Below are 60953 nucleotides of genomic sequence, written 5' to 3' on the forward strand. Positions count from 1 at the left end.
AATCTCCTGGGTTAACTATCATTTGCCCTTCTTCATTTGCTGGACCTCCAGGTAGTTGTGCAAAATGGCCTGTTAGCTCAGATGGTTAGAGTGTGGTGCTAATAACGCCAAGGTCACAGGTTCGCTCCCTGTACAGGCCAAGTTTAATTGTTTGAACAAAGATGAATTTTTCTTGGGTCTCATTTTGGACTGTTTATCTCCTTGAATCACACGCTGCTTGAAGGATTGGATGGAATCAGTAGCATTTCATCATCTGCTAATTCTTCAAAAGTATTCTATATATTTAGTGAGCCTATTAGTTTAGTCTGTTAGAGCATGAAGTTAAAAACGCAAAGGACATAATTTCAATCAGTCTCCAAGCCAATACTTGAAGCTCCTTTAATGTTGAAAATAGATGTATTTTCTTCTGTATCATGTTTACCTCCATATTTCCTTTGCGCAGAAGCTGATAGAATGATTAGATGAATCAATTGAATATAGGTGATGAATATTTATTTATTGCTAAACCACGTGGAAAAAACGTTACTGGTTCAAAATTCTAACACTAAGTATGGAAATCTCTTTTGTATTGCAATTTTTTTGAAGTCATATTAGTTTCTTCATGTTGATAATATGAAAGTTAATTCATATTAAACAGCTGAAATTAAGCTTTCCAAATCTCCCGGTTGAACTATCATTAGCACTGCTTCCTGTGCTGGTCCTCCAGAAGATGTGCAAATTGGCCTGTTAGCTCAGTTAGTTAGAGCATGATGCTAATAACACCAAGGTCACAGGTTCGATCCCTGTACAGGCCAAGTTTAATTCTTTGAAAAAAGATGAATTTTTCTTGTGTCTCATTTTGGACTGTTTATCTCCTTGGATCAAACGCTGCTTGAAGGATTGGATGAATACATTTGATATAATTATAGAATTAATTACTATTCTTAAAGCGCCTGGAATATCTATTAATGGTTCTAAGTTCTAACGCCAAGTAACTAAATCTCTTATTTATTGCAATTTATTGAGATCATTTTTGTTTAGTCTTGTTGATAATATATAAAGATACTATGAATGTAAACAGCTGAATATAAGCTTTCCAACTATCCCGGATTAACAATCAGTAGGACTTCATCATCTGCTTCATCTTCAGTAGTATGCTATATATTTAGTGACTCTATTAGTTTAGTCTGTTAGAGCATGAAGTTAAAAACGCCAAGGACATACTTTCAATCAGTCTCCAAGCCAATACTTGATGCTCCTTTAATGTTGAAAATAGATGTATTTTCTACTGTATCATGTTTATTTCTTTATTTCCTTTGAGGAGAAGCTGATAAAATGATTAGATGAATCATTTCAATATAGGTGATGAATATTTATTTATTGCTTAACCACATGGAAAAAACGTTAATGGTTCTAAGTTCTAACACTAAGTATGAAAATCTCTTTTGTATTGTAATTTTTTTTAAGTCATATTAGTTTCTTCATGTTGATAAGATATAACAATAACTTCATGGTAAACTGCTGAAATTAAGCTTTCCAAATCTCCTGGGTTAACTATCATTTGCCCTTCTTCATTTGCTGGACCTCCAGGTAGTTGTGCAAAATGGCCTGTTAGCTCAGATGGTTAGAGTGTGGTGCTAATAACGCCAAGGTCACAGGTTCGCTCCCTGTACAGGCCAAGTTTAATTGTTTGAACAAAGATGAATTTTTCTTGGGTCTCATTTTGGACTGTTTATCTCCTTGAATCACACGCTGCTTGAAGGATTGGATGGAATCAGTAGCATTTCATCATCTGCTAATTCTTCAAAAGTATTCTATATATTTAGTGAGCCTATTAGTTTAGTCTGTTAGAGCATGAAGTTAAAAACGCAAAGGACATAATTTCAATCAGTCTCCAAGCCAATACTTGAAGCTCCTTTAATGTTGAAAATAGATGTATTTTCTTCTGTATCATGTTTACCTCCATATTTCCTTTGCGCAGAAGCTGATAGAATGATTAGATGAATCAATTGAATATAGGTGATGAATATTTATTTATTGCTAAACCACGTGGAAAAAACGTTACTGGTTCAAAATTCTAACACTAAGTATGGAAATCTCTTTTGTATTGCAATTTTTTTGAAGTCATATTAGTTTCTTCATGTTGATAATATGAAAGTTAATTCATATTAAACAGCTGAAATTAAGCTTTCCAAATCTCCTGGTTGAACTATCATTAGCACTGCTTCCTGTGCTGGTCCTGCAGAAGATGTGCAAATTGGCCTGTTAGCTCAGTTGGTTAGAGCGTGGTGCTAATAACGCCAAGGTCACAGGTTTGATCCCTGTACAGGCCAAGTTTAATTCTTTCAAAAAAGATGAATTTTTCTTGTGTCTCATTTTGGACTGTTTATCTCCTTGGATCAAATGCTGCTTGAAGGAGTGGATGAATACATTTGATATAATTATAGAATTAATTACTATTCTTAAAGCGCCTGGAATATCTATTAATGGTTCTAAGTTCTAACGCCAAGTAACTAAATCTCTTATTTATTGCAATTGATTGAGATCATTTTTGTTTAGTTTTGTTGATAATATATAAAGATACTATGAATGTAAACAGCTGAATATAAGCTTTCCAACTATCCCGGATTAACAATCAGTAGGACTTCATCATCTGCTTCATCTTCAGTAGTATGCTATATATTTAGTGACTCTATTAGTTTAGTCTGTTAGAGCATGAAGTTAAAAACGCCAAGGACATACTTTCAATCAGTCTCCAAGCCAATACTTGATGCTCCTTTAATGTTGAAAATAGATGTATTTTCTACTGTATCATGTTTATCTCTATATTTTCTTTGAGGAGAAGCTGATAAAATGATTAGATGAATCAATTCAATATAGGTGATGAATATTTATTTATTGCTTAACCACATGGAAAAAACGTTAATGGTTCTAAGTTCTAACACTAAGTATGAAAATCTCTTTTGTATTGTAATTGTTTTTAAGTCATATTAGTTTCTTCACGTTGATAATATATAACAGTCAATAACTTCATGGTAAACTGCTGAAATTAAGCTTTCCAAATCTCCTGGGTTAACTATTATTTGCCCTTCTTCATTTGCTGGACCTCCTGGTAGTTGTGCAAAATGGCCTGTTAGCTCAGATGGTTTGAGCGAGGTGCTAATAACGCCAAGGTCACATGTTCGATCCCTGTACAGGCCAAGTTTAATTGTTTGAAAAAAGATGAATTTTTCTAGTGTCTCATTTTGGACTGTTTATCTCCTTGAATCACACGCTGCTTGAAGGATTGGATGGAATCAGTAGCATTTCATCATCTGCTAATTCTTCAAAAGTATTCTATATATTTAGTGAGCCTATTAGTTTAGTCTGTTAGAGCATGAAGTTAAAAACGCAAAGGACATTATTTCAATCAGTTTCCAAGCCAATACTTGATGCTCCTTTAATGTTGAAAATAGATGTATTTTCTTCTGTATCATGTTTACCTCTATATTTCCTTTGCGCAGAAGCTGATAGAATGATTAGATGAATCAATTGAATATAGGTGATGAATATTTATTTATTGCTAAACTGCGTGGAAAAAACGTTACTGGTTCAAAATTCTAACACTAAGTATGGAAATCTCTTTTGTATTGCAATTTTTTTGAAGTCATATTAGTTTCTTCATGTTGATAACATGAAAGTTAATTCATATTAAACAGCTGAAATTAAGCTGTCCAAATCTCCCGGTTGAACTATCATTAGCACTGCTTCCTGTGCTGGTCGTCCAGAAGATATGCAAATTGGCCTGTTAGGTCAGTTGGTTAGAGCGTGATGCTAATAACGCCAAGGTCACAGGTTCGATCCCTGTACAGGCCAAGTTTAATTCTTTGAAAAACAGATGAATTTTTCTTGTGTCTCATTTTGGACTGTTTATCTCCTTGGATCAAACGCTGCTTGAAGGATTGGATGAATACATTTGATATAATTATAGAATTAATTACTATTCTTAAAGCGCCTGGAATATCTATTAATGGTTCTAAGTTCTAACGCCAAGTAACTAAATCTCTTATTTATTGCAATTTATTGAGATCATTTTTGTTTAGTCTTGTTGATAATATATAAAGATACTATGAATGTAAACAGCTGAATATAAGCTTTCCAACTATCCCGGATTAACAATCAGTAGGACTTCATCATCTGCTTCATCTTCAGTAGTATGCTATATATTTAGTGACTCTATTAGTTTAGTCTGTTAGAGCATGAAGTTAAAAACGCCAAGGACATACTTTCAATCAGTCTCCAAGCCAATACTTGATGCTCCTTTAATGTTGAAAATAGATGTATTTTCTACTGTATCATGTTTATCTCTTTATTTCCTTTGAGGAGAAGCTGATAAAATGATTAGATGAATCATTTCAATATAGGTGATGAATATTTATTTATTGCTTAACCACATGGAAAAAACGTTAATGGTTCTAAGTTCTAACACTAAGTATGAAAATCTCTTTTGTATTGTAATTTTTTTTAAGTCATATTAGTTTCTTCATGTTGATAAGATATAACAATAACTTCATGGTAAACTGCTGAAATGAAGCTTTCCAAATCTCCTGGGTTAACTATCATTTGCCCTTCTTCATTTGCTGGACCTCCAGGTAGTTGTGCAAAATGGCCTGTTAGCTCAGATGGTTAGAGTGTGGTGCTAATAACGCCAAGGTCACAGGTTCGCTCCCTGTACAGGCCAAGTTTAATTGTTTGAACAAAGATGAATTTTTCTTGGGTCTCATTTTGGACTGTTTATCTCCTTGAATCACACGCTGCTTGAAGGATTGGATGGAATCAGCAGCATTTCATCATCTGCTAATTCTTCAAAAGTATTCTATATATTTAGTGAGCCTATTAGTTTAGTCTGTTAGAGCATGAAGTTAAAAACGCCAAGGACATACTTTCAATCAGTCTCCAAGCCAATACTTGATGCTCCTTTAATGTTGAAAATAGATGTATTTTCTACTGTATCATGTGTATCTCTATATTTTCTTTGAGGAGAAGCTGATAAAATGATTAGATGAATCAATTCAATATAGGTGATGAATATTTATTTATTGCTTAACCACATGGAAAAAACGTTAATGGTTCTAAGTTCTAACACTAAGTATGAAAATCTCTTTTGTATTGTAATTGTTTTTAAGTCATATTAGTTTCTTCACGTTGATAATATATAACAGTCAATAACTTCATGGTAAACTGCTGAAATTAAGCTTTCCAAATCTCCTGGGTTAACTATTATTTGCCCTTCTTCATTTGCTGGACCTCCTGGTAGTTGTGCAAAATGGCCTGTTAGCTCAGATGGTTTGAGCGAGGTGCTAATAACGCCAAGGTCACATGTTCGATCCCTGTACAGGCCAAGTTTAATTGTTTGAAAAAAGATGAATTTTTCTAGTGTCTCATTTTGGACTGTTTATCTCCTTGAATCACACGCTGCTTGAAGGATTGGATGGAATCAGTAGCATTTCATCATCTGCTAATTCTTCAAAAGTATTCTATATATTTAGTGAGCCTATTAGTTTAGTCTGTTAGAGCATGAAGTTAAAAACGCAAAGGACATTATTTCAATCAGTCTCCAAGCCAATACTTGATGCTCCTTTAATGTTGAAAATAGATGTATTTTCTTCTGTATCATGTTTACCTCTATATTTCCTTTGCGCAGAAGCTGATAGAATGATTAGATGAATCAATTGAATATAGGTGATGAATATTTATTTATTGCTAAACTGCGTGGAAAAAACGTTACTGGTTCAAAATTCTAACACTAAGTATGGAAATCTCTTTTGTATTGCAATTTTTTTGAAGTCATATTAGTTTCTTCATGTTGATAACATGAAAGTTAATTCATATTAAACAGCTGAAATTAAGCTGTCCAAATCTCCCGGTTGAACTATCATTAGCACTGCTTCCTGTGCTGGTCGTCCAGAAGATATGCAAATTGGCCTGTTAGATCAGTTGGTTAGAGCGTGATGCTAATAACGCCAAGGTCACAGGTTCGATCCCTGTACAGGCCAAGTTTAATTCTTTGAAAAAAGATGAATTTTTCTTGTGTCTCATTTTGTACTGTTTATCTCATTGGATCAAACGCTGCTTGAAGGATTGGATGAATACATTTGATATAATTATGGAATTAATTACTATTCTTAAAGCGCCTGGAATATCTATTAATGGTTCTAAGTTCTAACGCCAAGTAACTAAATCTCTTATTTATTGCAATTTATTTAGATAATTTTTGTTTAGTCTTGTTGATAATATATAAAGATACTATGAATGTAAACAGCTGAATATAAGCTTTCCAACTATCCCGGATTAACAATCAGTAGGACTTCATCATCAGCTTCATCTTCGATAGTATACTATATATTTAGTGAGACTATTAGTTTAGTCTGTTAGAGCATGAAGTTAAAAACGCCAAGGACATACTTTCAATCAGTCTCCAAGCCAATACTTGATGCACCTTTAATGTTGAAAATAGATGTATTTTCTACTGTATCATGTTTATCTCTATATTTCCTTTGAGGAGAAGCTGATAAAATGATTAGATGAATCAATTCAATATAGGTGATGAATATTTATTTATTGCTTAACCACATGGAAAAAACGTTAATGGTTCTAAGTTCTAACACTAAGTATGAAAATCTCTTTTGTATTGTAATTTTTTTAAGTCATATTAGTTTCTTCATGTTGATAATATATAACAATACCTTCATGGTAAACTGCTGAAATTAAGCTTTCCAAATCTCCTGGGTTAACTATCATTTGCCCTTCTTCATATGCTGGACCTCCAGGTAGTTGTGCAAAATGGCCTGTTAGCTCAGATGGTTAGAGCGTGGTGCTAATAATGCCAAGGTCACAGGTTCGATCCCTGTACAGGCCAAGTTTAATTGTTTGAACAAAGATTAATTTTTCTTGTGTCTCATTTTGGACTGTTTATCTCCTTGAATCACACGCTGCTTGAAGGATTGGATGGAATCAGTAGCATTTCATCATCTGCTAATTCTTCAAAAGTATTCTATATATTTAGTGAGCCTATTAGTTTAGTCTGTTAGAGCATGAAGTTAAAAACGCAAAGGACATACTTTCAATCAGTCTCCAAGCCAATACTTGATGCTCCTTTAATGTTGAAAATAGATGTATTTTCTTCTGTATCATGTTTACCTCTATATTTCCTTTGTGCAGAAGCTGATAGAATGATTAGATGAATCAATTGAATATAGGTGATGAATATTTATTTATTGCTAAACCACGTGGAAAAAACGTTACTGGTTCAAAATTCTAACACTAAGTATGGAAATCTCTTTTTTATTGCAATTTTTTTGAAGTCTTATTAGTTTCTTCATGTTGATAATATGAAAGTTAATTCATATTAAACAGCTGAAATTAAGCTTTCCAAATCTCCCAGTTGAACTATCATTAGCACTGCTTCCTGTGCTGGTCCTCCAGAAGATGTGAAATTTGGCCTGTTAGCTCAGTTGGTTAGAGCGTGGTGTTAACAACGCCAAGGTCACAGGTTCGATCCCTGTACAGGCCAAGTTTAATTCTTTGAAAAAAGATGAATTTTTCTTGTGTCTCATTTTGGACTGTTTATCTCCTTGGATCAAACGCTGCTTGATGGATTGGATGAATACATTTGATATAATTATAGAATTAATTACTATTCTAAAAGCGCCTGGAATATCTATTAATGGTTCTAAGTTCTAACGCCAAGTAACTAAATCTCTTATTTATTGCAATTTATTGAGATCATTTTTGTTTAGTCTTGTTGATAATATATAAAGATACTATGAATGTAAACAGCTGAATATAAGCTTTCCAACTATCCCGGATTAACAATCAGTAGGACGTCATCATCTGCTTCATCTTCAATAGTATGCTATATATTTAGTGAGACTATTAGTTTAGTCTGTTAGAGCATGAAGTTAAAAATGCCAAGGACATACTTTCAATCAGTCTCCAAGCCAATACTTGATGCACCTTTAATGTTGAAAATAGATGTATTTTCTACTGTATCATGTTTATCTCTATATTTCCTTTGAGGAGAAGCTGATAAAATGATTAGATGAATCAATTCAATATAGGTGATGAATATTTATTTATTGCTTAACCACATGGAAAAAACGTTAATGGTTCTAAGTTCTAACACTAAGTATGAAAATCTCTTTTGTATTGTAATTTTTTTTAAGTCATATTAGTTTCTTCATGTTGATAATATATAACAATAACTTCATGGTAAACTGCTGAAATTAAGCTTTCCAAATCTCCTGGGTTAACTATCATTTGCCCTTCTTCATATGCTGGACCTCCAGGTAGCTGTGCAAAATGGCCTGTTAGCTCAGATAGTTAGAGCGTGGTGCTAATAACGCCAAGGTCACAGGTTCGATCCCTGTACAGGCCAAGTTTACTTGTTTGAACAAAGATGAATTTTTCTTGTGTCTCATTTTGGACTGTTTATCTCCTTGAATCACACGCTGCTTGAAGGATTGGATGGATCCAGTAGCATTTCATCATCTGCTAATTCTTCAAAAGTATTCTATATATTTAGTGAGCCTATTAGTTTAGTCTGTTAGAGCATGAAGTTAAAAACGCCAAGGACATACTTTCAATCAGTCTCCAAGCCAATACTTGATGCTCCTTTAATGTTGAAAATAGATGTATTTTCTTCTGTATCATGTTTACCTCTATATTTCCTTTGCGCAGAAGCTGATAGAATGATTAGATGAATCAATTGAATATAGGTGATGAATATTTATTTATTGCTAAACCACGTGGAAAAAACGTTACTGGTTCAAAATTCTAACACTAAGTATGGAAATCTCTTTTGTATTGCAATTCTTTTGAAGTCATATTAGTTTCTTCATGTTGATAATATGAAAGTTAATTCATATTAAACAGCTGAAATTAAGCTTTCCAAATCTCCCGGTTGAACTATCATTAGCACTGCTTCCTGTGCTGGTCCTCCAAAAGATGTGCAAATTGGCCTGTTAGCTCAGTTGGTTAGAGCGTGGTGCTAATAACGCCAAGGTCACAGGTTCGATCCCTGTACAGGCCAAGTTTAATTCTTTGAAAAAAGATGAATTTTTCTTGGGTCTGATTTTGGACTGTTTATCTCCTTGGATCAAACGCTGCTTGAAGGATTGGATGAATACATTTGATATAATTATAGAATTAATTACTATTCTTAAAGCGCCTGGAATATCTATTAATGGTTCTAAGTTCTAACGCCAAGTAACTAAATCTCTTATTTATTGCAATTTATTGAGATCATTTTTGTTTAGTCTTGTTGATAATATATAAAGATACTATGAATGTAAACAGCTGAATATAAGCTTTCCAACTATCCCGGATTAACAATCAGTAGGACTTCATCATCTGCTTCATCTTCAATAGTATACTATATATTTGGTGAGACTATTAGTTTAGTCTGTTAGAGCATGAAGTTAAAAACGCCAAGGACATACTTTCAATCAGTCTCCAAGCCAATACTTGATGCTCCTTTAATGTTGAAAATAGATGTATTTTCTTCTGTATCATGTTTACCTCTATATTTCCTTTGAGCAGAAGCTGATAGAATGATTAGATGAATCAATTGAATATAGGTGATGAATATTTATTTATTGCTAAACCACGTGGAAAAAACGTTACTGGTTCAAAATTCTAACACTAAGTATGGAAATCTCTTTTTTATTGCAATTTTTTTGAAGTCATATTAGTTTCTTCATGTTGATAATATGAAAGTTAATTCATATTAAACAGCTGAAATTAAGCTTTCCAAATCTCCCAGTTGAACTATCATTAGCACTGCTTCTTGTGCTGGTCCTCCAGAAGATGTGAAATTTGGCCTGTTAGCTCAGTTGGTTAGAGCGTGGTGCTAATAACGCCAAGGTCACAGGTTCGATCCCTGTACAGGCCAAGTTTAATTCTTTGAAAAAAGATGAATTTTTCTTGTGTCTCATTTTGGACTGTTTATCACCTTGGATCAAACGCTGCTTGATGGAATGGATGAATACATTTGATATAATTATAGAATTAATTACTATTCTAAAAGCGCCTGGAATATCTATTAATGGTTCTAAGTTCTAACGCCAAGTAACTAAATCTCTTATTTATTGCAATTTATTGAGATCATTTTTGTTTAGTCTTGTTGATAATATATAAAGATACTATGAATGTAAACAGCTGAATATAAGCTTTCCAACTATCCCGGATTAACAATCAGTAGGACGTCATCATCTGCTTCATCTTCAATAGTACGCTATATATTTAGTGAGACTATTAGTTTAGTCTGTTAGAGCATGAAGTTAAAAACGCCAAGGACATACTTTCAATCAGTCTCCAAGCCAATACTTGATGCACCGTTAATGTTGAAAATAGATGTATTTTCTAAAGTATCATGTTTATCTCTATATTTCCTTTGAGGAGAAGCTGATAAAATGATTAGATGAATCAATTCAATATAGGAGATGAATATTTATTTATTGCTTAACCACATGGAAAAAACGTTAATGGTTCTAAGTTCTAACACTAAGTATGAAAATCTCTTTTGTATTGTAATTTTTTTTAAGTCATATTAGTTTCTTCATGTTGAGAATATATAACAATAACTTCATGGTAAACTGCTGAAATTAAGCTTTCCAAATCTCCTGGGTTAACTATCATTTGCCCTTCTTCATATGCTGGACCTCCAGGTAGTTGTGCAAAATGGCATGTTAGCTCAGATGGTTAGAGCGTGGTGCTAATAACGCCAAGGTCACAGGTTTGATCCCTGTACAGGCCAAGTTTAAATGTCTGAACAAAGATGAATTTTTCTTGTGTCTCATTTTGGACTGTTTATCTCCTTGAATCACACGCTGCTTGAAGGATTGGATGGATCCAGTAGCATTTCATCATCTGCTAATTCTTCAAAAGTATTCTATATATTTAGTGAGCCTATTAGTTTAGTCTGTTAGAGCATGAAGTTAAAAACGCAAAGGACATAATTTCAATCAGTCTCCAAGCCAATACTTGATGCTCCTTTAATGTTGAAAATAGATGTATTTTCTTCTGTATCATGTTTACCTCTATATTTCCTTTGCGCAGAAGCTGATAGAATGATTAGATGAATCAATTGAATATAGGTGATGAATATTTATTTATTGCTAAACCACGTGGAAAAAACGTTACTGGTTCAAAATTCTAACACTAAGTATGGAAATCTCTTTTGTATTGCAATTTTTTTGAAGTCATATTAGTTTCTTCATGTTGATAATATGAAAGTTAATTCATATTAAACAGCTGAAATTAAGCTTTCCAAATCTCCCGGTTGAACTATCATTAGCACTGCTTCCTGTGCTGGTCCTCCAAAAGATGTGCAAATTGGCCTGTTAGCTCAGTTGGTTAGAGCGTGGTGCTAATAACGCCAAGGTCACAGGTTCGATCCCTGTACAGGCCAAGTTTATTTCTTTGAAAAAAGATGAATTTTTCTTGTGTCTGATTTTGGACTGTTTATCTCCTTGGATCAAACGCTGCTTGAAGGATTGGATGAATACATTTGATATAATTATAGAATTAATTACTATTCTTAAAGCGCCTGGAATATCTATTAATGGTTCTAAGTTCTAACGCCAAGTAACTAAATCTCTTATTTATTGCAATTTATTGAGATCATTTTTGTTTAGTCTTGTTGATAATATATAAAGATACTATGAATGTAAACAGCTGAATATAAGCTTTCCAACTATCCCAGATTAACAATCAGTAGGACTTCATCATCTGCTTCATCTTCAATAGTATACTATATATTTAGTGAGGCTATTAGTTTAGTCTGTTAGAGCATGAAGTTAAAAACGCCAAGGACATACTTTCAATCAGTCTCCAAGCCAATACTTGATGCTCCTTTAATGTTGAAAATAGATGTATTTTCTTCTGTATCATGTTTACCTCTATATTTCCTTTGCGCAGAAGCTGATAGAATGATTAGATGAATCAATTGAATATAGGTGATGAATATTTATTTATTGCTAAACCACGTGGAAAAAACGTTACTGGTTCAAAATTCTAACACTAAGTATGGAAATCTCTTTTTTATTGCAATTTTTTTGAAGTCATATTAGTTTCTTCATGTTGATAATATGAAAGTTAATTCATATTAAACAGCTGAAATTAAGCTTTCCAAATCTCCCAGTTGAACTATCATTAGCACTGCTTCCTGTGCTGGTCCTCCAGAAGATGTGAAATTTGCCCTGTTAGCTCAGTTGGTTAGAGCGTGGTGCTAATAACGCCAAGGTCACAGGTTCGATCCCTGTACAGGCCAAGTTTAATTCTTTGAAAAAAGATGAATTTTTCTTATGTCTCATTTTGGACTGTTTATCTCCTTGGATCAAACGCTGCTTGATGGATTGGATGAATACATTTGATATAAATATAGAGTTAATTACTATTCTAAAAGCGCCTGGAATATCTATTAATGGTTCTAAGTTCTAACGCCAAGTAACTAAATCTCTTATTTATTGCAATTTATTGAGATCATTTTTGTTTAGTCTTGTTGATAATATATAAAGATACTATGAATGTAAACAGCTGAATATAAGCTTTCCAACTATCCCGGATTAACAATCAGTAGGACGTCATCATCTGCTTCATCTTCAATAGTATGCTATATATTTAGTGAGACTATTAGTTTAGTCTGTTAGAGCATGAAGTTAAAAACGCCAAGGACATACTTTCAATCAGTCTCCAAGCCAATACTTGATGCACCTTTAATGTTGAAAATAGATGTATTTTCTAAAGTATCATGTTTATCTCTATATTTCCTTTGAGGAGAAGCTGATAAAATGATTAGATGAATCAATTCAATATAGGTGATGAATATTTATTTATTGCTTAACCACTTGGAAAAAACGTTAATGGTTCTAAGTTCTAACACTAAGTATGAAAATCTCTTTTGTATTGTAATTTTTTTTAAGTCATATTAGTTTCTTCATGTTGATAATATATAACAATAACTTCATGGTAAACTGCTGAAATTAAGCTTTCCAAATCTCCTGGGTTAACTATCATTTGCCCTTCTTCATATGCTGGACCTCCAGGTAGTTGTGCAAAATGGCCTGTTAGCTCAGATGGTTAGATCGTGGTGCTAATAACGCCAAGGTCACAGGTTCGATCCCTGTACAGGCCAAGTTTAATTGTTTGAACAAAGATGAATTTTTCTTGTGTCTCATTTTGGACTGTTTATCTCCTTGAATCACACGCTTCTTGAAGGATTGGATGGATCCAGTAGCATTTCATCATCTGCTAATTCTTCAAAAGTATTCTATATATTTAGTGAGCTTATTAGTTTAGTCTGTTAGAGCATGAAGTTAAAAACGCAAAGGACATAATTTCAATCAGTCTCCAAGCCAATACTTGATGCTCCTTTAATGTTGAAAATAAATGTATTTTCTTCTGTATCATGTTTACCTCTATATTTCCTTTGCGCAGAAGCTGATAGAATGATTAGATGAATCAATTGAATATAGGTGATGAATATTTATTTATTGCTAAACCACGTGGAAAAAACGTTACTGGTTCCAAATTCTAACACTAAGTATGGAAATCTCTTTTGTATTGCAATTTTTTTGAAGTCATATTAGTTTCTTCATGTTGATAATATGAAAGTTAATTCATATTAAACAGCTGAAATTAAGCTTTCCAAATCTCCCGGTTGAACTATCATTAGCACTGCTTCCTGTGCTGGTCCTCCAAAAGATGTGCAAATTGGCCTGTTAGCTCAGTTGGTAAGAGCATGGTGCTAATATCGCCAAGGTCACAGGTTCGATGCCTGTACAGGCCAAGTTTAATTCTTTGAAAAAAGATTCATTTTTCTTGTGTCTCATTTTGGACTGTTTATCTCCTTGGATCAAACGCTGCTCGAAGGACTCGATGAATACATTTTGTAAGAAATGGGGTTACCCAAATCTCAAAGGGGGGGTAGCACGGACCAAGCGGGCAGGCCAAACTTCGAGGACATGTGAAGCACTCACGCAGTACCCACAGACGACACACCAGGCACATCACAAAAGAGGCAGGACACCAGTTTGAGTTGGAAAAAGATAAGTAGTTTAGTAGTGTTTCCAACCTGCAAGGCAAAATAAAATGCAAAACAGTAGTGTCACAACAGGGCGCCAATTGGCGCCAGAGCCAAGTGTATAAAGGGGGGATTATTTACATGGGAAGTAAGGGCTGAGTCTCTAAGTCCATGCTGAAAGGAAAAAGGATAGGATCAAAATAACATTAGATCTGGGGCCAATCTGGTGGGGCCAACTCAGACTCTCATCCTTAGGGGAGGGCTGTAGTCGCAAAATACCACATTAGCATAGATATACATCATGCACAATAACGCCAACCCAACCCCTGTAAGGAAAAAACATCAGGGCTTCACAGTACATCATAAATAGGAGCACCTGTAATAAATCAGCACAGCTGGCCCATTAACCTGGGACATAACCAAGGGCCTGGAATAACACGTCAGGCCAACCTATTGACCAACATTAGGCAGAACATACCTCATCCAGCAGTAATATCAGGTAGGGACCCTCCTCATAGACCAGGAACACCTGTAGGGAAACAGCTAGGCTCCCTCTACCATCAAACTAGGGGTATCAAACATCAGGGTGTACACAGCAGCCAACCCTCTTTACTTCTAGGCTCCCTTGGACATTTCCTTCCTCAGGTTTCCTTAATAACTGGGGACCTCAGGCCAAAGGCAAGCCCGTCTGCGCCCGTCCGCGGCCGGCCGGGGCCAGGGGCCATGCTTTATGCCCATTTTATTTCCTATTCCGCTGCCCAACTCTGCTCCTTTCAGGCTTCTTGGCCTCTTAACCCAGCTGCCATTTCACGGGTTATAGAACTCGGTCTGGCTCGGAAAATTACGCCATGCTCTCTTCCTGTCACCCTCCATCCCCCTGCTCCTTCTTTATTTGCCCCTCCTACACATGCTTGTTTAACTAATCCTACTCCTGCTACCTTAGCATACCTCTTGAATACTAGGTCAGCTGTCAAGCATCAGCTTGAACTATTCAGCTTTTTGGAGTCACACAATCCCCATCTCTTGTTTTTAACAGAAACATGGCTCCGTACTGATTCACTCCCTAGCATCTTGGCAGCGCTCCCCCCCTCCTACTTCATTATCCGAGCTGATCGACCTGAGGGGAAGTTAGGGGGTGGAGTTGCCCTGATAGCTCGTAACAACCTTCACTTTCAGGTACTCCCTTCTCCCCTCATACCGGCAGTGGATCATTTAGTGGTACGCACCACTTCCTTTCAGACCCCGATCACGTGTGTTCTTTTCTACCGCCCACCACAACCTTGCCCTCATTTTATCCCTGCTATCCAAGACTTACTTGCTACTTTAGTGGTTAATAATGCCTCTGTATTCGTTTTAGGGGATTTTAACTTTTGGCCCAACGACCCAACGGAAGACGCTATGTCCAGAGACTTTACCCAGCTCCTGCTTAGTTTTAATTTTGTTTCTCAGGTCCATATTCCTACTCATTCTCGAGGTCATACTTTAGACCAAATTTGGACTCTCAATGTCCCAGTCACTATTCCCATAGTGGCGCCATGTGCGTGGTCCGACCATTCTATGATCTCCTTCTCCTTGGACCTTAGCTCCGTTAAAAATACTTTTGACCCTCTAGATATTCGGGCTAGGTACTGGAATGGCGCAGATGTCCCTTCCCTGTGCGCCTCCCTGCTAGCCACCTGTCCCGACTTGGAAGGTTCCACTCTACCTTCCCAAACTACCATCATAAACGGCTGGCTTTCAAAGGCTAGTGATCAGGTGGCTCCTATGAAGTGTGTTATCATTAGAAGGGCCCACCTGGCCAACAAATGGTTCACTCCGGAACTTAAAAGGAAAAAACTTGAAGCACGTCGAGCAGAACGTGCTTGGAGGTCGGCCTACTGTCCTACCCTCAAAATCCACTACACGTCTATCCTTAACGAGTACAAAAGAGCCATTCTTACCGCCAAGACCGAGTATTTCTCGGGTAGTATCCTTGCTGCTGAAAACCAGCCAAAAGAAATTTTTGCTACGGTTCATGAGCTGGCGTCCTCTGACAGGACTTCTTTTAAGACCCCCTGTCCCAAGCTTTCTGCGACCTACTCAATGATTTTTTCATCGAGAAAGTCGCATTAATTAAAGCTAATATACCCCTCCCTTCCCCCACTTTCTGAGCCCCTGTGTCACCGCTCAATAAGTTCAACCTTACCCGCATACCTCCGTTGACCAAAGAAATTTTTCTCTCCTTGCTAGCCCGGGTCAAGTCTGGCTCTCCCGCTGACCCCTGCCCGGCCAACGTACTTCGCATGGCCTTTTCGAACTGTTATGCACCCCCCCTTGCCCTCCTTAATGATTCACTTAGGCGGGGCATTGTCCCCGCCACTTATAAAACAGCCACCATTATACCCATTTTAAAAAAGCCTGGGGCCGATCCTTCCTCCTCACTAAACTATCGTCCCATTTCACTCCTCCCTTTCCTGGGCAAGGTCCTCGAGTCCTATGTCACCAAGGAACTCAGCTCCTTCATTGAAAACAGCGCTTACCTTGCGCCATGTCAGGCGGGCTTCCGACCTCGACATTCCACAGAGAAGGTCGTGGTCTCAGTCATAGACGAACTAAGAGAGGGGCTGGACACGGACACTCCTCGGGCCCTCATCCTTCTGGATCTGTCCGCCGCCTTTGACACGGTTGATCACTCCATCCTTCTTACCCGTGTCAAGGCGGCGGGCATAGGGGGCACGATGCTGGTCTGGCTCAGCTCTTTCCTGAGTGAGCGCACTCAGGCAGTCCGTCTCGCTGAGTACACTGCCCCTCCACGCAAGGTTCAGTGCGGTGTCCCTCAGGGATCTTCTCTTTCCCCTTTATTATTTAACCTGTACATTTTCCCCCTCATCTGTGCCCTCCAGGAGATGGAGGTCACGGTGTACAATTACGCCGATGACCTCCAGCTCATCTTTAATCTTTCTCACTCCTCTGCTTCTGTCCTTAATTTTCAATCCATAATGCTGTTTATCAGGGATTGGATGAATTCCAACCACTTAAAACTAAACCCGGATAAGACCGAGCTGATTCTTACCGTGGGCAGTTGCAGTCCCTGGTCCCCCTCCTTCTGGCCACCCTCCTTAGGTCCCCCGCCTCTGCCATCACTCTCTGCCAAAACACTGGGGATTACGGTTGACCAACACCTCACACTTCACACCCAGATAAGTTCGGTTGTTTCTTCTTGTTTCTTTGCCCTCCGTATCATTCGAAAAATGTCCCGTTTTTTTCCCCCCGCTCTAAAACTGATTTTAATGGCGATGATTCTATCGCGATTGGATTATGGGAACCTTGTATACAATGGAATCCCTGGCAGTGCCCTCCGACGCCTTCAGTTGGTGCAAAATCAGGCAGCTCGCCTGATTTTTAGGCTGCCCAAATCCTCCCATATCACTCCCACACTTAAATCCCTCCACTGGTTACCCATCAAAGAACGGTCCCTTTTTAAACTGGGTTGTACAATATTCCAGGCCTTAGCAGGCACTGCCCCGGCGTTCATTTCCTCTGCCCTCACTGTTTACCGTCCCAGTAGAGAGCTACGCTCCTCTACTAAGCTCCTTCTTGTTGTTCCCCACTTCAAGAAAAGCAGGTCTGGTGGTTTCAAATTTTCTGTTCTCGCCCCCACTTTTTGGAACTCTCCCTTTTTCTGTTAGATCTGCTCCCACCTACATTGAGTTCCGTAAAAGGCTTAAAACCCATCTCTTTTGTCAAGCCTTCCTATCCTAAAGCTTTCCACTCCCTCACAGAAACTTCAGCTTCCTAATTAGCGCCATGAAACCGCAATGGTAAAAGTGCGCTTTATAAATTTTTTAAAATTCAAATTCAAATTCAAATCCATACAGTAGGAACCCATATTTGCCATGAGGGGGAATAAGACTCTCTACCCCAAAATATGCAACAAGAGCAACCGGCCTGCTCCCGAGTTGTCTAGTAGGGCAGTTAGTTGCAGGAAAGTCAGGACAGTTCAACAAATCTGGAGCCCACGTCACAGGTGCCCTCTGCCATACGGGCACCTGATAAGGCAACACAGTCCCCGGGGCGGGCACCGACAGTGTACCCCGTTGCCCTCTCCGTCTCCCACACAGTTAAGCGTAGGCCCCACTCACCGGGCTCTTCTCAATGGCTCCTGCGGGGGCTCAGTAGGTTCTGCAGGCGTCCTCTGGCGTCTCCTCTGCAGGGGGGGACCAGGCACCGAGTCGCGGGACTCTCCCGTGATCTGTGTGGTCACTCGTGGTCACTCGGGCCCACAAGGCCTCACTCAGGCCTCAGCGTTGCAACCGGGGCTCCCTCTTCACTATGGGGGCCCCGCTACACAACTCCTGCTGGCTTTGGGCCTCCTCTAGACTCCTTCCCTTTCTCAGGGTCCCGGGGCTGTCCACCGTAGGACACAGGGCTCCTTTCCGGGGGAGGGGGCAGGTACTGGCAATGTACCTCGAGGCCCCTCCCTTCCCGCGGTGTCACTCGGGCCCCTCCTCCTCTCGGGGGCCCAGGGGGGAATCACTGCACCTCTGGGCGGTCCAAGTGGGGCTCCTTCGTCTTCATGGGAGCCCCGCCGGCACTCTGCTCTGGCCGCCTCAGGTCGGGAGGCGGGGCTAGCACCGACAGTGTGCCCCGGCCCCGCCTACCTCACCGGCCCCTCGCGTGGCGGCACTGACCGGCGGGGTGGCTTCCCGCTCCAGTCGCTTCTCTTAGGGCTCCCTTCTTGGCACGGGGGCCCCCGCAACGGCGCTTCACCTGGGTCCCCCCTCCCTCACGGGGACCCAGGGCTTTGCGTCTCTCCTCGCGGCCTCCTCGATCCGGGCCACAGACCGGCGGGGTGGACTCCCGCTCTGGTCGTTCTTCACGGGGCTCCCTCATGGCCACGGGAGCCCCGCACCGAAGCTTCGCCCGGGTCCCCCTCCTACCTCACCGGGACCCGGGGCTTCGACTCGGCTTCTTCCTGCCTTCCCGGCCGCCCGGGCCGGTAGCCAATCCCTGCGCGGTGTTAGCGGGGGCGGGCCGATGACGCGGCCGGGCGCCCCCGTCACGTGACCCGAGTGCCGCGGCCTCAGGGCCTAGCGCGGCCCCTTCTTCACTTCGGCGGCCCTCTCCTGGTACCGGGGGCCGCCGCAACGATGCCGAACACGGCGGGGGTTTCCTTGGCGGTGCCGGGCCGCGGCGGTGACGGTGACAACAATAAGGGGTAGACTCCCTTCTATTTAATTACTTTTATCGGCAGAAGCGCGCCTCCACAGATGGCGCTATTCATAGGCTGCCACAGTCTCCTCAGAAAACGGCGCTATTCACTGCGCTCCGCTCCTCACTCGACCCACACAACTTCCAGGGCCAACAGCACTCCGGGGGCCACACCAGCCCCAGCGCTTCTCTTCCCACAGCGCTTGGTAGGCAGTCCAGGGGCAGATTGAGAGACACAGTTCCTCGGGGGCACAATCCTCCCCGGGCAGCTCCTCCCAGTCCAGCGCTTCCACAGGGGCCACAACTTCCCAAGGGGGGGGAACAGTCCCAGTACAGATCCTCAGGGGCCCCTTCCTTACCTCCTGGGTGCTCCTTTCGCGCTGTGCTGGCGTAATTCACGGTCCCTTAATAGTGACCGGGACCTGGGTGGGCCCTCATAATTCAGGGGCCCAGGGGACAGCAGAGTAGGGGGGGTTTTAGGGGTGCAGGGCCCAGCTCACAGGCCCATGTGGCGGTAGCACCTTGTAGCAGGCCCCTCTCTTTCTTGTCCCAGCGCTGACTGACTCTCTGGTGGCACATCCCCTTACTTATACCCTCCTCCCAGGCAGTGCCAGAACCTTCTAGAATGTTGGCAAAGCTGGCCTAAACTGGCTCAAGGGGAGGGGGTGAGCACCCTGGGTGCCATGCTTTCCCTCCAAATGCTAGGGGTAGCTGGGTAATAATAACTAGACTGCTGACCTATGGCAGTACAGTGGCAAAACCCATGGCCATGGCATCCATTTTAAACACAGTACATTTTAGTCAGGTGCATTTTTAAAATGGGGAAATTTACAAGTGCTCACACCATTACTTGACATTACATTTTTAACAAGGTGTCTCACACCACTCATGGCCTATACAGGTTTAATCCCATGGGGGAGACATTTCAGACAAGGGGGTCAAAAGCGAAACATTTTGGGGGAAAAGGCCAAGTCCAACACAGCTCCCCCCCAGCCAAAAGCCAGGGTAGATCGATCAATACCTTGATGGGCTTCCCTGCTTGGGGCGGAAAAAGGTGGACGCAGGCTGGCAACTACAGGAGCACCTGCAGTCTCTTCTCCACTCTGGAACCCAATGGTTCTCTCTCGCAACCCTCCCTTCACCAACAAAACCACCCCACTGGTGTTCCCTAGTGGGATGTGGCCAGGTCTGGCCTCTAGGCCATCCAGAAGTCTCTGGCCCTTGTTCCTTCCTAGAGTGGGAGGCTCTAGCCTCAGGCTTGTGATACTCTTGGACCACTCTCCTCTTTCCAAATTGCCACTGGTCCACCCACCTGGGGTCTACACCCTCAGGCTGACCAGCCCTTAGGGGCGAGGCTCTCCTTCCCCTACTTCTCCTCCTAGGGTTCCTCCATCTCATTCTCCTGGGGACACCCTCACACAACCACTCTCTCCCCAACCTGGAGTCGAAACCCTCAGGCTGAACCGGTGACAGGGGCGAGTCCTCCCTCTCCCTGTACCCCCTCCCAGAGTTCCGCACCCTCCTAACTGGAGTAGTACCCCTGAGAGTCAACTTTGGGGGGACTCTGAACACAGATGTCCCACCCGCCAGGTCCGGAAAACCCTCAACCTGGCCACCCAACCCGGGATCTGCGCCCTTTGGCTGAGCCGGTGACAGAGGAGAGATCTTGCTCCCTCTGCACCCCCTCCCAGAGTTCCGCACCCTCCCACCGGGAGAAGTACCCCTGAGAGTCAAACTGGTAGGGACCTTGGTTACAGGTACCCCACCCTCCAGGTCAGGCAACCCCTGAACCTGGAACCCCAGTCCAGGATCTAAACCCTGTGACTGCTCAGACCCCCGAACCACTGGAGCTCTGGTTACTGATACTCCGGGTTCTCCTGATACTAGGGGATCCCCTTCATGAGACGGCACATCGGGACAGCCTAGGCTCCCAACCTGGGGTTCCTTAAAAGAACTCTCCAGGCCCTGTGACTGCAGTTGGGGCACCTCGGGACACCTCCCCGTCTCACTCCCTCCTATATATGGGATGTGAGGCCCTACAACCCACCCACTATCCTGGGACCTAGCTGGGCTTCTCACCTCTCCCGCCACGCTGGGTCGGATGTTCCCTGCACCACTCCTTTCTGGATCACTCCCCAATGTCTTCCCAGACACTCTGGCACTTACCCAGAGATCTGCCTCCCGTGCAAGTTCCCTGGGGTCTGAGAACCTACACTGCAACAGATGGTGACGCAGACTTGGGACACAACTCCTCAGCATGTGCTCCCAAATAACGGCATGGCACAGCCCTTCCCAATCCTCTACTGCTCTCCTCACCACCCAATCCTCCAATGCAGTCCAACACTCCTCCTCAAACTCTCCCCAGGACTGGTGGGACAGTTTTCCCCTGCCCCTGAACACTAACCCATCCCCCTCTTCCTGGGAATCAGGCACGGTCTCCTGGGCTTCAGGAATGGGACTTCTTGCACTGGACCTACACTCGCTGCCACCACTGGATCCCACCCTCTCCGGTGTATTCAGGCTCTTAAAACCGCTCTCAGGGGACAACCTACCCACCAGAGCTACTCTCTCTCTGGCAAAGGCCCTCTCCGCCTCTGCCATTCTCTCCTGGGCTAGGACCATTTCTGTCTCTAGCCTCTGCTCTTGAATCCTCAGCTGCGCTAACTCCGTGGCCTGCTCAAATCTGAGCTTCTCCAGCGCTAGCTGATGCTCCCTTTCTTCCCTCCTATCTACCCACTCTTCTGGGGACAGGGAAAGGGATGGGGCAATGCCCCCGGGACAGGACCCAGTGCGAGACTCCCTATCTACGGTGTCCTCATCAGCTACTGGTGTCTCTGCCCTGTTAAACTCTTCCTCCTCTTCATCGGGGTAATTACCCTCCAGGGTTGCAGATTGGGAGCCCTCCCACTGGCTTCTACCGAATCCACCCTTCAAATACTCGGGGGGTAATCAGACAGGTCCCCACCGATCTTTAAGGGCTCCCCCCTCTTGAGGGCCTCATAAAGAAACAGCTTTCTCCTAATGTTCCCTACTGGGGGTATCCCTCTCTCCAGGAGGAAGTCTATCACCTCCTGTTCGGTGTACTCCCTCAGTTCCACCTCCTCATAAACCAACCCCATCGTGGTGAGGTTTTTCGGGACACAACCACAGTGGAACAAGGGGAAACAATTCCGCAAAAACACTTTCAGGAGGAAGTAATAATCTGAAAATCATTATTCAGCCAACAATAATCCCCACAACAAGGCTCTGAATTCTCTCAAAGCTCTACTTGTGGTGTAACCTGTGGCCGCTGTGGTACTGCGCAAACACAAGTCCTATCCCACCGCTTGACACCAATGTAAGAAATGGGGTTACCCAAATCTCAAAGGGGGGGTAGCACGGACCAAGCGGGCAGGCCAAACTTCGAGGACATGTGAAGCACTCACGCAGTACCCACAGACGACACACCAGGCACATCACAAAAGAGGCAGGGCACCAGTTTGAGTTGGAAAAAGATAAGTAATTTAGTAGTGTTTCCAACCTGCAAGGCAAAATAAAATGCAAAACAGTAGTGTCACAACAGGGCGCCAATTGGCGCCAGAGCCAAGTGTATAAAGGGGGGATTATTTACATGGGAAGTAAGGGCTGAGTCTCTAAGTCCATGCTGAAAGGAAAAAGGATGGGATCAAAATAACATTAGATCTGGGACCAATCTGGTGGGGCCAACTCAGACTCTTAACCTTAGGGGAGGGCTGTAATCGCAAAATACCACATTAGCATAGATATACATCATGCACAATAACGCCAACCCAACCCCTGTAAGGGAAAAACATCAGGGCTTCACAGTACATCATAAATAGGAGCACCTGTAATAAATCGGCACAGCTGGCCCATTAACCTGGGACATAACCAAGGGCCTGGAATAGCACGTCAGGCCAACCTATTGACCAACATTAGGCAGAACATACCTCACCCAGCAGTAATATCAGGTAGGGACCCTCCTCATAGACCAGGAACACCTGTAGGGAAACATCTAGGCTCCCTCTACCATCAAACTAGGGGTATCAAACATCAGGGTGTACACAGCAGCCAACCCTCTTTACTTCTAGGCTCCCTTGGACATTTCCTTCCTCAGGTTTCCTTAATAACTGGGGACCTCAGGGCAATCCATACAGTAGGGACCCATATTTGCCATGAGGCGGAATAAGACTCTCTACCCCAAAATATGCAACAAGAGCAACCGGCCTGCTCCCGAGTTGTCTAGTAGGGCAGTTAGTTGCAGGAAAGTCAGGACAGTTCAACAAATCTGGAGCCCACGTCACAGGTGCCCTCTGCCATACGGGCACCTGATAAGGCAACACAGTCCCCGGGGCGGGCACCGACAGTGTACCCTGTTGCCCTCTCCGTCCCCCACACAGTTAAGCGTAGGCCCCACTCACCGGGCTCTTCTCAATGGCTCCTGCGGGGGCTCAGTGGGTTCTGCAGGCGTCCTCTGGGGTCTCCTCTGCAGGGGGGGACCAGGCACCGAGTCGCGGGACTCTCCGGTGATCTGTGTGGTCACTCGTGGTCACTCGGCCCACAAGGCCTCACTCAGGCCTCAGCGTCGCAACCGGGGCTCCCTCTTCACTATGGGGGCCCCGCTACACAACTCCTGCTGGCTTCGGGCCTCCTCTAGACTCCTTCCCTTTCTCAGGGTCCTGGGGCTCTCCACCGTAGGACACAGGGCTCCTTTCCGGGGGAGGGGGCAGGTACTGGCAATGTACCTCGAGGCCCCTCCCTTCCCGCGGTGTCACTCGGGCCCCTCCTCCTCTCGGGGGCCCAGGGGGGAATCACTGCACCTCTGGGCGGTCCAAGTGGGGCTCCCTCGTCCTCACGGGAGCCCCCCCGGCACTCTGCTCTGGCCGCCTCAGGTCGGGAGGCGGGGCTAGCACCGACAGTGTGCCCCAGCCCCACCTACCTCACCGGCCGCTCGCGTGGGGGCAAAGACCGGCAGGGTGGCCTCCCGCTCTGGTCGCTTCTCTCAGGGTTCCCTTCTCGGCACGGGGGCCCCCGCAACGGACCTTCACCTGGGTCCCCCCTCCCTCACGGGGACCCAGGGCTTTGCGTCTCTCCTCGCGGCCTCCTCAATCCGGGCCACAGACCGGCGGGGTGAACTGCCGCTCTGGTCGTTCTTCACGGGGCTCCCTCACGACCACGGGAGCCCCACACTGAAGCTTCACCCGGGTCCCCCTCCTACCTCACGGGGACCCGGGGCTTCGACTCGGCTTCTTCCTGCCTTCCCGGCCGCCCAGGCCGGTAGCCAATCCCTGCGCGGCCGATGATACGGCCGGGCGCCCCCGTCACGTGACGCGAGTGACGCGGCCTCAGGGCCTAGCGTGGCCCCTTCTTCACTTCGGCGGTCCTCTCCTGGTACCGGGGGCCGCCGCAACGATGCCGAACACGGCGAGGGTTTCCTTGGCGGCGGCGGGCCGCGGCGGTGACGGTGGCAACAATAAGGGGTAGGCTCCCTTCTATTTAATTACTTTTATCGGCAGAAGCGCGCCTCCACAGACGGCGCTATTCACAGGCTTCCACAGTCTCCTCAGAAAACGGCGCTATTCACTGTGCTCCACTCCTCCCTCGGCCCACACAACTTCCAGGGCCAACAGCACTCCGGGGGCCACACCAGCCCCAGCGCTTCTCTTACCACAGCGCTTGGTAGGCAGTCCAGGGGCAGATTAAGAGACACAGTTCCTCGGGGGCACAATCCTCCCCGGGCAGCTCCTCCCAGTCCAGCGCTTCCACAGGGGCCACAACTTCCCAAGGGGGGGAACAGTCCCAGTACAGATCCTCAGGGGCCCCTTCCTCACCTCCTGGGTGCTCCTTTCGCGCTGTGCTGGCGTAATTCACGGTCCCTTAATAGTGACCGGGACCTGGGTGGGCCCTCATAATTCAGGGGCCCAAGGGACAGCAGAGTAGGGGGGGGTTTAGGGGTGCAGGGCCCAGCTCACAGGCCCATGTGGCGGTAGCACCTTGTAGCAGGTCCCCTCTCTTTCTTGTCCCAGCGCTGACTGACTCTCTGGTGGCACATCCCCCTTACTTATACCCTCCTCCCAGGCAGTGCCAGAACCTTCTAGAATGTTGGCAAAGCTGGCCTAAACTGGCTCAAGGGGAGGGGGTGAGCACCCTGGGTGCCAGGCTTTCCCTCCAAATGCTAGGGGTAGCTGGGTAATATTAACTAGACTGCTGACCTATGGCAGTACAGTGGCAAAACCCATGGCCATGGCATCCATTTTAAACACAGTACATTTTAGTCAGGTGCATTTTTAAAATGGGGAAATTTACAAGTGCTCACACCATTACTTGACATTACATTTTTAACAAGGTGTCTCACACCACTCATGGCCTATACAGATTTAATCCCATGGGGGAGACATTTCAGACAAGGGGGTCAAAAGCGAAAAATTTTGGGGGAAAAGGCCAAGTCCAACACATTTGATATAATTATAGAATTAATTACTATTCTTAAAGCGCCTGGAATATCTATTAATGGTTCTAAGTTCTAACGCCAAGTAACTAAATCTCTTATTTATAGCAATTTATTGAGATCATTTTTGTTTAGTCTTGTTGATAATATATAAAGATACTATCAATGTAAACAGCTGAATATAAGCTTTCCAACTATCCCGGATTAACAATCAGTAGGACTTCATCATCTGCTTCATCTTCAATAGTATGCTATATATTTAGTGACTCTATTAGTTTAGTCTGTTAGAGCATGAAGTTAAAAACGACAAGGACATACTTTCAATCAGTCTCCAAGCCAATACTTGATGCTCCTTTAATATTGAAAATAGATGTATTTTCTACTGTATCATGTTTATCTCTATATTTCCTTTGAGGAGAAGCTGATAAAATGATTAGATGAATCAATTCAATATAGGTGATGAATATTTATTTACTGCTTAACCATATGGAAAAAACGTTAATGGTTCTAAGTTCTAACACTAAGTATGAAAATCTCTTTTGTATTGTAATTTTTTTTAAGTCATATTATTTTTTTCATGTTGATAATATATAACAATAACTTCATGGTAAACTGCTGAAATTGAGCTTTCCAAATCTCCTGGGTTAACTATCATTTGCCCTTCTTCATATGCTGGACCTCCAGGTAGTTGTGCAAAATGGCCTGTTAGCTCAGATGGTTAGAGCGTGGTGCTAATAACGCCAAGGTCACAGGTTCGATCACTGTACAGGCCAAGTTTAATTGTTTGAACAAAGATGAATTTTTTTCTTGTGTCTCATTTTGGACTGTTTATCTCCTTGAATCACACGCTGCTTGAAGTTTTGGATGGAATCAGTAGCATTTCATCATCTGCTAATTCTTCAAAAGTATTCTATATATTTAGTGAGCCTATTAGTTTAGTCTGTTAGAGCATGAAGTTAAAAACGCAAAGGACATAATTTCAATCTGTCTCCAAGCCAATACTTGATGCTCCTTTAATGTTGAAAATAGATGTATTTTCTTCTGTATCATGTTTACCTCCATATTTCCTTTGCGCAGAAGCTGATAGAATGATTAGATGAATCAATTGAATATAGGTGATGAATATTTATTTATTGCTAAACCACGTGGAAAAAACGTTACTGGTTCAAAATTCTAACACTAAGTATGGAAATCTCTTTTTTATTGCAATTATTTTGAAGTCATATTAGTTTCTTCATGTTGATAATATGAAAGTTAATTCATATTAAACAGCTGAAATTAAGCTTTCCAAATCTCCCGGTTGAACTATCATTAGCACTGCTTCCTGTGCTGGTCTTCCAGAAGATGTGCAAATTGGCCTGTTAGCTCAGTTGGTTAGAGCGTGGTGCTAATAACGCCAAGGTCACAGGTTCAATCCCTGAACAGGCCAAGTTTAATTCTTTGAAAAAAGATGAATTTTTCTTGTGTCTCATTTTGGACTGTTTATCTCCTTGGATCAAACGCTGCTTGAAGGATTGGATGAATACATTTGATATAATTATAGAATTAATTACTATTCTTAAAGCGCCTGGAATATCTATTAATGGTTCTAAGTTCTAACGCCAAGTTACTAAATCTCTTATTTATTGCAATTTATTGAGATCATTTTTGTTTAGTCTTGTTGATAATCTATAAAGATACTATGAATGTAAACAGCTGAATATAAGCTTTCCAACTATCCCGGATTAACAATCAGTAGGACTTCATCATCTGCTTCATCTTCAATAGTATACTATATATTTAGTGAGACTATTAGTTTAGTCTGTTAGAGCATAACGTTAAAAACGCCAAGGACATACTTTCAATCAGTCTCCAAGCCAATACTTGATGCACCTTTAATGTTGAAAATAGATGTATTTTCTACTGTATCATGTTTATCTCTATATTTCCTTTGAGGAGAAGCTGATAAAATGATTAGATGAATCAATTCAATATAGGTGATGAATATTTATATATTGCTTAACCACATGGAAAAAACGTTAATGGTTCTAAGTTCTAACACTAAGTATGAAAATCTCTTTTGTATTATAATTTTTTTTAAGTCATATTAGTTTCTTCATGTTGATAATATATAACAATAACTTCATGGTAAACTGCTGAAATTAAGCTTTCCAAATCTCCTGGGTTAACTATCATTTGCCCTTCTTCATATGCTGGACCTCCAGGTAATTGTGCAAAATGGCCTGTTAGCTCAGTTGGTTAGAGCGTGGTGCTAATAACGCCAAGGTCACAGGTTCGATCCCTGTACAGGCCAAGTTTAATTGTTTGAACAAAGATGAATTTTTCTTGTGTCTCATTTTGGACTGTTTATCTCCTTGAATCACACGCTGCTTGAAGGATTGGATGGAATCAGTAGCATTTCATCATCTGCTAATTCTTCAAAAGTATTCTATATATTTAGTGAGCCTATTAGTTTAGTCTGTTAGAGCATGAAGTTAAAAACGCAAAGGACATAATTTCAATCAGTCTCCAAGCCAATACTTGATGCTCCTTTAATGTTGAAAATAGATGTATTTTCTTCTGTATCATGTTTACCTCTATATTTCCTTTGCACAGAAGCTGATAGAATGATTAGATGAATCAATTGAATATAGGTGATGAATATTTATTTATTGCTAAACCACGTGGAAAAAACGTTACTGGTTCAAAATTCTAACACTAAGTATGGAAATCTCTTTTGTATTGCAATTTTTTTGAAGTCATATTAGTTTCTTCATGTTGATAATATGAAAGTTAATTCATATTAAACAGCTGAAATTAAGCTTTCCAAATCTCCCGGTTGAACTATCATTAGCACTGCTTCCTGTGCTGGTCCTCCAAAAGATGTGCAAATTGGCCTGTTAGCTTAGTTGGTTAGAGCGTGGTGCTAATAACGCCAAGGTCACATGTTCGATCCCTGTACAGACCAAGTTTAATTCTTTGAAAAAAGATTAATTTTTCTTGTGTCTCATTTTGGACTGTTTATCTCCTTGGATCAAACGCTGCTTGAAAGACTCGATGAATACATTTGATATAATTATAGAATTAATTTCTATTCTTAAAGCGCCTGGAATATCTATTAATGGTTCTAAGTTCTAACGCCGAGTAACTAAATCTCTTATTTATAGCAATTTATTGAGATCATTTTTGTTTAGTCTTGTTGATAATATATAAAGATACTATGAATGTAAACAGCTGAATATAAGCTTTCCAACTATCCCGGATTAACAATCAGTAGGACTTCATCATCTGCTTCATCTTCAATAGTATGCTATATAGTTAGTGACTCTATTACTTTAGTCTGTTAGAGCATGAAGTTAAAAACGACAAGGACATACTTTCAATCAGTCTCCAAGCCAATACTTGATGCTCCTTTAATGTTGAAAATAGATGTATTTTCTACTGTATCATGTTTATCTCTATATTTCCTTTGAGGAGAAGCTGATAAAATGATTAGATGAATCAATTCAATATAGGTGATGAATATTTATTTATTGCTTAACCACATGGAAAAAACGTTAATGGTTCTAAGTTCTAACACTAAGTATGAAAATCTCTTTTGTATTGTAATTTTTTTTAGGTCATATTAGTTTCTTCATGTTGATAATATATAACAAAAACTTCATGGTAAACTGCTGAAATTAAGCTTTCCAAATCTCCTGGGTTAACTATCATTTGCCCTTCTTCATATGCTGGACCTCCAGGTAGTTGTGCGAAATGGCCTGTTAGCTCAGATGGTTAGAGCGTGGTGCTAATAACGCCAAGGTCTCAGGTTTGATCCCTGTACAGGCCAAGTTTAATTGTTTGAACAAAGATGAATTTTTCTTGTGTCTCATTTTGGACTGTTTATCTCCTTGAATCACACGCTGCTTGAAGGATTGGATGGAATCAGTAGCATTACATCATCTGCTAATTCTTCAAAAGTATTCTATATATTTAGTGAGCCTATTAGTTTAGTCTGTTAGAGCATGAAGTTAAAAACGCAAAGGACATAATTTCAATCTGTCTCCAAGCCAATACTTGATGCTCCTTTAATGTTGAAAATAGATGTATTTTCTTCTGTATCATGTTTACCTCCATATTTCCTTTGCCCAGAAGCTGATAGAATGATTAGATGAATCAATTGAATGTAGGTGATGAATATGTATTTATTGCTAAACCACGTGGAAAAAACGTTACTGGTTCAAAATTCTAACACTAAGTATGGAAATCTCTTTTGTATTGCACATTTTTTTTAAGTCATATTAGTTTCTTCATGTTGATAATATGAAAGTTAATTCATATTAAACAGCTGAAATTAAGCTTTCCAAATCTCCCGGTTGAACTATCATTAGCACTGCTTCCTGTGCTGGTCCTCCAAAAGATGTGCAAATTGGCCTGTTAGCTCAGTTGGTTAGAGCGTGGTGCTAATAACTCCAAGGTCACAGGTTCGATCCCTGTACAGGCCAAGTTTAATTCTTTGAAAAAAGATTAATTTTTCTTGTGTCTCATTTTGGACTGTTTATCTCCTTGGATCAAACGCTGCTTGAAGGACTCGATGAATACATTTGATATAATTATAGAATTAATTTCTATTCTTAAAGCACCTGGAATATCTATTAATGGTTCTAAGTTCTAACGCCAAGTAACTAAATCTCTTATTTATAGCAATTTATTGAGATCATTTTTGTTTAGTCTTGTTGATAATATATAAAAATACTATGAATGTAAACAGCTGAATATAAGCTTTCCAACTATCCCGGATTAACAATCAGTAGGACTTCATCATCTGCTTCATCTTCAATAGTATGCTATATATTTAGTGACTCTATTAGTTTAGTCTGTTAGAGCATGAAGTTAAAAACGACAAGGACATACTTTCAATCAGTCTCCAAGCCAATACTTGATGCTCCTTTATTGTTGAAAATAGATGTATTTTCTACTGTATCATGTTTATCTCTATATTTCCTTTGAGGAGAAGCTGATAAAATGATTAGATGAATCAATTCAATATAGGTGATGAATATTTATTTATTGCTTAACCACATGGAAAAAACGTTAATGGTTCTAAGTTCTAACACTAAGTATGAAAATCTCTTTTGTATTGTAATTTTTTTTAGGTCATATTAGTTTCTTCATGTTGATAATATATAACAATAACTTCATGGTAAACTGCTGAAATTAAGCTTTCCAAATCTCCTGGGTTAACTATCATTTGCCCTTCTTCATATGCTGGACCTCCAGGTAGTTGTGCCAAATGGCCTGTTAGCTCTGATGGTTAGAGCGTGGTGCTAATAACACCAAGGTCACAGGTTCGATCCCTGTACAGGCCAAGTTTAATTATTTGAACAAAGATGAATTTTTCTTGTGTCTCATTTTGGAATGTTTATCTCCTTGAATCACACGCTGCTTGAAGGATTGGATGGAATCAGTAGCATTTCATCATCTGCTAATTCTTCAAAAGTATTCTATATATTTAGTGAGCCTATTAGTTTAGTCTGTTAGAGCATGAAGTTAAAAACGCAAAGGACATAATTTCAATCTGTCTCCAAGCCAATACTTGATGCTCCTTTAATGTTGAAAATAGATGTATTTTCTTCTGTATCATGTTTACCTCCATATTTCCTTTGCGCAGAAGCTGATAGAATGATTAGATGAATCAATTGAATATAGGTGATGAATATTTATTTATTGCTAAACCACGTGGAAAAAACGTTACTGGTTCAAAATTCTAACACTAAGTATGGAAATCTCTTTTGTATTGCAATTTTTTTGAAGTCATATTAGTTTCTTCATGTTGATAATATGAAAGTTAATTCATATTAAACAGCTGAAATTAAGCTTTCCAAATCTCCCGGTTGAACTATCATTAGCACTGCTTCCTGTGCTGGTCCTCCAGATGATGTGCAAATTGGCCTGTTAGCTCAGTTGGTTAGAACGTGGTGCTAATAACGCCAAGGTCACAGGTTCGATCCCTGTACAGGCCAAGTTTAATTCTTTGAAAAAAGATGCATTTTTATTGTGTCTCATTTTGGACTGTTTATCTCCTTGGATCAAACACTGCTTGAAGGATTGGATGAATACATTTGATATGATTATAGAATTAATTACTATTCTTAAAGCGCCTAGAATATCTATTAATGGTTCTAAGTTCTAACGCCAAGTTACTAAATCTCTTATTTATTGCAATTTATTGAGATCATTTTTGTTTAGTCTTGTTGATAATATATAAAGATACTATGAATGTAAACAGCTGAATATAAACTTTCCAACTATCCCGGATTAACAATCAGTAGGACTTCATCAACTGCTTCCTCTTTAATAGTATACTATATATTTAGTGAGACTATTAGTTTAGTCTGTTAGAGCATAAAGTTAAAAACGCCAAGGACATACTTTCAATCAGTCTCCAAGCCAATACTTGATGCACCTTTAATGTTGAAAATAGATGTATTTTCTACTGTATCATGTTTATCTCTATATTTCCTTTGAGGAGAAGCTGACAAAATGATTAGATGAATCAATTCAATATAGGTGATGAATATTTATTTATTGCTTAACCACATGGAAAAAACGTTAATGGTTCTAAGTTCTAACACTAAGTATGAAAATCTCTTTTGTATTGTAATTTTTTTAAGTCATATTAGTTTCTTCATGTTGATAATAAATAACAATAACTTCATGGTAAACTGCTGGCATTAAGCTTTCCAAATGTCCTGGGTTAACTATCATTTGCCCTTCTTCATATGCTGGACCTCCAGGTAGTTGTGCAAAATGGCCTGTTAGCTCAGATGGTTAGAGCGTGGTGCTAATAGCGCCAAGGTCACAGGTTCGATCCCTGTACAGGCCGAGTTTATTTGTTTGAACAAAGATGAATTTTTCTTGTGTCTCATTTTGGACTGTTTATCTCCTTGAATCACACGCTGCTTGAAGGATTGGATGGAATCAGTAGCATTTCATCATCTGCTAATTCTTCAAAAGTATTCTATATATTTAGTGAGCCTATTAGTTTAGTCTGTTAGAGCATGAAGTTAAAAACGCAAAGGACATAATTTCAATCAGTCTCCAAGCCAATACTTGATGCTCCTTTAATGTTGAAAATAGATATATTTTCTTCTGTATCATGTTTACCTCTATATTTCCTTTGCACAGAAGCTGATAGAATGATTAGATGAATCAATTGAATATAGGTGATGAATATTTATTTATTGCTAAACCACGTGGAAAAAACGTTACTGGTTCAAAATTCTAACACTAAGTATGGAAATCTCTTTTGTATTGCAATTTTTTTGAAGTCATATTAGTTTCTTCATGTTGAAAATATGAAAGTTAATACATATTAAACAGCTGAAATAAAGCTTTCCAAATCTCCCGGTTGAACTATCATTAGCACTGCTTCATGTGCTGGTCCTCCAAAAGATGTGCAAATTGGCCTGTTAGCTCAGTTGGTTAGAGCGTGGTGCTAATAACGCCAAGGTCACAGGTTCGATCCCTGTACAGGCCAAGTTTAATTCTTTGAAAAAAGATTAATTTTTCTTGTGTCTCATTTTGGACTGTTTATCTCCTTGGATCAAACGCTGCTTGAAGGACTCGATGAATACATTTGATATAATTATAGAATTAATTTCTATTCTTAAAGCGCCTGGAATATCTATTAATGGTTCTAAGTTCCAACGCCAAGTAACTAAATCTCTTATTTATATCAATTTATTGAGATCATTTTTGTTTAGTCTTGTTGATAATATATAAAGATACTATGAATGTAAACAGCTGAATATAAGCTTTCCAACTATCCCGGATTAACAATCAGTAGGACTTCATCATCTGCTTCATCTTCAATAGTATGCTATATATTTAGTGACTCTATTAGTTTAGTCTGTTAGAGCATGAAGTTAAAAACGACAAGGACATACTTTCAATCAGTCTCCAAGCCAATACTTGATGCTCCTTTATTGTTGAAAATAGATGTATTTTCTACTGTATCATGTTTATCTCTATATTTCCTTTGAGGAGAAGCTGATAAAATGATTAGATGAATCAATTCAATATAGGTGATGAATATTTATATATTGCTTAACCACATGGAAAAAACGTTAATGGTTCTAAGTTCTAACTCTAAGTATGAAAATCTCTTTTGTATTGTAATTTTTTTTAAGTCATATTAGTTTCTTCATGTTGATAATATATAACAATAACTTCATGGTAAACTGCTGAAATTAAGCTTTCCAAATCTCCTGGGTTAACTATCATTTGCCCTTCTTCATATGCTGGACCTCCAGGTAATTGTGCAAAATGGCCTGTTAGCTCAGATGGTTAGAGTGTGGTGCTAATAACGCCAAGGTCACAGGTTCGATCCCTGTACAGGCCAAGTTTAATTGTTTGAACAAAGATGAATTTTTCTTGTGTCTCATTTTGGACTGTTTATCTCCTTGAATCACACGCTGCTTGAAGGATTGGATGGAATCAGTAGCATTTCATCATCTGCTAATTCTTCAAAAGTATTCTATATATTTAGTGAGCCTATTAGTTTAGTCTGTTAGAGCATGAAGTTAAAAACGCAAAGGACATAATTTCAATCAGTCTCCAAGCCAATACTTGATGCTCCTTTAATGTTGAAAATAGATATATTTTCTTCTGTATCATGTTTACCTCTATATTTCCTTTGCACAGAAGCTGATAGAATGATTAGATGAATCAATTGAATATAGGTGATGAATATTTATTTATTGCTAAACCACGTGGAAAAAACGTTACTGGTTCAAAATTCTAACACTAAGTATGGAAATCTCTTTTGTATTGCAATTTTTTTGAAGTCATATTAGTTTCTTCATGTTGAAAATATGAAAGTTAATACATATTAAACAGCTGAAATAAAGCTTTCCAAATCTCCCGGTTGAACTATCATTAGCACTGCTTCATGTGCTGGTCCTCCAAAAGATGTGCAAATTGGCCTGTTAGCTCAGTTGGTTAGAGCGTGGTGCTAATAACGCCAAGGTCACAGGTTCGATCCCTGTACAGGCCAAGTTTAATTCTTTGAAAAAAGATTAATTTTTCTTGTGTCTCATTTTGGACTGTTTATCTCCTTGGATCAAACGCTGCTTGAAGGACTCGATGAATACATTTGATATAATTATAGAATTAATTTCTATTCTTAAAGCGCCTGGAATATCTATTAATGGTTCTAAGTTCCAACGCCAAGTAACTAAATCTCTTATTTATATCAATTTATTGAGATCATTTTTGTTTAGTCTTGTTGATAATATATAAAGATACTATGAATGTAAACAGCTGAATATAAGCTTTCCAACTATCCCGGATTAACAATCAGTAGGACTTCATCATCTGCTTCATCTTCAATAGTATGCTATATATTTAGTGACTCTATTAGTTTAGTCTGTTAGAGCATGAAGTTAAAAACGACAAGGACATACTTTCAATCAGTCTCCAAGCCAATACTTGATGCTCCTTTATTGTTGAAAATAGATGTATTTTCTACTGTATCATGTTTATCTCTATATTTCCTTTGAGGAGAAGCTGATAAAATGATTAGATGAATCAATTCAATATAGGTGATGAATATTTATATATTGCTTAACCACATGGAAAAAACGTTAATGGTTCTAAGTTCTAACTCTAAGTATGAAAATCTCTTTTGTATTGTAATTTTGTTTAAGTCATATTAGTTTCTTCATGTTGATAATATATAACAATAACTTCATGGTAAACTGCTGAAATTAAGCTTTCCAAATCTCCTGGGTTAACTATCATTTGCCCTTCTTCATATGCTGGACCTCCAGGTAATTGTGCAAAATGGCCTGTTAGCTCAGATGGTTAGAGTGTGGTGCTAATAACGCCAAGGTCACAGGTTCGATCCCTGTACAGGCCAAGTTTAATTGTTTGAACAAAGATGAATTTTTCTTGTGTCTCATTTTGGACTGTTTATCTCCTTGAATCACACGCTGCTTGAAGGATTGGATGGAATCAGTAGCATTTCATCATCTGCTAATTCTTCAAAAGTATCCTATATATTTAGTGAGCCTATTAGTTTAGTCTGTTAGAGCATGAAGTTAAAAACGCAAAGGACATAATTTCAATCAGTCTCCAAGCCAATACTTGATGCTCCTTTAATGTTGAAAATAGATGTATTTTCTTCTGTATCATGTTTACCTCTATATTTCCTTTGCACAGAAGCTGATAGAATGATTAGATGAATCAATTGAATATAGGTGATGAATATTTATTTATTGCTAAACCACGTGGAAAAAACGTTACTGGTTCAAAATTCTAACACTAAGTATGGAAATCTCTTTTGTATTGCAATTTTTTTGAAGTCATATTAGTTTCTTCATGTTGATAATATGAAAGTTAATTCATATTAAACAGCTGAAATTAAGCTTTCCAAATCTCCCGGTTGAACTATCATTAGCACTGCTTCATGTGCTGGTCCTCCAAAAGATGTGCAAATTGGCCTGTTAGCTCAGTTGGTTAGAGCGTGGTGCTAATAACGCCAAGGTCACAGGTTCGATCCCTGTACAGGCCAAGTTTAATTCTTTGAAAAAAGATTAATTTTTCTTGTGTCTCATTTTGGACTGTTTATCTCCTTGGATCAAACGCTGCTTGAAGGACTCGATGAATACATTTGATATAATTATAGAATTAATTTCTATTCTTAAAGCGCCTGGAATATCTATTAATGGTTCTAAGTTCCAACGCCAAGTAACTAAATCTCTTATTTATATCAATTTATTGAGATCATTTTTGTTTAGTCTTGTTGATAATATATAAAGATACTATGAATGTAAACAGCTGAATATAAGCTTTCCAACTATCCCGGATTAACAATCAGTAGGACTTCATCATCTGCTTCATCTTCAATAGTATGCTATATATTTAGTGACTCTATTAGTTTAGTCTGTTAGAGCATGAAGTTAAAAACGACAAGGACATACTTTCAATCAGTCTCCAAGCCAATACTTGATGCTCCTTTATTGTTGAAAATAGATGTATTTTCTACTGTATCATGTTTATCTCTATATTTCCTTTGAGGAGAAGCTGATAAAATGATTAGATGAATCAATTCAATATAGGTGATGAATATTTATATATTGCTTAACCACATGGAAAAAACGTTAATGGTTCTAAGTTCTAACACTAAGTATGGAAATCTCTTTTGTATTGCAATTTTTTTGAAGTCATATTAGTTTCTTCATGTTGATAATATGAAAGTTAATTCATATTAAACAGCTGAAATTAAGCTTTCCAAATCTCCCGGTTGAACTATCATTAGCACTGCTTCCTGTGCTGGTCCTCCAGAAGATGTGCAAATTGGCCTGTTAGCTCAGTTGGTTAGAACGTGGTGCTAATAACGCCAAGGTCACAGGTTCGATCCCTGTACAGGCCAAGTTTAATTCTTTGAAAAAAGATGAATTTTTATTGTGTCTCATCTTGGACTGTTTATCTCCTTGGATCAAACACTGCTTGAAGGATTGGATGAATACATTTGATATGATTATAGAATTAATTACTATTCTTAAAGCGCATAGAATATCTATTAATGGTTCTAAGTTCTAACGTCAAGTTACTAAATCTCTTATTTATTGCAATTTATTGAGATCATTTTTGTTTAGTCTTGTTGATAATATATAAAGATACTATGAATGTAAACAGCTGAATATAAGCTTTCCAACTATCCCGAATTAACAATCAGTAGGACTTCATCATCTGCTTCATCTTAAATAGTATGCTATATAGTTAGTGACTCTATTAGTTTAGTCTGTTAGAGCATGAAGTTAAAAACAACAAGGACATACTTTCAATCAGTCTCCAAGCCAATACTTGATGCTCCTTTAATGTTGAAAATAGATGTATTTTCTACTGTATCATGTTTATCTCTATAATTCCTTTGAGGAGAAGCTGATAAAATGATTAGATGAATCAATTCAATATAGGTGATGAATATTTATTTATTGCTTAACCACATGGAAAAAACGTTAATGGTTCTAAGTTCTAACACTAAGTATGAAAATCTCTTTTGTATTGTAATTTTTTTTAGGTCATATTAGTTTCTTCATGTTGATAATATATAACAATAACTTCATGGTAAACTGCTGAAATTAAGCTTTCCAAATCTCCTGGGTTAACTATCATTTGCCCTTCTTCATATGCTGGACCTCCAGGTAGTTGTGCCAAATGGCCTGTTAGCTCTGATGGTTAGAGCGTGGTGCTAATAACACCAAGGTCACAGGTTCGATCCCTGTACAGGCCAAGTTTAATTATTTGAACAAAGATGAATTTTTCTTGTGTCTCATTTTGGAATGTTTATCTCCTTGAATCACACGCTGCTTGAAGGATTGGATGGAATCAGTAGCATTTCATCATCTGCTAATTCTTCAAAAGTATTCTATATATTTAGTGAGCCTATTAGTTTAGTCTGTTAGAGCATGAAGTTAAAAACGCAAAGGACATAATTTCAATCTGTCTCCAAGCCAATACTTGATGCTCCTTTAATGTTGAAAATAGATGTATTTTCTTCTGTATCATGTTTACCTCCATATTTCCTTTGCGCAGAAGCTGATAGAATGATTAGATGAATCAATTGAATATAGGTGATGAATATTTATTTATTGCTAAAGCACGTGGAAAAAATGTTACTGGTTCAAAATTCTAACACTAAGTATGGAAATCTCTTTTGTATTGCAATTTTTTTGAAGTCATATTAGTTTCTTCATGTTGATAATATGAAAGTTAATTCATATTAAACAGCTGAAATTAAGCTTTCCAAATCTCCCGGTTGAACTATCATTAGCACTGCTTCCTGTGCTGGTCCTCCAGATGATGTGCAAATTGGCCTGTTAGCTCAGTTGGTTAGAACGTGGTGCTAATAACGCCAAGGTCACAGGTTCGATCCCTGTACAGGCCAAGTTTAATTCTTTGAAAAAAGATGAATTTTTATTGTGTCTCATTTTGGACTGTTTATCTCCTTGGATCAAACACTGCTTGAAGGATTGGATGAATACATTTGATATGATTATAGAATTAATTACTATTCTTAAAGCGCCTAGAATATCTATTAATGGTTCTAAGTTCTAACGCCAAGTTACTAAATCTCTTATTTATTGCAATTTATTGAGATCATTTTTGTTTAGTCTTGTTGATAATATATAAAGATACTATGAATGTAAACAGCTGAATATAAGCTTTCCAACTATCTCGGATTAACAATCAGTAGGACTTCATCAACTGCTTCCTCTTTAATAGTATACTATATATTTAGTGAGACTATTAGTTTAGTCTGTTAGAGCATAAAGTTAAAAACGCCAAGGACATACTTTCAATCAGTCTCCAAGCCAATACTTGATGCACCTTTAATGTTGAAAATAGATGTATTTTCTACTGTATCATGTTTATCTCTATATTTCCTTTGAGGAGAAGCTGACAAAATGATTAGATGAATCAATTCAATATAGGTGATGAATATTTATTTATTGCTTAACCACATGGAAAAAACGTTAATGGTTCTAAGTTCTAACACTAAGTATGAAAATCTCTTTTGTATTGTAATTTTTTTAAGTCATATTAGTTTCTTCATGTTGATAATAAATAACAATAACTTCATGGTAAACTGCTGGCATTAAGCTTTCCAAATGTCCTGGGTTAACTATCATTTGCCCTTCTTCATATGCTGGACCTCCAGGTAGTTGTGCAAAATGGCCTGTTAGCTCAGATGGTTAGAGCGTGGTGCTAATAGCGCCAAGGTCACAGGTTCGATCCCTGTACAGGCCAAGTTTATTTGTTTGAACAAAGATGAATTTTTCTTGTGTCTCATTTTGGACTGTTTATCTCCTTGAATCACACGCTGCTTGAAGGATTGGATGGAATCAGTAGCATTTCATCATCTGCTAATTCTTCAAAAGTATTCTATATATTTAGTGAGCCTATTAGTTTAGTCTGTTAGAGCATGAAGTTAAAAACGCAAAGGACATAATTTCAATCAGTCTCCAAGCCAATACTTGATGCTCCTTTAATGTTGAAAATAGATATATTTTCTTCTGTATCATGTTTACTTCTATATTTCCTTTGCACAGAAGCTGATAGAATGATTAGATGAATCAATTGAATATAGGTGATGAATATTTATTTATTGCTAAACCACGTGGAAAAAACTTTACTGGTTCAAAATTCTAACACTAAGTATGGAAATCTCTTTTGTATTGCAATTTTTTTGAAGTCATATTAGTTTCTTCATGTTGAAAATATGAAAGTTAATACATATTAAACAGCTGAAATAAAGCTTTCCAAATCTCCCGGTTGAACTATCATTAGCACTGCTTCATGTGCTGGTCCTCCAAAAGATGTGCAAATTGGCCTGTTAGCTCAGTTGGTTAGAGCGTGGTGCTAATAACGCCAAGGTCACAGGTTCGATCCCTGTACAGGCCAAGTTTAATTCTTTGAAAAAAGATTAATTTTTCTTGTGTCTCATTTTGGACTGTTTATCTCCTTGGATCAAACGCTGCTTGAAGGACTCGATGAATACATTTGATATAATTATAGAATTAATTTCTATTCTTAAAGCGCCTGGAATATCTATTAATGGTTCTAAGTTCCAACGCCAAGTAACTAAATCTCTTATTTATATCAATTTATTGAGATCATTTTTGTTTAGTCTTGTTGATAATATATAAAGATACTATGAATGTAAACAGCTGAATATAAGCTTTCCAACTATCCCGGATTAACAATCAGTAGGACTTCATCATCTGCTTCATCTTCAATAGTATGCTATATATTTAGTGACTCTATTAGTTTAGTCTGTTAGAGCATGAAGTTAAAAACGACAAGGACATACTTTCAATCAGTCTCCAAGCCAATACTTGATGCTCCTTTATTGTTGAAAATAGATGTATTTTCTACTGTATCATGTTTATCTCTATATTTCCTTTGAGGAGAAGCTGATAAAATGATTAGATGAATCAATTCAATATAGGTGATGAATATTTATATATTGCTTAACCACATGGAAAAAACGTTAATGGTTCTAAGTTCTAACTCTAAGTATGAAAATCTCTTTTGTATTGTAATTTTTTTAAGTCATATTAGTTTCTTCATGTTGATAATATATAACAATAACTTCATGGTAAACTGCTGAAATTAAGCTTTCCAAATCTCCTGGGTTAACTATCATTTGCCCTTCTTCATATGCTGGACCTCCAGGTAATTGTGCAAAATGGCCTGTTAGCTCAGATGGTTAGAGTGTGGTGCTAATAACGCCAAGGTCACAGGTTCGATCCCTGTACAGGCCAAGTTTAATTGTTTGAACAAAGATGAATTTTTCTTGTGTCTCATTTTGGACTGTTTATCTCCTTCAATCACACGCTGCTTGAAGGATTGGATGGAATCAGTAGCATTTCCTCATCTGCTAATTCTTCAAAAGTATTCTATATATTTAGTGAGCCTATTAGTTTAGTCTGTTAGAGCATGAAGTTAAAAACGCAAAGGACATAATTTCAATCAGTCTCCAAGCCAATACTTGATGCTCCTTTAATGTTGAAAATAGATGTATTTTCTTCTGTATCATGTTTACCTCTATATTTCCTTTGCACAGAAGCTGATAGAATGATTAGATGAATCAATTGAATATAGGTGATGAATATTTATTTATTGCTAAACCACGTGGAAAAAACGTTACTGGTTCAAAATTCTAACACTAAGTATGAAAATCTCTTTTGTATTGCAATTTTTTTGAAGTCATATTAGTTTCTTCATGTTGATAATATGAAGGTTAATTCATATTAAACAGCTGAAATTAAGCTTTCCAAATCTCCCGGTTGAACTATCATTAGCACTGCTTCCTGTGCTGGTCCTCCTAAAGATGTGCAAATTGGCCTGTTAGCTTAGTTGGTTAGAGTGTGGTGCTAATAACTCCAAGGTCACAGGTTCGATCCCTGTACAGACCAAGTTTAATTCTTTGAAAAAGAGATTAATTTTTCTTGTGTCTCATTTTGGACTGTTTATCTCCTTGGATCAAACGCTGCTTGAAAGACTCGATGAATACATTTGATATAATTATAGAATTAATTTCTATTCTTAAAGCGCCTGGAATATCTATTAATGGTTCTAAGTTCCAACGCCAAGTAACTAAATCTCTTATTTATATCAATTTATTGAGATCATTTTTGTTTAGTCTTGTTGATAATATATAAAGATACTATGAATGTAAACAGCTGAATATAAGCTTTCCAACTATCCCGGATTAACAATCAGTAGGACTTCATCATCTGCTTCATCTTCAATAGTATGCTATATATTTAGTGACTCTATTAGTTTAGTCTGTTAGAGCATGAAGTTAAAAACGACAAGGACATACTTTCAATCAGTCTCCAAGCCAATACTTGATGCTCCTTTATTGTTGAAAATAGATGTCTTTTCTACTGTATCATGTTTATCTCTATATTTCCTTTGAGGAGAAGCTGATAAAATGATTAGATGAATCAATTCAATATAGGTGATGAATATTTATATATTGCTTAACCACATGGAAAAAACGTTAATGGTTCTAAGTTCTAACACTAAGTATGAAAATCTCTTTTGTATTGTAATTTTTTTTAGGTCATATTAGTTTCTTCATGTTGATAATATATAACAAAAACTTCATGGTAAACTGCTGAAATTAAGCTTTCCAAATCTCCTGGGTTAACTATCATTTGCCCTTCTTCATATGCTGGACCTCCAGGTAGTTGTGCCAAATGGCCTGTTAACTCTGATGGTTAGAGCGTGGTGCTAATAACGCCAAGGTCACAGGTTCGATCCCTGTACAGGCCAAGTTTAATTATTTGAACAAAGATGAATTTTTCTTGTGTCTCATTTTGGACTGTTTATCTCCTTGAATCACACGCTGCTTGAAGGATTGGATGGAATCAGTAGCATTTCATCATCTGCTAATTCTTCAAAAGTATTCTATATATTTAGTGAGCCTATTAGTTTAGTCTGTTAGAGCATGAAGTTAAAAACGCAAAGGACATAATTTCAATCTGTCTCCAAGCCAATACTTGATGCTCCTTTAATGTTGAAAATAGATGTATTTTCTTCTGTATCATGTTTACCTCCATATTTCCTTTGCGCAGAAGCTGATAGAATGATTAGATGAATCAATTGAATATAGGTGATGAATATTTATTTATTGCTAAACCACGTGGAAAAAATGTTACTGGTTCAAAATTCTAACACTAAGTATGGAAATCTCTTTTGTATTGCAATTTTTTTGAAGTCATATTAGTTTCTTCATGTTGATAATATGAAAGTTAATTCATATTAAACAGCTGAAATTAAGCTTTCCAAATCTCCCGGTTGAACTATCATTAGCACTGCTTCCTGTGCTGGTCCTCCAGAAGATGTGCAAATTGGCCTGTTAGCTCAGTTGGTTAGAACGTGGTGCTAATAACGCCAAGGTCACAGGTTCGATCCCTGTACAGGCCAAGTTTAATTCTTTGAAAAAAGATGAATTTTTATTGTGTCTCATCTTGGACTGTTTATCTCCTTGGATCAAACACTGCTTGAAGGATTGGATGAATACATTTGATATGATTATAGAATTAATTACTATTCTTAAAGCGCATAGAATATCTATTAATGGTTCTAAGTTCTAACGTCAAGTTACTAAATCTCTTATTTATTGCAATTTATTGAGATCATTTTTGTTTAGTCTTGTTGATAATATATAAAGATACTATGAATGTAAACAGCTGAATATAAGCTTTCCAACTATCCCGAATTAACAATCAGTAGGACTTCATCATCTGCTTCATCTTAAATAGTATGCTATATAGTTAGTGACTCTATTAGTTTAGTCTGTTAGAGCATGAAGTTAAAAACAACAAGGACATACTTTCAATCAGTCTCCAAGCCAATACTTGATGCTCCTTTAATGTTGAAAATAGATGTATTTTCTACTGTATCATGTTTATCTCTATATTTCCTTTGAGGAGAAGCTGATAAAATGATTAGATGAATCAATTCAATATAGGTGATGAATATTTATTTATTGCTTAACCACATGGAAAAAACGTTAATGGTTCTAAGTTCTAACACTAAGTATGAAAATCTCTTTTGTATTGTAATTTTTATTTAGGTCATATTAGTTTCTTCATGTTGATAATATATAACAATAACTTCATGGTAAACTGCTGAAATTAAGCTTTCCAAATCTCCTGGGTTAACTATCATTTGCCCTTCTTCATATGCTGGACCTCCAGGTAGTTGTGCCAAATGGCCTGTTAGCTCTGATGGTTAGAGCGTGGTGCTAATAACACCAAGGTCACAGGTTCGATCCCTGTACAGGCCAAGTTTAATTATTTGAACAAAGATGAATTTTTCTTGTGTCTCATTTTGGAATGTTTATCTCCTTGAATCACACGCTGCTTGAAGGATTGGATGGAATCAGTAGCATTTCATCATCTGCTAATTCTTCAAAAGTATTCTATATATTTAGTGAGCCTATTAGTTTAGTCTGTTAGAGCATGAAGTTAAAAACGCAAAGGACATAATTTCAATCTGTCTCCAAGCCAATACTTGATGCTCCTTTAATGTTAAAAATAGATGTATTTTCTTCTGTATCATGTTTACCTCCATATTTCCTTTGCGCAGAAGCTGATAGAATGATTAGATGAATCAATTGAATATAGGTGATGAATATTTATTTATTGCTAAAGCACGTGGAAAAAATGTTACTGGTTCAAAATTCTAACACTAAGTATGGAAATCTCTTTTGTATTGCAATTTTTTTGAAGTCATATTAGTTTCTTCATGTTGATAATATGAAAGTTAATTCATATTAAACAGCTGAAATTAAGCTTTCCAAATCTCCCGGTTGAACTATCATTAGCACTGCTTCCTGTGCTGGTCCTCCAGATGATGTGCAAATTGGCCTGTTAGCTCAGTTGGTTAGAACGTGGTGCTAATAACGCCAAGGTCACAGGTTCGATCCCTGTACAGGCCAAGTTTAATTCTTTGAAAAGAGATGAATTTTTATTGTGTCTCATTTTGGACTGTTTATCTCCTTGGATCAAACACTGCTTGAAGGATTGGATGAATACATTTGATATGATTATAGAATTAATTACTATTCTTAAAGCGCCTAGAATATCTATTAATGGTTCTAAGTTCTAACGCCAAGTTACTAAATCTCTTATTTATTGCAATTTATTGAGATCATTTTTGTTTAGTCTTGTTGATAATATATAAAGATACTATGAATGTAAACAGCTGAATATAAGCTTTCCAACTATCTCGGATTAACAATCAGTAGGACTTCATCAACTGCTTCCTCTTTAATAGTATACTATATATTTAGTGAGACTATTAGTTTAGTCTGTTAGAGCATAAAGTTAAAAACGCCAAGGACATACTTTCAATCAGTCTCCAAGCCAATACTTGATGCACCTTTAATGTTGAAAATAGATGTATTTTCTACTGTATCATGTTTATCTCTATATTTCCTTTGAGGAGAAGCTGACAAAATGATTAGATGAATCAATTCAATATAGGTGATGAATATTTATTTATTGCTTAACCACATGGAAAAAACGTTAATGGTTCTAAGTTCTAACACTAAGTATGAAAATCTCTTTTGTATTGTAATTTTTTTAAGTCATATTAGTTTCTTCATGTTGATAATAAATAACAATAACTTCATGGTAAACTGCTGGCATTAAGCTTTCCAAATGTCCTGGGTTAACTATCATTTGCCCTTCTTCATATGCTGGACCTCCAGGTAGTTGTGCAAAATGGCCTGTTAGCTCAGATGGTTAGAGCGTGGTGCTAATAGCGCCAAGGTCACAGGTTCGATCCCTGTACAGGCCAAGTTTATTTGTTTGAACAAAGATGAATTTTTCTTGTGTCTCATTTTGGACTGTTTATCTCCTTGAATCACACGCTGCTTGAAGGATTGGATGGAATCAGTAGCATTTCATCATCTGCTAATTCTTCAAAAGTATTCTATATATTTAGTGAGCCTATTAGTTTAGTCTGTTAGAGCATGAAGTTAAAAACGCAAAGGACATAATTTCAATCAGTCTCCAAGCCAATACTTGATGCTCCTTTAATGTTGAAAATAGATATATTTTCTTCTGTATCATGTTTACCTCTATATTTCCTTTGCACAGAAGCTGATAGAATGATTAGATGAATCAATTGAATATAGGTGATGAATATTTATTTATTGCTAAACCACGTGGAAAAAACGTTACTGGTTCAAAATTCTAACACTAAGTATGGAAATCTCTTTTGTATTGCAATTTTTTTGAAGTCATATTAGTTTCTTCATGTTGAAAATATGAAAGTTAATACATATTAAACAGCTGAAATAAAGCTTTCCAAATCTCCCGGTTGAACTATCATTAGCACTGCTTCATGTGCTGGTCCTCCAAAAGATGTGCAAATTGGCTTGTTAGCTCAGTTGGTTAGAGCGTGGTGCTAATAACGCCAAGGTCACAGGTTCGATCCCTGTACAGGCCAAGTTTAATTCTTTGAAAAAAGATTAATTTTTCTTGTGTCTCATTTTGGACTGTTTATCTCCTTGGATCAAACGCTGCTTGAAGGACTCGATGAATACATTTGATATAATTATAGAATTAATTTCTATTCTTAAAGCGCCTGGAATATCTATTAATGGTTCTAAGTTCCAACGCCAAGTAACTAAATCTCTTATTTATATCAATTTATTGAGATCATTTTTGTTTAGTCTTGTTGATAATATATAAAGATACTATGAATGTAAACAGCTGAATATAAGCTTTCCAACTATCCCGGATTAACAATCAGTAGGACTTCATCATCTGCTTCATCTTCAATAGTATGCTATATATTTAGTGACTCTATTAGTTTAGTCTGTTAGAGCATGAAGTTAAAAACGACAAGGACATACTTTCAATCAGTCTCCAAGCCAATACTTGATGCTCCTTTATTGTTGAAAATAGATGTATTTTCTACTGTATCATGTTTATCTCTATATTTCCTTTGAGGAGAAGCTGATAAAATGATTAGATGAATCAATTCAATATAGGTGATGAATATTTATATATTGCTTAACCACATGGAAAAAACGTTAATGGTTCTAAGTTCTAACTCTAAGTATGAAAATCTCTTTTGTATTGTAATTTTTTTAAGTCATATTAGTTTCTTCATGTTGATAATATATAACAATAACTTCATGGTAAACTGCTGAAATTAAGCTTTCCAAATCTCCTGGGTTAACTATCATTTGCCCTTCTTCATATGCTGGACCTCCAGGTAATTGTGCAAAATGGCCTGTTAGCTCAGATGGTTAGAGTGTGGTGCTAATAACGCCAAGGTCACAGGTTCGATCCTTGTACAGGCCAAGTTTAATTGTTTGAACAAAGATGAATTTTTCTTGTGTCTCATTTTGGACTGTTTATCTCCTTGAATCACACGCTGCTTGAAGGATTGGATGGAATCAGTAGCATTTCATCATCTGCTAATTCTTCAACAGTATTCTATATATTTAGTGAGCCTATTAGTTTAGTCTGTTAGAGCATGAAGTTAAAAACGCAAAGGACATAATTTCAATCAGTCTCCAAGCCAATACTTGATGCTCCTTTAATGTTGAAAATAGATGTATTTTCTTCTGTATCATGTTTACCTCTATATTTCCTTTGCACAGAAGCTGATAGAATGATTCGATGAATCAATTGAATATAGGTGATGAATATTTATTTATTGCTAAACCACGTGGAAAAAACGTTACTGGTTCAAAATTCTAACACTAAGTATGGAAATCTCTTTTGTATTGCAATTTTTTTGAAGTCATATTAGTTTCTTCATGTTGAAAATATGAAAGTTAATACATATTAAACAGCTGAAATAAAGCTTTCCAAATCTCCCGGTTGAACTATCATTAGCACTGCTTCATGTGCTGGTCCTCCAAAAGATGTGCAAATTGGCTTGTTAGCTCAGTTGGTTAGAGCGTGGTGCTAATAACTCCAAGGTCACAGGTTCGATCCCTGTACAGACCAAGTTTAATTCTTTGAAAAAAGATTAATTTTTCTTGTGTCTCATTTTGGACTGTTTATCTCCTTGGATCAAACGCTGCTTGAAAGACTCGATGAATACATTTGATATAATTATAGAATTAATTTCTATTCTTAAAGCGCCTGGAATATCTATTAATGGTTCTAAGTTCTAACGCCAAGTAACTAAATCTCTTATTTATAGCAATTTATTGAGATCATTTTTGTTTAGTCTTGTTGATAATATATAAAGATACTATGAATGTAAACAGCTGAATATAAGCTTTCCAACTATCCCGGATTAACAATCAGTAGGACTTCATCATCTGCTTCATCTTCAATAGTATGCTATATAGTTAGTGACTCTATTACTTTAGTCTGTTAGAGCATGAAGTTAAAAACGACAAGGACATACTTTCAATCAGTCTCCAAGCCAATACTTGATGCTCCTTTAATGTTGAAAATAGATGTATTTTCTACTGTATCATGTTTATCTCTATATTTCCTTTGAGGAGAAGCTGATAAAATGATTAGATGAATCAATTCAATATAGGTGATGAATATTTATTTATTGCTTAACCACATGGAAAAAACGTTAATGGTTCTAAGTTCTAACACTAAGTATGAAAATCTCTTTTGTATAGTAATTTTTTTTAGGTCATATTAGTTTCTTCATGTTGATAATATATAACAATAACTTCATGGTAAACTGCTGAAATTAAGCTTTCCAAATCTCCTGGGTTAACTATCATTTGCCCTTCTTCATATGCTGGACCTCCAGGTAGTTGTGCAAAATGGCCTGTTAGCTCAGATGGTTAGAGCGTGGTGCTAATAACGCCAAGGTCTCAGGTTTGATCCCTGTACAGGCCAAGTTTAATTGTTTGAACAAAGATGAATTGTTCATGTGTCTCATTTTGGACTGTTTATCTCCTTGAATCACACGCTGCTTGAAGGATTGGATGGAATCAGTAGCATTTCATCATCTGCTAATTCTTCAAAAGTATTCTATATATTTAGTGAGCCTATTAGTTTAGTCTGTTAGAGCATGAAGTTAAAAACGCAAAGGACATAATTTCAATCTGTCTCCAAGCCAATACTTGATGCTCCTTTAATGTTGAAAATAGATGTATTTTCTTCTGTATCATGTTTACCTCCATATTTCCTTTGCGCAGAAGCTGATAGAATGATTAGATGAATCAATTGAATATAGGTGATGAATATGTATTTATTGCTAAACCACGTGGAAAAAACGTTACTGGTTCAAAATTCTAACACTAAGTATGGAAATCTCTTTTGTATTGCAAATTTTTTTTAAGTCATATTAGTTTCTTCATGTTGATAATATGAAAGTTAATTCATATTAAACAGCTGAAATTAAGCTTTCCAAATCTCCTGGTTGAACTATCATTAGCACTGCTTCCTGTGCTGGTCCTCTGGAAGATGTGCAAATTGGCCTGTTAGCTCAGTTGGTTAGAGCGTGGTGCTAATAACTCCAAGGTCACAGGTTCGATCCCTGTACAGGCCAAGTTTAATTCTTTGAAAAAAGATTAATTTTTCTTGTGTCTCATTTTGGACTGTTTATCTCCTTGGATCAAACGCTGCTTGAAGGACTCGATGAATACATTTGATATAATTATAGAATTCATTTCTATTCTTAAAGCGCCTGGAATATCTATTAATGGTTCAAAGTTCTAACGCCAAGTAACTAAATCTCCTATTTATAGCAATTTATTGAGATCATTTTTGTTTAGTCTTGTTGATAATACATAAAGATACTATGAATGTAAACAGCTGAATATAAGCTTTCCAACTATCCCGAATTAACAATCAGTAGGACTTCATCATCTGCTTCATCTTCAATAGTATGCTATATAGTTAGTGACTCTATTAGTTTAGTCTGTTAGAGCATGAAGTTAAAAACAACAAGGACATACTTTCAATCAGTCTCCAAGCCAATACTTGATGCTCCTTTAATGTTGAAAATAGATGTATTTTCTACTGTATCATGTTTATCTCTATATTTCCTTTGAGGAGAAGCTGATAAAATGATTAGATGAATCAATTCAATATAGGTGATGAATATTTATTTATTGCTTAACCACATGGAAAAAACGTTAATGGTTCTAAGTTCCAACACTAAGTATGAAAATCTCTTTTGTATTGTAATTTTTTTTAGGTCATATTAGTTTCTTCATGTTGATAATATATAACAAAAACTTCATGGTAAACTGCTGAAATTAAGCTTTCCAAATCTCCTGGGTTAACTATCATTTGCCCTTCTTCATATGCTGGACCTCCAGGTAGTTGTGCCAAATGGCCTGTTAGCTCTGATGGTTAGAGCGTGGTGCTAATAACGCCAAGGTCACAGGTTCGATCCCTGTACAGGCCAAGTTTAATTATTTGAACAAAGATGAATTTTTCTTGTGTCTCATTTTGGACTGTTTATCTCCTTGAATCACACGCTGCTTGAAGGATTGGATGGAATCAGTAGCATTTCATCATCTGCTAATTCTTCAAAAGTATTCTATATATTTAGTGAGCCTATTAGTTTAGTCTGTTAGAGCATGAAGTTAAAAACGCAAAGGACATAATTTCAATCAGTCTCCAAGCCAATACTTGATGCTCCTTTAATGTTGAAAATAGATATATTTTCTTCTGTATCATGTTTACCTCTATATTTCCTTTGCACAGAAGCTGATAGAATGATTAGATGAATCAATTGAATATAGGTGATGAATATTTATTTATTGCTAAACCACGTGGAAAAAACGTTACTGGTTCAAAATTCTAACACTAAGTATGGAAATCTCTTTTGTATTGCAATTTTTTTGAAGTCATATTAGTTTCTTCATGTTGAAAATATGAAAGTTAATACATATTAAACAGCTGAAATTAAGCTTTCCAAATCTCCCGGTTGAACTATCATTAGCACTGCTTCATGTGCTGGTCCTCCAAAAGATGTGCAAATTGGCCTGTTAGCTCAGTTGGTTAGAGCGTGGTGCTAATAACGCCAAGGTCACAGGTTCGATCCCTGTACAGGCCAAGTTTAATTCTTTGAAAAAAGATTAATTTTTCTTGTGTCTCATTTTGGACTGTTTATCTCCTTGGATCAAACGCTGCTTGAAGGACTCGATGAATACATTTGATATAATTATAGAATTAATTTCTATTCTTAAAGCGCCTGGAATATCTATTAATGGTTCTAAGTTCCAACGCCAAGTAACTAAATCTCTTATTTATATCAATTTATTGAGATCATTTTTGTTTAGTCTTGTTGATAATATATAAAGATACTATGAATGTAAACAGCTGAATATAAGCTTTCCAACTATCCCGGATTAACAATCAGTAGGACTTCATCATCTGCTTCATCTTCAATAGTATGCTATATATTTAGTGACTCTATTAGTTTAGTCTGTTAGAGCATGAAGTTAAAAACGACAAGGACATACTTTCAATCAGTCTCCAAGCCAATACTTGATGCTCCTTTATTGTTGAAAATAGATGTATTTTCTACTGTATCATGTTTATCTCTATATTTCCTTTGAGGAGAAGCTGATAAAATGATTAGATGAATCAATTCAATATAGGTGATGAATATTTATATATTGCTTAACCACATGGAAAAAACGTTAATGGTTCTAAGTTCTAACTCTAAGTATGGAAATCTCTTTTGTATTGCAATTTTTTTGAAGTCATATTAGTTTCTTCATGTTGATAATATGAAAGTTAATTCATATTAAACAGCTGAAATTAAGCTTTCCAAATCTCCCGGTTGAACTATCATTAGCACTGCTTCCTGTGCTGGTCCTCCAGATGATGTGCAAATTGGCCTGTTAGCTCAGTTGGTTAGAACGTGGTGCTAATAACGCCAAGGTCACAGGTTCGATCCCTGTACAGGCCAAGTTTAATTCTTTGAAAAGAGATGAATTTTTATTGTGTCTCATTTTGGACTGTTTATCTCCTTGGATCAAACACTGCTTGAAGGATTGGATGAATACATTTGATATGATTATAGAATTAATTACTATTCTTAAAGCGCCTAGAATATCTATTAATGGTTCTAAGTTCTAACGCCAAGTTACTAAATCTCTTATTTATTGCAATTTATTGAGATCATTTTTGTTTAGTCTTGTTGATAATATATAAAGATACTATGAATGTAAACAGCTGAATATAAGCTTTCCAACTATCTCGGATTAACAATCAGTAGGACTTCATCAACTGCTTCCTCTTTAATAGTATACTATATATTTAGTGAGACTATTAGTTTAGTCTGTTAGAGCATAAAGTTAAAAACGCCAAGGACATACTTTCAATCAGTCTCCAAGCCAATACTTGATGCACCTTTAATGTTGAAAATAGATGTATTTTCTACTGTATCATGTTTATCTCTATATTTCCTTTGAGGAGAAGCTGACAAAATGATTAGATGAATCAATTCAATATAGGTGATGAATATTTATTTATTGCTTAACCACATGGAAAAAACGTTAATGGTTCTAAGTTCTAACACTAAGTATGAAAATCTCTTTTGTATTGTAATTTTTTTAAGTCATATTAGTTTCTTCATGTTGATAATAAATAACAATAACTTCATGGTAAACTGCTGGCATTAAGCTTTCCAAATGTCCTGGGTTAACTATCATTTGCCCTTCTTCATATGCTGGACCTCCAGGTAGTTGTGCAAAATGGCCTGTTAGCTCAGATGGTTAGAGCGTGGTGCTAATAGCGCCAAGGTCACAGGTTCGATCCCTGTACAGGCCAAGTTTATTTGTTTGAACAAAGATGAATTTTTCTTGTGTCTCATTTTGGACTGTTTATCTCCTTGAATCACACGCTGCTTGAAGGATTGGATGGAATCAGTAGCATTTCATCATCTGCTAATTCTTCAAAAGTATTCTATATATTTAGTGAGCCTATTAGTTTAGTCTGTTAGAGCATGAAGTTAAAAACGCAAAGGACATAATTTCAATCAGTCTCCAAGCCAATACTTGATGCTCCTTTAATGTTGAAAATAGATATATTTTCTTCTGTATCATGTTTACCTCTATATTTCCTTTGCACAGAAGCTGATAGAATGATTAGATGAATCAATTGAATATAGGTGATGAATATTTATTTATTGCTAAACCACGTGGAAAAAACGTTACTGGTTCAAAATTCTAACACTAAGTATGGAAATCTCTTTTGTATTGCAATTTTTTTGAAGTCATATTAGTTTCTTCATGTTGAAAATATGAAAGTTAATACATATTAAACAGCTGAAATAAAGCTTTCCAAATCTCCCGGTTGAACTATCATTAGCACTGCTTCATGTGCTGGTCCTCCAAAAGATGTGCAAATTGGCTTGTTAGCTCAGTTGGTTAGAGCGTGGTGCTAATAACGCCAAGGTCACAGGTTCGATCCCTGTACAGGCCAAGTTTAATTCTTTGAAAAAAGATTAATTTTTCTTGTGTCTCATTTTGGACTGTTTATCTCCTTGGATCAAACGCTGCTTGAAGGACTCGATGAATACATTTGATATAATTATAGAATTAATTTCTATTCTTAAAGCGCCTGGAATATCTATTAATGGTTCTAAGTTCCAACGCCAAGTAACTAAATCTCTTATTTATATCAATTTATTGAGATCATTTTTGTTTAGTCTTGTTGATAATATATAAAGATACTATGAATGTAAACAGCTGAATATAAGCTTTCCAACTATCCCGGATTAACAATCAGTAGGACTTCATCATCTGCTTCATCTTCAATAGTATGCTATATATTTAGTGACTCTATTAGTTTAGTCTGTTAGAGCATGAAGTTAAAAACGACAAGGACATACTTTCAATCAGTCTCCAAGCCAATACTTGATGCTCCTTTATTGTTGAAAATAGATGTATTTTCTACTGTATCATGTTTATCTCTATATTTCCTTTGAGGAGAAGCTGATAAAATGATTAGATGAATCAATTCAATATAGGTGATGAATATTTATATATTGCTTAACCACATGGAAAAAACGTTAATGGTTCTAAGTTCTAACTCTAAGTATGAAAATCTCTTTTGTATTGTAATTTTTTTAAGTCATATTAGTTTCTTCATGTTGATAATATATAACAATAACTTCATGGTAAACTGCTGAAATTAAGCTTTCCAAATCTCCTGGGTTAACTATCATTTGCCCTTCTTCATATGCTGGACCTCCAGGTAATTGTGCAAAATGGCCTGTTAGCTCAGATGGTTAGAGTGTGGTGCTAATAACGCCAAGGTCACAGGTTCGATCCTTGTACAGGCCAAGTTTAATTGTTTGAACAAAGATGAATTTTTCTTGTGTCTCATTTTGGACTGTTTATCTCCTTGAATCACACGCTGCTTGAAGGATTGGATGGAATCAGTAGCATTTCATCATCTGCTAATTCTTCAACAGTATTCTATATATTTAGTGAGCCTATTAGTTTAGTCTGTTAGAGCATGAAGTTAAAAACGCAAAGGACATAATTTCAATCAGTCTCCAAGCCAATACTTGATGCTCCTTTAATGTTGAAAATAGATGTATTTTCTTCTGTATCATGTTTACCTCTATATTTCCTTTGCACAGAAGCTGATAGAATGATTAGATGAATCAATTGAATATAGGTGATGAATATTTATTTATTGCTAAACCACGTGGAAAAAACGTTACTGGTTCAAAATTCTAACACTAAGTATGGAAATCTCTTTTGTATTGCAATTTTTTTGAAGTCATATTAGTTTCTTCATGTTGAAAATATGAAAGTTAATACATATTAAACAGCTGAAATAAAGCTTTCCAAATCTCCCGGTTGAACTATCATTAGCACTGCTTCATGTGCTGGTCCTCCAAAAGATGTGCAAATTGGCTTGTTAGCTCAGTTGGTTAGAGCGTGGTGCTAATAACTCCAAGGTCACAGGTTCGATCCCTGTACAGACCAAGTTTAATTCTTTGAAAAAAGATTAATTTTTCTTGTGTCTCATTTTGGACTGTTTATCTCCTTGGATCAAACGCTGCTTGAAAGACTCGATGAATACATTTGATATAATTATAGAATTAATTTCTATTCTTAAAGCGCCTGGAATATCTATTAATGGTTCTAAGTTCTAACGCCAAGTAACTAAATCTCTTATTTATAGCAATTTATTGAGATCATTTTTGTTTAGTCTTGTTGATAATATATAAAGATACTATGAATGTAAACAGCTGAATATAAGCTTTCCAACTATCCCGGATTAACAATCAGTAGGACTTCATCATCTGCTTCATCTTCAATAGTATGCTATATAGTTAGTGACTCTATTACTTTAGTCTGTTAGAGCATGAAGTTAAAAACGACAAGGACATACTTTCAATCAGTCTCCAAGCCAATACTTGATGCTCCTTTAATGTTGAAAATAGATGTATTTTCTACTGTATCATGTTTATCTCTATATTTCCTTTGAGGAGAAGCTGATAAAATGATTAGATGAATCAATTCAATATAGGTGATGAATATTTATTTATTGCTTAACCACATGGAAAAAACGTTAATGGTTCTAAGTTCTAACACTAAGTATGAAAATCTCTTTTGTATAGTAATTTTTTTTAGGTCATATTAGTTTCTTCATGTTGATAATATATAACAATAACTTCATGGTAAACTGCTGAAATTAAGCTTTCCAAATCTCCTGGGTTAACTATCATTTGCCCTTCTTCATATGCTGGACCTCCAGGTAGTTGTGCAAAATGGCCTGTTAGCTCAGATGGTTAGAGCGTGGTGCTAATAACGCCAAGGTCTCAGGTTTGATCCCTGTACAGGCCAAGTTTAATTGTTTGAACAAAGATGAATTGTTCATGTGTCTCATTTTGGACTGTTTATCTCCTTGAATCACACGCTGCTTGAAGGATTGGATGGAATCAGTAGCATTTCATCATCTGCTAATTCTTCAAAAGTATTCTATATATTTAGTGAGCCTATTAGTTTAGTCTGTTAGAGCATGAAGTTAAAAACGCAAAGGACATAATTTCAATCTGTCTCCAAGCCAATACTTGATGCTCCTTTAATGTTGAAAATAGATGTATTTTCTTCTGTATCATGTTTACCTCCATATTTCCTTTGCGCAGAAGCTGATAGAATGATTAGATGAATCAATTGAATATAGGTGATGAATATGTATTTATTGCTAAACCACGTGGAAAAAACGTTACTGGTTCAAAATTCTAACACTAAGTATGGAAATCTCTTTTGTATTGCAAATTTTTTTTAAGTCATATTAGTTTCTTCATGTTGATAATATGAAAGTTAATTCATATTAAACAGCTGAAATTAAGCTTTCCAAATCTCCTGGTTGAACTATCATTAGCACTGCTTCCTGTGCTGGTCCTCTGGAAGATGTGCAAATTGGCCTGTTAGCTCAGTTGGTTAGAGCGTGGTGCTAATAACTCCAAGGTCACAGGTTCGATCCCTGTACAGGCCAAGTTTAATTCTTTGAAAAAAGATTAATTTTTCTTGTGTCTCATTTTGGACTGTTTATCTCCTTGGATCAAACGCTGCTTGAAGGACTCGATGAATACATTTGATATAATTATAGAATTCATTTCTATTCTTAAAGCGCCTGGAATATCTATTAATGGTTCAAAGTTCTAACGCCAAGTAACTAAATCTCCTATTTATAGCAATTTATTGAGATCATTTTTGTTTAGTCTTGTTGATAATACATAAAGATACTATGAATGTAAACAGCTGAATATAAGCTTTCCAACTATCCCGAATTAACAATCAGTAGGACTTCATCATCTGCTTCATCTTCAATAGTATGCTATATAGTTAGTGACTCTATTAGTTTAGTCTGTTAGAGCATGAAGTTAAAAACAACAAGGACATACTTTCAATCAGTCTCCAAGCCAATACTTGATGCTCCTTTAATGTTGAAAATAGATGTATTTTCTACTGTATCATGTTTATCTCTATATTTCCTTTGAGGAGAAGCTGATAAAATGATTAGATGAATCAATTCAATATAGGTGATGAATATTTATTTATTGCTTAACCACATGGAAAAAACGTTAATGGTTCTAAGTTCCAACACTAAGTATGAAAATCTCTTTTGTATTGTAATTTTTTTTAGGTCATATTAGTTTCTTCATGTTGATAATATATAACAAAAACTTCATGGTAAACTGCTGAAATTAAGCTTTCCAAATCTCCTGGGTTAACTATCATTTGCCCTTCTTCATATGCTGGACCTCCAGGTAGTTGTGCCAAATGGCCTGTTAGCTCTGATGGTTAGAGCGTGGTGCTAATAACGCCAAGGTCACAGGTTCGATCCCTGTACAGGCCAAGTTTAATTATTTGAACAAAGATGAATTTTTCTTGTGTCTCATTTTGGACTGTTTATCTCCTTGAATCACACGCTGCTTGAAGGATTGGATGGAATCAGTAGCATTTCATCATCTGCTAATTCTTCAAAAGTATTCTATATATTTAGTGAGCCTATTAGTTTAGTCTGTTAGAGCATGAAGTTAAAAACGCAAAGGACATAATTTCAATCAGTCTCCAAGCCAATACTTGATGCTCCTTTAATGTTGAAAATAGATATATTTTCTTCTGTATCATGTTTACCTCTATATTTCCTTTGCACAGAAGCTGATAGAATGATTAGATGAATCAATTGAATATAGGTGATGAATATTTATTTATTGCTAAACCACGTGGAAAAAACGTTACTGGTTCAAAATTCTAACACTAAGTATGGAAATCTCTTTTGTATTGCAATTTTTTTGAAGTCATATTAGTTTTTTCATGTTGAAAATATGAAAGTTAATACATATTAAACAGCTGAAATTAAGCTTTCCAAATCTCCCGGTTGAACTATCATTAGCACTGCTTCATGTGCTGGTCCTCCAAAAGATGTGCAAATTGGCCTGTTAGCTCAGTTGGTTAGAGCGTGGTGCTAATAACGCCAAGGTCACAGGTTCGATCCCTGTACAGGCCAAGTTTAATTCTTTGAAAAAAGATTAATTTTTCTTGTGTCTCATTTTGGACTGTTTATCTCCTTGGATCAAACGCTGCTTGAAGGACTCGATGAATACATTTGATATAATTATAGAATTAATTTCTATTCTTAAAGCGCCTGGAATATCTATTAATGGTTCTAAGTTCCAACGCCAAGTAACTAAATCTCTTATTTATATCAATTTATTGAGATCATTTTTGTTTAGTCTTGTTGATAATATATAAAGATACTATGAATGTAAACAGCTGAATATAAGCTTTCCAACTATCCCGGATTAACAATCAGTAGGACTTCATCATCTGCTTCATCTTCAATAGTATGCTATATATTTAGTGACTCTATTAGTTTAGTCTGTTAGAGCATGAAGTTAAAAACGACAAGGACATACTTTCAATCAGTCTCCAAGCCAATACTTGATGCTCCTTTATTGTTGAAAATAGATGTATTTTCTACTGTATCATGTTTATCTCTATATTTCCTTTGAGGAGAAGCTGATAAAATGATTAGATGAATCAATTCAATATAGGTGATGAATATTTATATATTGCTTAACCACATGGAAAAAACGTTAATGGTTCTAAGTTCTAACTCTAAGTATGAAAATCTCTTTTGTATTGTAATTTTTTTAAGTCATATTAGTTTCTTCATGTTGATAATATATAACAATAACTTCATGGTAAACTGCTGAAATTAAGCTTTCCAAATCTCCTGGGTTAACTATCATTTGCCCTTCTTCATATGCTGGACCTCCAGGTAATTGTGCAAAATGGCCTGTTAGCTCAGATGGTTAGAGTGTGGTGCTAATAACGCCAAGGTCACAGGTTCGATCCCTGTACAGGCCAAGTTTAATTGTTTGAACAAAGATGAATTTTTCTTGTGTCTCATTTTGGACTGTTTATCTCCTTGAATCACACGCTGCTTGAAGGATTGGATGGAATCAGTAGCATTTCATCATCTGCTAATTCTTCAAAAGTATTCTATATATTTAGTGAGCCTATTAGTTTAGTCTGTTAGAGCATGAAGTTAAAAACGCAAAGGACATAATTTCAATCAGTCTCCAAGCCAATACTTGATGCTCCTTTAATGTTGAAAATAGATGTATTTTCTTCTGTATCATGTTTACCTCTATATTTCCTTTGCACAGAAGCTGATAGAATGATTAGATGAATCAATTGAATATAGGTGATGAATATTTATTTATTGCTAAACCACGTGGAAAAAACGTTACTGGTTCAAAATTCTAACACTAAGTATGGAAATCTCTTTTGTATTGCAATTTTTTTGAAGTCATATTAGTTTCTTCATGTTGATAATATGAAGGTTAATTCATATTAAACAGCTGAAATTAAGCTTTCCAAATCTCCCGGTTGAACTATCATTAGCACTGCTTCCTGTGCTGGTCCTCCTAAAGATGTGCAAATTGGCCTGTTAGCTTAGTTGGTTAGAGTGTGGTGCTAATAACTCCAAGGTCACAGGTTCGATCCCTGTACAGACCAAGTTTAATTCTTTGAAAAAAGATTAATTTTTCTTGTGTCTCATTTTGGACTGTTTATCTCCTTGGATCAAACGCTGCTTGAAAGACTCGATGAATACATTTGATATAATTATAGAATTAATTTCTATTCTTAAAGCGCCTGGAATATCTATTAATGGTTCTAAGTTCTAACGCCAAGTAACTAAATCTCTTATTTATAGCAATTTATTGAGATCATTTTTGTTTAGTCTTGTTGATAATATATAAAGATACTATGAATGTAAACAGCTGAATATAAGCTTTCCAACTATCCCGGATTAACAATCAGTAGGACTTCATCATCTGCTTCATCTTCAATAGTATGCTATATAGTTAGTGACTCTATTACTTTAGTCTGTTAGAGCATGAAGTTAAAAACGACAAGGACATACTTTCAATCAGTCTCCAAGCCAATACTTGATGCTCCTTTAATGTTGAAAATAGATGTATTTTCTACTGTATCATGTTTATCTCTATATTTCCTTTGAGGAGAAGCTGATAAAATGATTAGATGAATCAATTCAATATAGGTGATGAATATTTATTTATTGCTTAACCACATGGAAAAAACGTTAATGGTTCTAAGTTCTAACACTAAGTATGAAAATCTCTTTTGTATTGTAATTTTTTTTAGGTCATATTAGTTTCTTCATGTTGATAATATATAACAATAACTTCATGGTAAACTGCTGAAATTAAGCTTTCCAAATCTCCTGGGTTAACTATCATTTGCCCTTCTTCATATGCTGGACCTCCAGGTAGTTGTGCAAAATGGCCTGTTAGCTCAGATGGTTAGAGCGTGGTGCTAATAACGCCAAGGTCTCAGGTTTGATCCCTGTACAGGCCAAGTTTAATTGTTTGAACAAAGATGAATTTTTCATGTGTCTCATTTTGGACTGTTTATCTCCTTGAATCACACGCTGCTTGAAGGATTGGATGGAATCAGTAGCATTTCATCATCTGCTAATTCTTCAAAAGTATTCTATATATTTAGTGAGCCTATTAGTTTAGTCTGTTAGAGCATGAAGTTAAAAACGCAAAGGACATAATTTCAATCTGTCTCCAAGCCAATACTTGATGCTCCTTTAATGTTGAAAATAGATGTATTTTCTTCTGTATCATGTTTACCTCCATATTTCCTTTGCGCAGAAGCTGATAGAATGATTAGATGAATCAATTGAATATAGGTGATGAATATGTATTTATTGCTAAACCACGTGGAAAAAACGTTACTGGTTCAAAATTCTAACACTAAGTATGGAAATCTCTTTTGTATTGCAAATTTTTTTAAAGTCATATTAGTTTCTTCATGTTGATAATATGAAAGTTAATTCATATTAAACAGCTGAAATTAAGCTTTCCAAATCTCCTGGTTGAACTATCATTAGCACTGCTTCCTGTGCTGGTCCTCTGGAAGATGTGCAAATTGGCCTGTTAGCTCAGTTGGTTAGAGCGTGGTGCTAATAACTCCAAGGTCACAGGTTCGATCCCTGTACAGGCCAAGTTTAATTCTTTGAAAAAAGATTAATTTTTCTTGTGTCTCATTTTGGACTGTTTATCTCCTTGGATCAAACGCTGCTTGAAGGACTCGATGAATACATTTGATATAATTATAGAATTAATTTCTATTCTTAAAGCGCCTGGAATATCTATTAATGGTTCAAAGTTCTAACGCCAAGTAACTAAATCTCCTATTTATAGCATTTATTGAGATCATTTTTGTTTAGTCTTGTTGATAATATATAAAGATAC

The 60953-nt window shown here is 37.3% G+C and overlaps 30 non-coding genes across 30 annotated transcripts; all 30 read left to right on the forward strand.

The window, feature by feature from the left end:
• Positions 1–2238: 2238 nt before the first annotated feature.
• On the forward strand, positions 2239–2312 carry TRNAI-AAU (transfer RNA isoleucine (anticodon AAU)). Its single transcript has one exon. It is a non-coding gene; the product is annotated as a tRNA-Ile (tRNA).
• Positions 2313–7457: 5145 nt separating this feature from the next.
• Positions 7458–7531, forward strand: TRNAV-AAC (transfer RNA valine (anticodon AAC)). The gene has a single exon. It is a non-coding gene; the product is annotated as a tRNA-Val (tRNA).
• Positions 7532–8975: 1444 nt separating this feature from the next.
• TRNAI-AAU (transfer RNA isoleucine (anticodon AAU)) lies at positions 8976–9049 on the forward strand. The gene has a single exon. It is a non-coding gene; the product is annotated as a tRNA-Ile (tRNA).
• Positions 9050–9836: 787 nt separating this feature from the next.
• TRNAI-AAU (transfer RNA isoleucine (anticodon AAU)) lies at positions 9837–9910 on the forward strand. The gene has a single exon. It is a non-coding gene; the product is annotated as a tRNA-Ile (tRNA).
• Positions 9911–11354: 1444 nt separating this feature from the next.
• TRNAI-AAU (transfer RNA isoleucine (anticodon AAU)) lies at positions 11355–11428 on the forward strand. Its single transcript has one exon. It is a non-coding gene; the product is annotated as a tRNA-Ile (tRNA).
• Positions 11429–12215: 787 nt separating this feature from the next.
• Positions 12216–12289, forward strand: TRNAI-AAU (transfer RNA isoleucine (anticodon AAU)). The gene has a single exon. It is a non-coding gene; the product is annotated as a tRNA-Ile (tRNA).
• A 14742-nt stretch (positions 12290–27031) lies between these two features.
• TRNAI-AAU (transfer RNA isoleucine (anticodon AAU)) lies at positions 27032–27105 on the forward strand. The gene has a single exon. It is a non-coding gene; the product is annotated as a tRNA-Ile (tRNA).
• A 790-nt stretch (positions 27106–27895) lies between these two features.
• TRNAI-AAU (transfer RNA isoleucine (anticodon AAU)) lies at positions 27896–27969 on the forward strand. The gene has a single exon. It is a non-coding gene; the product is annotated as a tRNA-Ile (tRNA).
• Positions 27970–30068: 2099 nt separating this feature from the next.
• On the forward strand, positions 30069–30142 carry TRNAI-AAU (transfer RNA isoleucine (anticodon AAU)). Its single transcript has one exon. It is a non-coding gene; the product is annotated as a tRNA-Ile (tRNA).
• Positions 30143–31586: 1444 nt separating this feature from the next.
• TRNAI-AAU (transfer RNA isoleucine (anticodon AAU)) lies at positions 31587–31660 on the forward strand. Its single transcript has one exon. It is a non-coding gene; the product is annotated as a tRNA-Ile (tRNA).
• A 1443-nt stretch (positions 31661–33103) lies between these two features.
• On the forward strand, positions 33104–33177 carry TRNAI-AAU (transfer RNA isoleucine (anticodon AAU)). The gene has a single exon. It is a non-coding gene; the product is annotated as a tRNA-Ile (tRNA).
• A 790-nt stretch (positions 33178–33967) lies between these two features.
• TRNAI-AAU (transfer RNA isoleucine (anticodon AAU)) lies at positions 33968–34041 on the forward strand. Its single transcript has one exon. It is a non-coding gene; the product is annotated as a tRNA-Ile (tRNA).
• Positions 34042–34621: 580 nt separating this feature from the next.
• TRNAI-AAU (transfer RNA isoleucine (anticodon AAU)) lies at positions 34622–34695 on the forward strand. The gene has a single exon. It is a non-coding gene; the product is annotated as a tRNA-Ile (tRNA).
• A 790-nt stretch (positions 34696–35485) lies between these two features.
• On the forward strand, positions 35486–35559 carry TRNAI-AAU (transfer RNA isoleucine (anticodon AAU)). Its single transcript has one exon. It is a non-coding gene; the product is annotated as a tRNA-Ile (tRNA).
• A 580-nt stretch (positions 35560–36139) lies between these two features.
• TRNAI-AAU (transfer RNA isoleucine (anticodon AAU)) lies at positions 36140–36213 on the forward strand. Its single transcript has one exon. It is a non-coding gene; the product is annotated as a tRNA-Ile (tRNA).
• Positions 36214–37000: 787 nt separating this feature from the next.
• Positions 37001–37074, forward strand: TRNAI-AAU (transfer RNA isoleucine (anticodon AAU)). Its single transcript has one exon. It is a non-coding gene; the product is annotated as a tRNA-Ile (tRNA).
• Positions 37075–38518: 1444 nt separating this feature from the next.
• Positions 38519–38592, forward strand: TRNAI-AAU (transfer RNA isoleucine (anticodon AAU)). The gene has a single exon. It is a non-coding gene; the product is annotated as a tRNA-Ile (tRNA).
• Positions 38593–40035: 1443 nt separating this feature from the next.
• TRNAI-AAU (transfer RNA isoleucine (anticodon AAU)) lies at positions 40036–40109 on the forward strand. Its single transcript has one exon. It is a non-coding gene; the product is annotated as a tRNA-Ile (tRNA).
• A 789-nt stretch (positions 40110–40898) lies between these two features.
• On the forward strand, positions 40899–40972 carry TRNAI-AAU (transfer RNA isoleucine (anticodon AAU)). The gene has a single exon. It is a non-coding gene; the product is annotated as a tRNA-Ile (tRNA).
• Positions 40973–43071: 2099 nt separating this feature from the next.
• Positions 43072–43145, forward strand: TRNAI-AAU (transfer RNA isoleucine (anticodon AAU)). The gene has a single exon. It is a non-coding gene; the product is annotated as a tRNA-Ile (tRNA).
• A 1445-nt stretch (positions 43146–44590) lies between these two features.
• TRNAI-AAU (transfer RNA isoleucine (anticodon AAU)) lies at positions 44591–44664 on the forward strand. The gene has a single exon. It is a non-coding gene; the product is annotated as a tRNA-Ile (tRNA).
• Positions 44665–46107: 1443 nt separating this feature from the next.
• On the forward strand, positions 46108–46181 carry TRNAI-AAU (transfer RNA isoleucine (anticodon AAU)). Its single transcript has one exon. It is a non-coding gene; the product is annotated as a tRNA-Ile (tRNA).
• A 2962-nt stretch (positions 46182–49143) lies between these two features.
• Positions 49144–49217, forward strand: TRNAI-AAU (transfer RNA isoleucine (anticodon AAU)). The gene has a single exon. It is a non-coding gene; the product is annotated as a tRNA-Ile (tRNA).
• Positions 49218–50661: 1444 nt separating this feature from the next.
• On the forward strand, positions 50662–50735 carry TRNAI-AAU (transfer RNA isoleucine (anticodon AAU)). Its single transcript has one exon. It is a non-coding gene; the product is annotated as a tRNA-Ile (tRNA).
• Positions 50736–51522: 787 nt separating this feature from the next.
• TRNAI-AAU (transfer RNA isoleucine (anticodon AAU)) lies at positions 51523–51596 on the forward strand. Its single transcript has one exon. It is a non-coding gene; the product is annotated as a tRNA-Ile (tRNA).
• Positions 51597–53039: 1443 nt separating this feature from the next.
• Positions 53040–53113, forward strand: TRNAI-AAU (transfer RNA isoleucine (anticodon AAU)). Its single transcript has one exon. It is a non-coding gene; the product is annotated as a tRNA-Ile (tRNA).
• Positions 53114–56075: 2962 nt separating this feature from the next.
• On the forward strand, positions 56076–56149 carry TRNAI-AAU (transfer RNA isoleucine (anticodon AAU)). Its single transcript has one exon. It is a non-coding gene; the product is annotated as a tRNA-Ile (tRNA).
• A 1444-nt stretch (positions 56150–57593) lies between these two features.
• On the forward strand, positions 57594–57667 carry TRNAI-AAU (transfer RNA isoleucine (anticodon AAU)). The gene has a single exon. It is a non-coding gene; the product is annotated as a tRNA-Ile (tRNA).
• A 789-nt stretch (positions 57668–58456) lies between these two features.
• On the forward strand, positions 58457–58530 carry TRNAI-AAU (transfer RNA isoleucine (anticodon AAU)). The gene has a single exon. It is a non-coding gene; the product is annotated as a tRNA-Ile (tRNA).
• Positions 58531–60629: 2099 nt separating this feature from the next.
• On the forward strand, positions 60630–60703 carry TRNAI-AAU (transfer RNA isoleucine (anticodon AAU)). The gene has a single exon. It is a non-coding gene; the product is annotated as a tRNA-Ile (tRNA).
• The last annotated feature ends 250 nt before the right edge of the window (positions 60704–60953 follow it).

The sequence above is a fragment of the Lissotriton helveticus genome, chromosome 4_1, assembly GCF_964261635.1.
Source record: "Lissotriton helveticus chromosome 4_1, aLisHel1.1, whole genome shotgun sequence".
In the NCBI taxonomy this organism is placed as follows: Eukaryota; Metazoa; Chordata; class Amphibia; order Caudata; family Salamandridae; genus Lissotriton; species Lissotriton helveticus.